The sequence below is a fragment of the Gymnoscopelus braueri genome (assembly GCF_963280865.1).
Source record: "Gymnoscopelus braueri genome assembly, chromosome: 4".
Lineage (NCBI taxonomy): Eukaryota > Metazoa > Chordata > Actinopteri > Myctophiformes > Myctophidae > Gymnoscopelus > Gymnoscopelus braueri.
Genome location: NC_137605.1, coordinates 54,575,230 through 54,647,318, shown reverse-complemented (window position 1 = coordinate 54,647,318; position 72,089 = coordinate 54,575,230). Strand labels below are relative to the sequence as shown.

Genomic DNA, 72,089 nt, shown 5'->3' with positions numbered 1-72,089 from the left:
GCCCTTTGATTGATTGATTGATATCGTTATTGATCATGAAATAAAACATAAGTCAAACACTCTGGATTTAGAGCATCTGCTAAATGCCAAAATTGTAGGTCTGTTTTGCAAACCATACAGTATGGTACTGCACAGGCTTATGAAACATGTTTTAGTTTCAAATCTTTTTTATTGTGAAGCACAGGGTTATATTATACATTTGTTCATATATATGGATTGCTTCCTTTTTCTTTTTTTTTAAAACAAAAACCAACAGACATATACACAAAATGGAGTAACATGAAAAGAATACACTCAAACTTAAGCAAAAAACAAAGGTACCCTCCCGCCTCCCTTCCCCCTCCCCAGAAGTGCTGCCCCAGATTACGTGCGACACGGGTCATCCACAAGGATTAGCCTATCAACCTTTAAGAAAGGAGACTAAAGGCTTCCAAATCTTTTCAAAATCTTTCAGTTTGTCTTTGAGTATAAATCTGATTCTTTCTAAATGTAAGGATTCTGTCATCTCGTTGAGCCAGAGTTTGATTGTGGGGGCCTCTTATGAAACATGTTTTCACTTTATGGGAGAAAACTGAAGACAAAAGATAAAAGAAAGAGAAGTATGACTAAGTTACAGAAGTGGTAATTTATCACCAACTTCATGTCATGGTGGACTGGAAACAAAAGTCAACCTGGGAATATTAATATTAACTAGACGCGTCGTAATTCAGGGCAATTGCAGAGTGTGGTTGCGCCGACGCGAGTCGCGGGTCGCTGCCGCCGGGACTCGAGGAATACGCTGGGAGGAATACCGTTGGAGGCTGCGCCAATTACATTGTCACGTAACTCCTGAGATCACTTGCGTTTCATTTTGAGAGGATTGATCCCCCCAACATAAGGTTTTTGCATCAAACGGTTACATTTTGAGCATTTGTGGCGCCCCCTATGGATCAAAGTGGAAATGCTTTAGGGTATTCGTTGAGTAAACCACCCTCGACATGTGATTTAAATTTGGGATTGACCGGACGTTTCGTTCGTGATTTTTGGCATTCTTTGTAAAACGGGCCCCTCCCACTAACTTTGGAAGCCAATTACGGACGAACGGTAAGGACTATCAAAATGCCGTTTGGATATATTTATCGCATGGGTCCATAGATCACGTGTACCGATTTGTGTGGGATTTCGACAATTTTTTTATGAAAAGGAGCAAAAAGTGTGTTTTGAAGAAAATTCAAAATGGCGGAAAATCTATCCTGACGCCAATGGCCGTGGCCTATATGGGGAGTTGCGTCTTGACCCAAGGAATCTAGGGGGACCTACGGTTCAAGAGTTATAGTCCAAAACGTAAAGTGGACTGTTATAGCGCCACCATGAGGCCGAATGGTGTGATAATTTTTTTAATAATTTCAGACTAAATTATGAACCTCCCCTCCAAAAATTGTAACGCCTTTACAGTTTCTGAGAAAAAAATACTTGAAATCTAGTTTTTTTATTTTCCCACTTTCCATTAATAGTCCATGAGCCAGACAAGATTTCATTATCGAAAGAGTGGGCAAAACCATACCTATATTAAATTGTTCATAGGGTCAATACGAGTAAATAAATATATGATAACCTCTCACACAGGAGCAGCTTTTTCATGGTTATCACACATTTTGTTATTTTCGCCATACGTACATGACAGGTGAAAAAATGACAACATTTAAAAAAGAGTTATCATAATGAAACTTCCTGAGTTGATTACTTACATGAAGACAATGATTTATCGTATTACAAGTTTTCTGAAATTGTATATTTAAATACGCAAATTAGGCATTACGAAAATATGCCCGAATTTGTATAACTTTCCAGAATCAACATTGGAACATTGGACAAAGCCAGAGTGAACATTCCTATTTCATTTTGTTAAGATGTTGGAGTCAAAGGTTTTTAACGAGGGAATATTCAATATCTGGCTCAATTTTGGGGCTCTGGCTCATGGACTAAATGCCTAATTTGCATATTTAAATATACAATTTCAGAAAACTTGTAATGCGATAAATCATTGTCTTCATGCAAGTAATCAACTCAGGAAGTTTCATTATGATAACTCTTTTTTAAATTTTGTCATTTTTTCACCTGTCATGTACGTATGGGGAAAATAACAAAATGTGTGATAACCATGAAAAAGCTGCTCCTGTGGAGAGGTTATCATATATTTATTTACTCGTATTGACCCTATGAACAATTTAATATAGGTATGGTTTTGCCCACTCTTTCTATAATCATTGCTCAATTTTGGGGCTCTGGCTCATGGACTATAAAGTGGATGGGGAAATGTAATTCACTAATAAATTGTGGGAGGAGATGCGGTTTGAAGTTTTTTTCATAGAGTACTATAGTCTGGTTGCCCTGTTAGGGCAACCACACTAATAATAAAGAATATATTATAATAAAGATATAATAATAATGATAAGTAGTGAAAGCTCATCTAATAAAATAAATACAAATTAAAGGGCCCCAGCATGATAATCTATAGGGCAGGACCCCTACGGTCTTTTTTACAAACCAGTATTGTACTGCACATGGCTTATGAAACTATCTCATATTTTGACACTACTTGCCTTTTTTTTTACGTTATGGGAGGAAACTGATTACAAAAAGAGAACAGCAGAGAAAAAATAAGAGAGAAGTGATTAATTACAGAAGTGGTCAATTTCATCGTGTGTGTGTGTGTGTGTGTGTGTGTGTGTGTGTGTGTGCGTGTGCGTGTGCATGTGTGTGCGCCCCTGCGCCGTGTACACTTTGCAGAAACAAGAAGATACATGCATGTTTCTCCTCAGTGGGTTGAGCAACTGAACTTGCACACAGTGACTTGGCCTGTTTTTCACTTCCCCCAAATTGAAGCTGTTTATTAACATTTTTGTGTAAACACCGGAGATTCAGAGTTTGAGCTATGGGATCTGTTGTCATGGTTACAGCCCTGCAGGCTATGGGATTTCTATCTGCTGCCTACACTTGGCTTTTACACCCACGCCACCAGAGAATGCCAGGACAGACAGACGCTGCCTGCAAACTTATAAAGGACTGTTTTATGAGCGGGACGGCGCTTTAGATATCATCTCCATAGCACTGACACGTGCAATGTTCTAATCCAGGTTGTGTTATTAGCATGTCAGAATAACAGCGTAAACAGCGTAAGCTTCTCATGGTTGTGGGTGGCAACAATTCCACGTTGGGTCGTAAATGATCACACCACACTTCAACAGGATTAAATCACTGTCCAAAACGTAACTCTACAGAGTGCGTAACCCAATAGTCTGCATGTAGTTTGTCTGTGTCTGTTTGCCTCTATCGTGGTGTATGGACTAGTACGTGTAGATTTTTTGTGTAAAAATCTGTCTATACGTTTTTGAGATATCTTGCTAAAAGATGTCTGATACAGACAGACAGACAGACAGACAGACAGACAGACAGACAGGTTAATGAACAAAAAAAAGTCCTTAAATTGTAACTTTAGAAATGTGCAGATAGCCTACCCTGTATATACTGTACGTTGGTTTATTTACTGTTGAGTGAGAAAACAAAGTTGTTTAAGCTAATCATCTAGGCCTCCCCTAAGATCATTTGAGGACCCCGACCCCCAGTTTTGCAACCACTGACATATAGGTAAGACCTTTATGAATATAAATACATCTTGATTCCATTCACCTGTTTGATTCCCACAGCTGCACGTTCCTCCACTCGCACCCGATGTTAATTAGGGAGACAAAATTGGTCTGCTAGGTTCTTTATCCAACTCAAAATGACGGTCAGATGGTGCATTACTTGTTTTATTAAAATATGTATCTGAAAACATTGGAGGTGAGAAATAAGCAATGCCGTACACGAAAGTGCCGCAGCATTATTTGCTCCCCTCTCTGCCCCAATCTCCCGCTCAGCTGCGCTCTGATCAGTGCAGTGTGTGTGAGTCCAGCGATCCCATAGCTCTGTCGGCTGACACTGTGATTGGTTACATTAAAACACACCCTCGTTAGTTGTTTCTGAGCTAAACTTAGCAAAAACGTTAGCAATAAAGCTATTTCATGATGACTTTATTTCCGATTGTATAATCATATCATGATCAAGAGAATGGGTGATATTTTCGTTGAGCTAAAGCAAAAAAAAGACAGAAAAAAAACACGGAGGGCCCTTTCATGCTCAGGGGCCGCTGGGCACGTGCCCAGGGGTTTAGACGTATCCAGTTCCCACTTCTGGGACGAAGAAAAAAGATAAAGAGAAAACCTCCGACGAGCCGGAGGTTTTTCACGGGTGGAAAACGGAAACTGCCCCATTTTTAAGGACCGAGGCCGCCGGATTAGACCCGGGGTGATGGTGTTTTAGGACGACGGTTGTTGTTATCCATTTCTGAATGGAGAGATGCGCGATGGAGAGACGTTTCCTTTTTGCCACACATCTACACTTCATGGAGTAAATGTTTTATTTTATTTTATATTAACCGAATTAACCAAATTAAATCCAAAAGGGTTACTGCAAATTGTTGCCCAAGTGTTAACACTTGATCATATGTGGCCAATTCATACACATAATTAACTAATACATTATTTAAGCATTCATTATTTAACCATTGATATAATTCCCCGTCAATTAATGTTGAAGTAACTATGACTTAACCATGTAAGTAATATATCATTAGTTAAGAATGTTATTCCACAGTTATTACTTAATTTATATGCGACCATATGGGCCTCACACACGTGGTGTGTTTATATATATATATATTCGGAGCGACCGGGCCAACGGTGCCGGAGATTAGCTGGTGACAGACGGACGGACGGACGGACGGACGGACACACACACACACACACACACACACACACACACACACACACACACACACACACACACACACACACACACACACAGACGGACGGACAGGGGGTAAAACAAACTCTCTCGCCATGCCTTCGGCCTGGCGGAGACAATAACTCCAGGTGAATGATTTTCTGTCCCATCAGACTGACCTTGTAATGTTTTATTGAATATCCTCCAATAGAAGCCTTCCATGGAATGGTTGCATATGGCTGCCTGTGAGCACATTAACCACTTTCAGAAGAAAATGCCTCATTTCTGTGCAATGGTAGAGTTGGTTAAACGTTGGAAAGCTGTACTGTTACTTGTTTACAAGGTCCAGCAATCTGACTATTACATTTATGTTACTATATATCTCATATATTATTACATTTTTACCACTTAAGCCCTATATACTTTGACAAAAAATTTCAACATGACACAGTTCACATCGCATCGCAGTGTGTAAGGATCTGCTATTTTTTTTAAATGACAATAGGCCCCGATTCATAAAGGGATTTACGACCATATTTTGTACCTACCGTCATTTAGGACGAATCCTACACCTGCAGTCGGATTCATAAAAGTTTTTTGGTCTGTGTTTTGTGCGTCAGGTGCGCACGTTCTCAGGTCAGCCCTGAGGCTGTCTTACCAGGGCTGAAATGTGCGTATGTCTTTAGAATGCTTTATTCTTCATGCCAAAATCAATTGCAACAGTGGCAAACCTCAAATAAAATATATATGTGCCCAACATTTGTCAACACATATATATAAATAAAAAAAATAAAAATTGTCAAACGATATATTGCTTGTAGCCTATGCATCATATAGACATGATGTAGATTCCACCGCTTTTTATTTATTTTCAGTTGCATTTAGAGTTGAATCCCTCAGTGTGTTTGCCAGTGGGCCATCTCAGCCAAAGTGTCACGTAATAATGAAAATAGGCTATGATGCCTTAATGAAACTGCGGAGGGACTGACGCACCTCTGTCCGTGCCGCGGTATTAATTTGTAGGCTAATAGTCTACTGTAGGCTACTCTACTGTATTTTGATCACATGAATACCACACACAACAGCCTAATAAATATTACCATCTGATGAGGAAACTAATAGTGGATGAAAGCTGTATCCAGAAGATCTAATATTCCCCATTCCGACGTAGGACAGTGATATATTAATAAAAAATGCACTAATTTAATCAATAAGTAATCAATAAGCTCTGGTCCATAATCGGATAGCAGCGTTCCACTTGTATGCTGGATTTCATCATCTTTTTACCTTGGTAAAGGTGCGCAATGTTCATTAGAAAAGGCTTATATATATCCTTTCCACGTTTTATTAGCGTTTTATTTGGTAATGGGATTAAACCTTGTAAACTTCTTTGTTCTCATTACACATGAGAGCATTTATTACATGATCCGCTTCCAGACAGAACAGTACGTTGTCAAGGCGATGCGAAGCCGCATCTGTTATCTTTAGACGAGGCGGAGTTGAACTTCAAACTTTCATCAGCGTTGCCAGATGTTGTGAGAGAAATAAGCAACCAGGTCTAGGAAAACAAGCCCAAAAGAAGCACTTTAATTAAACCGTTGTGAGCTTGTAGATCTGCTATATTAAAAGAAAATTTTGTAATAAAATATGCAATATTTGGATGATTTTTTAAACATTCTAACAACACAAATCTGCCTCCAGCTGGCACAAAACATTTTCAGATGGGGCTTATAGGGATAAATTAGCCTACATATTAACTTGGGGGTCCATGACATAAAAATATTTGAGAATCACCGGTTAAAACAATTGAACAATTGTGAAGCAAGCCCAAATAACCAACTACACTTTAGAAACAAGCCCAAAAAAACGCGGTCCCCACAGCTACCAATATTTACAAGCAATTTTACAGAAAAATAAGCCCAAATTCGCTTATAATAAGCAGACATGGCAACGCTGTTTAGCACGGTTCAGCACGGTGACGTTGAAGTTGGATGCTGTTGGATGCAGCCTTCCAGAGTAATCATCACACACCTGGGCATACGCACTGGTCGTACGCACGTCTCTGTGATATACGAACCCTTTTGGGAATTGCACGTCCGTTTGTGACTACCAAAATACGACCTCCTTTACGAACTTTATTTACCCCATATTTACGACCCTCATTATGAATCGGGGCCAATATCTTTTGATATTTTCTGAAATTGACATGCCCAAAATTGGGACGCTAGGTTGAGTGGCTAAGCATTCCTTGAAAGGTCTCTATATTTCCCCCCTCGAGGACCAACAAAACACTTACCGTTTTATTTTCCAATATTTTAGCTGATCTGGACCACACCCTACATTTGTATTTGTGATTTTCTTTTGATTTAACAGAAAGGATGTAAAATATGACAGCCATGCTGTAGATGTGTACAGAAACTCCTCCCAGGTCTCCCATAGTGTGTTCTGATTGGACGGGCCACTCACCCTGACTCCAGTGCTGGATGCTAATGTGTGTTGATGCTGTTTAACACTCTTTGGATGTGCAAATAAGAAGTTAGCCATCACTGGGTTGCTTTTCTCTCTACTTGCTTAAAGCCCTGGTTCTTAAACTTTATCATGTCAAGGACAAACTAAACTAGACGCGTCGCAATTCTGGGAAATTGCAAAGTGTGGTTGCGCCGACAACGGTCGCGGGTCGCAGGCGGCCGCCGGGACGTGAGGAATACGCCAGGAGGATTACCGTCAGAGGCCGCGCGACGTGCGATTTGTATTTGGTGCCGATCGGATCCCGTGTTTGTGACACGTGCCGTTTTGATTTGAGGAAATAGGCCCCTCCCACTAAAGAAACAGGCCCCTCCCACAAATATAGCGGGCCAATGACATCGTCATGTCACTCCTGAGATCACTTGCTTTTCTTTTTGAGAGAACTGATCCCCCCAAAAATCATGTTTTTGCATCAAACGGTTACGTTTTGCGCATTTCTGGCGCCCCCTAAAGTGGAAATGCTTTTGGGGATTTGTTGAGTGAACCACCCTCGACATGTGATTAAAATTTGGGATGGACCGGACGCTCTGTTCGTGATTTTTGGCGTTTTTGTAAAACAGGCCCCTCCCACTAAATTTGGAAGCCAATTACGGACGAACGGTATGGACTATCAAAATTCCGCTTGGAAGTGTTTATCGCATGGGTCCAGAGATCATGTGTACCGATTTTTGTGAAATTTGGACAAAATATGTGGGAAAAGGACCTAAAAGTGTGTTTTGAAGAAAATTCAAAATGGCGGAAAATCTATCTTGACGCAAATGGGCGTGGCCTATATTGCGTCATGACCCAAGGAATCTAGGGGGGGGAATATTTTTATTCTACGACCTACGGTTCAAGAGTTTTAGGCCAAAACGTGAAAAGGACTTTTATAGTGCCACCATGTGGCCGAATGATATAATTATTTTTTTCATAATTTCACACTAAATCATGAACCTCCCCTCCAAGTCTTGTAACTCTAGCCCTTACGGTTTCTGAGAAAAAAATACTTGAATTTGAGTTTTTTCATTTTCCCATTAAAGTGGATGGGGAAATGTAATGCACTAATAAATCAATATCAATTAAACTATGCAACTCTTAGCAAAGTACAAGCAGTCTAGTCCCGGTGAAGCCGGTCATTTTGACATATGGCACGAAATTGGGAAAAATAAACTGTTGGAGAAATAGCGCGCAAGAAAAAAGTTTATCTAGAAAGAATAATAAAGTCGGTAGACTACTATAGTGTGGTAGACTAATTGTGGTAGACTAATTAGTGTGGTTGCCCATTCGGGCAACCACACTAATTAATATGTATTTGGCCGCGGACCCTCATCTGAGAATTTTGTGCCAGGGACCCCCATACAATTATTACAATATTTTTTCACATTGTTTCACGATTGTTTTGAAAATAGCAGATATACACACTCACAATGCGTTGCTTGTAGATCGGCTATTTTAAAATATGCTATATATAATGTATTTAGAGTTAAAGTTCAACAGATGTTATATAAACTAATTTAGCTGGGGACCCCCTGGAATCCCCTGGGGGTCCTGGGCCTGGACACCCACTTTGAGAACCACTGGCCTAAAAGGAGCACTTCAACCATTTTTAACCTTATCTTTATAACTGGTCCTCACTAATGCTTATGATCAGATTATACCATTTCTGTCTACTGTCTCTGTGTCTCAGAGGTGGGTGGTGGACAGTATTTATGGCTGTGGAGGTCCAGGTGGTCAGGACCGATGTGTATGAGGAAGAGTGTGTCCAGGACCATATCTGGGTAATTGTGGAAGTTTCGATAAAAATATACCAGCGTCCAGAATGAACAGTTTGGTAAGTTTACAAGTGAATGAGATGCAAATGAGACTACACTACAAATACTATGGGATTTGTAGCCATGGTCCCTCAGGTATGGACTAGTACAGCATTGTTTATCAATAACCTAAACAGGCAAAGTAACAAAGTTGTCAAATTATTGTAGGCAATACAGGTTTATTTGAATGGCACATTAAAATACAATAACAATTGAGACACTAAGACAGAAACTTAAGAATGCAAAATAAATTACAACAAACTAATTACAAAAGTGCATTTGAATACAACTCAAAAATAGAATGAAAAAATGAAACCGAAAAAATTATTACAGTGCAGTAGAAAGTATAATTATATTTAAAAAAAACTTTTAGTAACTAAAAGTAAAAGGCAGCCGCAAAAAGAAAGATCATCAGCTTATTTTAAACACACTGAGAGAGTTCTAGCAGACCTGCAGTTTTGTGGGAGTTTGTTCCATAAAAACACAGCTTCTCCAGCTTCTCCATCGATTCTTAAGCTGATTATTTCTTCAATGCACTACTCAAAAAGATAACATGTGTATTCTGATATTAAAATGTATTTTCTGTTGACTAAGGAGTTGTAGAGACGGAGACCCTTGTCTCTGAATATGCTCTCCATAGTAATGAAATGACACTTTTAGATTTCATTTTATGTATTTATTTGTATTGCGTTGTTGATCCCATTAGAAGTGCTCAGACTATTGGGGTTTTTAAATCTCTCCTCAAGCTTTTAATGTTGTTTGAGTCTATAGGTTCCCAGATTGGATTTAAAGTGGTTAAGTGTGTCTGTGGGTTCTATAACTACTGTACATAACCAATGAAAAGTATTAACAAGAGTTTGTGACTAACTAATAACAACATTTGCTCCACTGGATCACAGGTTCTTTCTTTCTCTTCCTGTAAAGTAAAGGTCCTTACACACCGGGGGTGATTTTTTCATGCGAATAATACTTTTTTTTAAAAAAACCTTATAAAGTCAATGCAAGCTTCCACGGCTTGTGGGAATGTCCGTTTGAACTCCAATAGTCTGGTGTCTGGACTGGACCCCGGAACCAACCCAGTCCCATCAGACTGCATTTGGACTGGAACCAAACCAGTCCCACCAGACTGCATTTGGACCAGAACGAACCCCGTCCCACCAGACTGTATTTGGACTGGAACCAGAACCAAGCCATTAGGAATGTTTGGTACGTTAGTAAGATCTCCGTAAGTCGCATCGTCTATCTCTTGGAGTTGAAGCTGGTCATAAGTTCCATCCACAGCCATTAGTACTTGCGTTGTTCTTTCAGGTACATGCAAAGGTCAACCCTTTCACAACACACTGAAGACACTGTTCTAAACGTGTCCATGATCAGAGAGAGAGTAATGCTCATGTTCTGTGGCCTTTTGTTTTTGGAGAAAAATAGTAATTCATGTGATAATAGCATTTATGTGGGTGGAAGTAAAAGCACAATCTCTACCTTGGATTAATGTCTCCACACATCTAGACCAAGTTTTATAATAATGTTTTTCTTTTTCTTTTCTTTTCTAACTTCATTTAGAGTAGCCAATTATTATTTTACCCGTTTTCCATCCCAATTTAGTCGTTTTAGCCAATTGTTTCCTCCCCACACACATGTCTGTATTGTCACTGCTGTTGTATCCTACTGACTCACCTGCCAGTGAGGAGCCCCCACCGGGAGGACGTAGCGCCGTCGCTCTACTCCTCCCGACCAACACTCCCCGCTGACAGGTGCCGCCCCCAGTCTGTAGGAGTACGTACAATGACCAATATCAGCCTCCCCGCCCGGCTTACCTCCCCCGAACACGGGCCAATTGTGTTCGCATAGATGCCCGACAAAGCCGGATGCACCACGGTGGATTCGAACCCACAACCTCTGTGGTGGTTTGCAGGGACCCGAGCACCTCTATAATAATGTATTACATATAATAATGTTTTTCAATGTGCTCATTCTAGATATTGATGTCTTATGTTGGAGGGAATTAAGGCCCTTACTGTACAACATATTACAAACTAAGATTATTATATATTTTAAATGTTTTATTGATTTTTTTTTTCAAAAAAGCATTAGTCTGAATTTCATACAGTAAGTTTTTGATTGATTGCAATGATTTATTGAGCCAAACACAAAAAAGCCAAAGGTTTGTTTCCATTGTGGTCCATTAATCATTCAACACTCAAACAATTGGACAAAACAACAACTACACAAAAACAACTACACAAAAACACCAACAAAAAAAATCCAAATATACACGGTCATAAAGTAACAAGTTGTCATCTTGTTCGAATGTCTGCATAAAATGGAGGGATTTTCCATTCTACGCCTCTGTTCTACGCCTCTCAGAGATGTGGTCGACTTTGATTGGCCAACCAGATCTGTTTGAGTTTGGTAAATGCCTTATTTAGGTCAAATAGACCACCTATTCATTGCCTCCTCCTATGACGTTGCATGCAAACATAGTTGTTGAAGTATTGGTCTGTGGAGTTATTAGGGTCACAGAAAAATAAATGATAAACTGTCGTATGACTTACACACACAACTACAGTGAAGTTTCTTGCTATTTGTAATTCACAGATCCTATCCTATTAAATACAACTTTCAGAAGCCTATATAGCTAATGGTATAATTGAATTATCTCAAAAGCTGATTTGTTTGGAAGATTTGTTGACTCTGTTCAACAAGTTGTGGCCATGTAGCAATGTGCAGTATTTAATTGAAATTAATGTCATGATCATGGCCTCTGCCCTGCCCTGTTTGTGCCCTCCCTGTGTATGGTAAGCCCTGTCCTGTTTGCCCCTGTTTTGCCCTATTGTGACTGCCCTTGTCCTGTGTGACCTCCCTCTTCAGCTCCCCCCATCCCCTCTTTTCTGTGGACTTAAGTGAGAGACTGTTTCCAGCGGGAAACGGCTTGTGCTGAGACTTACTGAGTATTTAAGCAGTGTTGTTTATGCAGTTTGGTTGCTGGATGATTGTCATAATGTTGTGTCATGCTCATGCCTTGTGTTGAAGACCTGCTCAAGTTTGTGTACTAAGCCTGCTTTATTGAAGATATCAGAGTTAGATGTTTTTCCCTCTGTGAGAGGAGTACTTTGTATCTTCACCAGTAAAGAGTTTTACGTTTTGCCAACTTCCTTGTTCTTTCGAGTGTTTTCATTTTTCTGCATTTACTATTTCCTGACCTGGTGTGAAACATGACAATTAATGTGCTGATCTGTTGACCTTACAAACTGTACAGTATGTTGATTGAACAACTCTTTTCTAATGCAATAATCCTGAAAACGAAATGATAATAAATGGAGTCTCTGGTCTCATAGCAGAATCCAAACTTCGATGCTTTTCAAATTTGATGTGGTTTAATACAGCATTGTGGGTTGTCACTGATTTTGCCTGATGAGCTATGAATAATACAAATGTTTTGGAAGCTATAAAGTTGCTTAAGGAGGTTGCGTGTGAAAGCGTACATGATTCTGATTATAGCCTTTCTGCAAAAAAACACAAAGTCCTCTGCAGTAGAAGACGCATACGGTGAAGCACAGTAAAGATGAACAAAGATGAATAGGACCTGATGAAGCGTCCTGTGTGAGGTACAGACCAGTCTTCCTGTCCTCGCTTAACCTCAGTTTCCACTGAACTGTGTAACCACACATAAATACAGAAACTTTCTATACTGTACATAGAAACTTGTGAAATGGGACATTGTGATATAATGAGTACTTTTACTTTTAGTACTTTTGTATATTTTGATGCCAATACTTTTGTACTTTTACTCAAGTACATTTTGAATACTGATACTTACTCATACCAGAGTATTTCTACATTGTGGTATTCCTACTTTTACTTTAGTACATTTTGAATGCTATTTCTACATTGTGGTATTGCTACTTTTCCTTAAGTACAAAATGTGAGTACTTCTTCCACCTCTGACTGCGAACAGCTCCATCTACGAACATGAACACATATAAAGGGATGCTAGTACTGTATAAGTACAGTACCTGAGCCTGAAAGAAGCAGATCTGAGAACTGCTCGTGATTTGTGGCCTTTTCTGCAGTGTGCAGTGAGATGCAAGGATCTTTCTTGAATTCATCATGTAGAATGCCATTTTGAACCTACTTTTAGGAGCTATAGACACGAGCTGTGGTTTCTGTCCCAGTGTTTGCTTGTACCAAATAAACATTGTCACACCAGTGCCATTCCCATACAGAAGCATCGCAAGGTTACAGTGTCCTCAACATTAGCTGGTGTCAGACAGGCTGAGACATGAACTGCTGTAAACATACAGACCAATTTCAGATTTAACAATGAATTAAAATGTAAAAATCACAATTCATGCACTGCACTGAGCACCTGTTACATGCTCTGACAAATGGATGTTTCGGTGTCTCATATTCACCATGATATACACTGCTCCAAAAAATTAAGGGAACACTTTGATCCCTTAATTCTTTTGAGCAGTTTTCGTTAGCATTATGTACACAGTTCATGAAAAAACTCAAAAGAATTAAGGGATCAAAGTGTTCCCTTTATTTTTTTGAGCAGTATCAACGTCACTAATGTGAAAACCACATTCTCTTGTTCTTTTGAACGTCTATCGTCTCTGCTACGCTGTGAGATGTCGTGACCTTGAGGTTGCAGACCAGTCTTCCTGTTCTCGCTTGACTTTATTTTCCAGCAATGGAAACTAAACAACCGTGACCACACGTGTGAGAAGAACACAAACTTTCAGATGACACTTGGTTGAGCTTGTAAGGCGCAAACTGCATCAACATTTATGATCAGAAGAAACTATGTATATTGACATGTTAGAGTCTTGAGTACATTTGTATCGATGCTGTATGTGTGTGAGATGTCAGACTGAAAACCTACCTACCCTAATGTGCAATAGCACACAAGACTAATGAATTAATTAATATTGTACTTTGTACCATTATGAATTGTAAGATGTTCTTAAGCTTTCAGGTCTGTAATCAAGCAAACATTGAATGATGGCTAAAGTTAATCCATGTGAATATTTACCTTGATATTTGTGGGCCATGAGGATATTCCAAGTGGGCCCCCAAATAGTTGGCAAAAGAACAAAGATTTTAATGACAAAATAACATTAATATAAATGTATATATATATGTTAACAATGTATATATATATGTTAACAATGTCAATGTATTTGTAAAGGAACTTAACCCATTCAATCCGGGAACGCATCTGTGTCATTTTAGATTTTAGCTATAAACATTATTTTATACTTTGGCTATTCAAAAATAGCAGATCTACAAGCTCATAGCGCGCGCTATGAGCTTGTAGATCTGCTATTTTTAAAAAAATCGTGAAAATGTGTGCAAATCTTTGAAGACATTTGTAGATGAGGTCAATGTATACTACTGTTATGACCCTGGGGTCATACGTGTATTTTCCTGTGTAGTGTTGCTCTGTGTATTGTTTTTCTTCCCTCATTGGTGTGTGTGATTGAGTAGTGACTACTAGCGATGAGTGGCTGATTGACTACCAGCTGGTGTGAGTGGTGACTGAGTGGTGTCTGAATGTGAGTTAGTCCGTGAGCCAGGGGGGTTGGTCAGTACCATCTGAGGGGAATAATGCTCATAGTGATTTTTGTCAAGGTATGCATGTCTAGAGTTAGAAAATATGTGATAGCCTTGCACCAATGGTAGCTTTATGGGTGCTATCATGCATTTTATTTTATAACACTAGGCGAAAATGACATGGGTCAATCTATGAAAACATACTATTAACCCCCCCAAAAATATATACAAAAGGTTTTTCAATTGTTTCTGGTACGTCTAGGCATGCTTAAGAACATATAAAAAAATCTAAGAAATTATATTTCTCGTAAAGCCATCATTTTCAAGATGGCGTCCAATATGACTGCCATGAGCTTAAATGGCTTTATGATACTGTTCAACCTAGAAAGGTGGTTTTGGTGTCTAAAACTAGGTTTTAGGGTTCAAGAAATATGGCTGAATCAGTGAAATTACCATCAGTTAATTATTTATTGCCAAATCAAAAATGGTGTCCATCCCATGGTGATGTTCCATTGTACTAAATTATGTTAAAAACAACAAAATATTGCAGTTGTGTGAGGGAATCTGTGAACTTATGGTGATTCATATGGGGACCTGGGGCGGGGGGGGGCGTTCATAGGTGTAGAATCTATTTCTACTGTTACTGTATATTTTCACTTGTTGGTCAGTCTTTGGCCTATGTGCTAAAGGTCAGGTCAAGGTCTCTCTCGCACCTTATCGTCCAACCAGGGGCCTGTTCCTCGAAAGGTGAATTAAATAAGCCTGGCCTTAAGCCAAATCCAGGCTTGACAAAGTCGGGTCCGAAAAGCCTCGTTTATTCCGTTCCTCGAACGCCAAGCCAGGCTGAAAAGGAGCGACTTTGTCGAGCTAGGCTATGTCAAGCCAGGCTGTGTCCAGCCAGGATAATGAAGCCAGGCTGAATGGGCGGCGATTCGCCGGCGACGTATTTCTATAAAAGACCATGAACTCGAGCGCAGATTCCTTGAACTTGACCAATCATGGCAGCGGGGAACAAAACTCGAGCAGCGTTTTTCTCTGTGGCCGAACAGCAGCAGCTCATGCAAGCATATGAGGAAGTGAAACATGTTATCAACAGAAAAGGAAACACGGCCGTTATTAATAAATCCAGGGAGAAAGCGTGGCAAAGTATTGCAAGCACACACAGAGTGTGTGTGTGTGTGTGTGTGTGTGTGTGTGTGTGTGTGTGTGTGTGTGTGTGTGTGTGTGTGTGCGCGCGCGTGTGTCGGTGTGTGTGTGTGTGTGTGTGTGTGTGTGTGTGTGTGTGTGTGTGTGTTTGCGATGGACGGGCAACAGTTACAGGACGGACGGACGGGACGGGGACGGGACGGGGACGGGACGGGGACGGGACGGGGGGACGGCGGTGTACTGCGACGGGGGCCGCAACGGGACGGACGGGACGGACGGGACGGGACGGGACGGGACGGGACGGGACGGGACGGGACGGGACGGGGGGGGGGGGGGGGGGTGGGTGGAGTGGTTGACCGCGACGGGATGAGTGGGGGACGGGGGACGGGACGAGACACGCGATAACCCCACATTTGCAAGACCACTTTGGTAGAGGTTTGGGTTGTGTAGTTACCTTGCCATCATGATGTAACTCCAAAGGTGGACAAGAAATAAAAAACAATTTCTCCATTGACTAGAAATTGATAATTTAAAATATGCTCCTTATTGACTTACACAGAGGCTCCTTTAAACCCGTAACTAATAATTTATATATATATTTAAATATATATATATTATATATATATATATATATATATATATATATATATATATATATATATATGTATATGTATGTGTTAGACATTTTTTATAATATTAAAAAAAATTGGTAATATATTATCAAACATCTAACAACAATATGAACTATAGTGTTAACAGAGTGACAATGACATATCACATGAGTCATTGTGAAACAATTATGATTCATGGTCACACACTATTTCAGTAATATAATTACATTGATTATATCTTATTGTATTGATTTCATTTTATTTGAATGCAGGGTCATTAAAATGAGTCCATATACAAACACATGTGTTGAATTAACTGTGGAAAAACTTGAAGAACAAGGCACTGGATTAAATAAGCTTGGCTGTTAGCCTGCTACTGACCAGGCTAACTTCACAGCTAAATTGCCATGGTAACTAAGCTAGGCTTGCTTCAATTCTCTTTTGTGGAATCGGATAAGGCTAAACATAGCCAGGGTGAACTGGCTAAACTAATCTTCAAGATAATTCAGCTTTTGTGGAACCGATTCAGCTCTAATCCTGGCTAAATTAAGCCAGGATAGGTGGTAAAGCCAGGCTTTAGCTCTAATTCACCTTTTGAGGAACAGGCCCCAGGTGTCCAAGCAGGCAGCAGATATGGTCACTGGTTGACATGTACAGTAGACCCTATTCACCTCACAAAAGACATGGAGCCGTTTGTTGACACCTTGCAGGTATGGAATCAGCCAGAAAAGCTCTATAATGTAATTGTGCATCCCGGTGGGATGCATGTTATACAGTCATTCTTCAGCTGCATTGCAAAACTGATGCAAGGTTCAGCACTGGAAGTGGAAATGCATGTGGTTGCAGAACATGACAGGCAAGTTCAGTGGTCAGTCCTGAGTCAGCAGCACTCTTGAAGTGGTTTCTCTCAACTTGGCCAAAGACATTTGAACAGATACAGCAGTAGCCTACCTGGACACTGCGCATTTCCATCCTACTGGCTGACAGTGGGTAGACAACTTCTTCCTACACTTCACATCCACCAGTTTGAATGTGCAGGGAGACACATTGACATTAACTTCACCTTTTCTCTCATGAAGCACATGACTGAAGCACTTCTTCCGTGCTGGCCATGTACAGTGTGCTTGATATCTAACCCAGTGCCTACCGAAGATGCATGTGCTCCATGCCATAGGGCTAAGCTAGACCTTGTCTGTCAGCGCCATGATGGATTCTGGATCACTGTCTCTGCTCACCAGTCTGGGGAGCAGACTGCCATAACGATCAGGAAAGATGCTGTCATGATGCATGTGAGTGGAGTGGACTGAAGCCTTCCCCAAAATGTGCAGAAACAGTAGAGGGAGAGTTGAAGCACTGGTGTGTCTTGGTCATAAAATATTGGGGTGTATCCTCACACACAGAAAGATCACCCACATGAGATGTCATCATGAAGAGTAAGAACATTAAGCAGAAGCCGTTGAGCATGTTGTACACCTTCAGTGCTGACGATAGATACTGCATTTAGTCATGATGAGGCAGACATCACCATGATTTCCTATATCCCTGATGCAGCCATCTCTGGGAAGGGTGTGATACATGCTCAGTGATTTAACTGATGTTCTTGTCCTGTTGGTGTATTGGGGTGTATCAGGTGGACCTACAGTGTAAAGTACAGATGGAGCATTGTGATGGGATAGTCTTATATGTATGGCAAAGGCAAGATCAGAGCACACAACACTTTGCTGGCAGGGAACTTCCCAGGCTACCCTGATGTGCTGGGTGAGGTGGTTGCCACAAGTCAATGGCCCTTCCTCCAACACCGACCAACCTGTTGCACCACATGTGGGCTCATTTACAAGTGATGTTGTGGAAAGTGGCAGACCACCAAGCTCCACCTGACAAGTCGTTTGATGTCACACAATTTGGATGGGAGATCCAGGATATTCCTGTTCCTGTCATTGCTAAGGGTGACCCAGCACCGTCAGAGCTATGTGACATGGCGCAATATCAATGTAGGGCACAGAGAGTGAGAAGTACATCACTGATGTACAACTGCTCTGGTGAAGATGGTTACTGATGATATGTTCATGCTACAGATGAGGAGTGATGTCAATAAGGAGGATACTTGTAAGGATGAGGTAGAACAGGATGTGGGTTGGAGACAGATGTAGTTGCAAAAGATACATATTTGCCGTTAGATTATATCATTTTACATTCAGGTTATTATGAATACCAGTTCTTGTGACATGTTAATGACACTTTTCACAAAACAAATTGAATGAAAGTTAATCAAGTTGTTTCCATTTGTTGTTCTCCCAGAGGTCAAATGTAACCTTGACCTGACCTTTGACATGATTGACCTGATATAAAAAAAAAACAGGAATGGATTCTACACATTATGAAAACCCTAAATAAATAGGTATTACACAGAGGTATTCTAAGACAAGCGGATTACAAGTAAAAAATTGCCAGGCGTGTGGATATTTTCTTACACACTTGCACTATATTATGTTTATTGAATTTCATAATACATTTCCTTAGAATCTATGTATGTAAACATGGTTTTAAATCTTTAGGTAATTTACAAAGGAACCCTTTGTGTTCCATCTTTCATTAAAACCGAAGTACATCTTATGTCACATATAGTCACTATGTTGTCACTGCCTGTAATAGAAAAATATTCTAGATATGCTAATTTTAACAACCTTTCTGAACAATATATAGTCTGAGCTTTATCCCAACCATTTTTCAGAGAGAGAGGGTCAATAATAAGAGAGAACCATCAGTTTGAAGTAGAATGCTTCATTCGGATTTTGAAAACTGTGTTTTGGCTTGTGGTTATAAAAGGAGTGATAACACACAGATAGCTACCACCGATGCAAGGCTATCACATTTTTCCTAGCTCTACCTACCCAAAAATCACTATGAGAATTATTCTCCCCAGATGGTACTGATGACCCCATATTTGGGGTCCTGGCTCACGGACTAAGTGGCTAACTACTAGGTGCAGCCTGATGGTGATTGGCTCCTGTGTTTGTGTACTGCACTATAGAGCATCGCAGTTCCCGCCCCTTCCGGGTTCCACCGCAAAATACTCAATGCATTTTTCCCATTGACATTTCCAAAAATATTTATATCAATTAATTTAAGCCTAGAATCAAGCCATCCAGGGTCCTGGTGAATCATGACCATAAAACGTTTGATTCTGTGATAAAAAAAAATTGAAAACGGCAAAACAAAGGGTATTTATTAAATATAGTATATCATATAATTAAATATAAAATAAAATAAATCACAGAAAAAAAACGTTTTATGGTCATGATTCACCAGGACCCTGGATGGCTTGATTCTAGGCTTAAATTAATTGATATAAATATTTTTGGAAATGTCAATGGGAAAAATGCATTGAGTTTTTCCTTCCGGTGTGGGTGCAGGATATGCTCGGCTACATGAAATGCACGGGGTCCTGCGCTTGCTACCGACGTCACACACTATGATTGGCTGTACGTCTGAACGATGACGTGGCACATTCTGATTGGCTTGTGGCTTTTTTTCTTTTCAAAACTTTATTGAACACTGTAACAAATCACACTAACTAACTGTTCTTCATATAACAATGTTATGTTGAACGTCTTTTTCCAATGGTAACCTATTTATATCATTGATATATAAAATAAGTTTGAAAAGGGCTTAATGGTGATTATTTAGTGAATAATGGACAATTTGTTTGTTTTAACAGAACGTTTTATTAAATAAGTTTGAAGATGCTTAATGGTGATTATTTAGTGCAGAGGTCTTCAACAGGGGGTCCGCGACCCCTAGGGGACAGGGGGTCCGCGACCCCTAGGGGATAGGGGGTCCGAGACCCCTAGGGGGTCCGCGGAGGTACAGCAGGGGGTCCGCGAAATTGTTTGATTTAAAAAAAAAAAGTATTGACATGTTAAATAAGTTTGATAAGGGCTTAATGGTGATTATTTAGTGAATTATGGACAATTTGTTTGTTTTAACAAAACGTTTTATTAAATAAGTTTGAAGATGCTTAATGGTGATTATTTAGTGCAGAGGTCTTCAACAGGGGGTCCGCGACCCCTAGGGGACAGGGGGTCCGCGACCCCTAGGGGATAGGGGGTCCGAGACCGCAGATGGGACTTATAAGGGCCCAAATGTGTTCTAAGAGCAGCATTCAATTTCATTGGTCCTCGTACCTATTCAATTTCATTGGTCCCCTAAGCGGGGTAGGGGCGGGGTTAGAGGTGGGAGGCGGGTTCAAAGGAATTTTGAACTGTGCAGCGGCAGCCATCTTGTTTCACCCTGCTGCAGCTACTGTTAACTGCCTACTGGTCCTCTTCTCTGCTCCTGATAAATAAAACTCCTGCTCCCATAAGGTAAATCTTTTAAACATTAATAGGTTTGATTAAGCTATGGTTTGCTAGCTAACTAACTAAGCAAGGTGCTGATTGTTTTGATTAGCCTAAGCTAAGGTTTTCTAGCTAACTAACTTAGCAAGGTGCTCATTTCAGCTTAGTTAAAAAAGACAAATAAGAGCAATAACAAGACAGAAATTAGCTGTTGGTTTTACACGTGCCACTCTGCCTTGAAATGCAATGTTATTTAATCATTTTCAAACATAGCTAGCAAGCTAATAAGGCAACTTCTGCTACAAGGCAATGCTGTGTCCTAAGAGCAGCAATTTAACTTTGTTCTATGCATACCATCTAAGCTGCCCTGAGAGCAGCATTGACAACGTGCCCCCAGAGCAGCAATTTAACATTGGTCTATGCATATTATTAAAGCTGCTCAGAGAGCAGCATCGACAAAGCAGCAATTTAACATTGGTCTATGCATATCATTTAAGCTGCTCTGAGAGCAGCATTGACAAAGTGCCCCAAGAGCAGCAATTTGATATTGGTCTGTCTATATTATTTAAGCTGCTCTGAGAGCAGCATTGACAACGTGCTCCCTGGGCAGAAATGTAATATTTCTCTATGCATATCATTTAAGCTGCTCTGAGAGCAGCATCGACAAAGCAGCAATTTGACATTGGTCTATGCATATCATTTAAGCCGCTCTGAGGGCAGCATTGACAAAGTGCCTTAAGAGCAGCAATTCAATATTGGTCTATTCATATCATTTAAGCTGCTCTGAGAGCAGCCTTGCCAACATGCCCCCAGAGCAGCAATTTAACATTGGTCTATGCATATTATTAAAGCTGCTCTGAGAGCAGCATCGACAAAGCAGCAATTTAACATTGGTCTATGCATATCAATTAAGCTGCTCTGAGAGCAGCATTGACAAAGTGCCCTAAGAGCAGAAATTCAATATTGGTCTATGCATATCATTTAAGCTGCTCTGAGAGCAGCATCGACAAAGCAGCAATTTAACATTGGTCTTTGCATATCAATTAAGCTGCTCTGAGAGCAGTATTGACAAAGTGCCCCCAGAGCAGCAATTTAACATTGGTCTATGCATATTATTAAAGCTGCTCTGAGAGCAGCATCGACAAAGCAGCAATTTAACATTGGTCTATGAATATCATTTAAGCTGCTCTGAGAGCAGCATTGACAAAGTGCCCCCAGAGCAGCAATTTAACATTGGTCTATGCATATTATCAAAGCTGCTCTGAGAGCAGCCTTGACAAAATGCCCCCAGAGCAGCAATTTAACATTGGTCTATGCATATTATTAAAGCTGCTCTGAGAGCAGCATCGACAAAGCAGCAATTTAACATTGGTCTATGCATATCATTTAAGCTGCTCTGAGAGCAGCATTGACAAAGTGCCCCAAGAGCAGCAATTTGATATTGGTCTGTCTATATTATTTAAGCTGCTCTGAGAGCAGCATCGACAAAGCAGCAATTTGACATTGGTCTATGCATATCATTTAAGCCGCTCTGAGGGCAGCATTGACAAAGTGCCTTAAGAGCAGCAATTCAATATTGGTCTATTCATATCATTTAAGCTGCTCTGAGAGCAGCCTTGACAACATGCCCCCAGAGCAGCAATTTAACATTGGTCTATGCATATTATTAAAGCTGCTCTGACAGCAGCATCGACAAAGCAGCAATTTAACATTGGTCTATGCATATCATTTAAGCTGCTCTGAGGGCAGCATTGACAAAGTGCCCTAAGAGCAGCAATTCAATATTGGTCTATGCATATCATTTAAGCTGCTCTGAGAGCAGCCTTGACAACATGCCCCCAGAGCAGCAATTTAACATTGGTCTATGCATATTATTAAAGCTGCTCTGAGAGCAGCATCGACAAAGCAGCAATTTAACATTGGTCTATGCATATCATTTAAGCTGCTCTGAGGGCAGCATTGACAAAGTGCCCTAAGAGCAGCAATTCAATATTGGTCTATGCATATCATTTAAGCTGCTCTGAGAGCAGCCTTGACAACATGCCCCCAGAGCAGCAATTTAACATTGGTCTATGCATATTATTAAAGCTGCTCTGAGAGCAGCATCGACAAAGCAGCAATTTAACATTGGTCTATGCATATCATTTAAGCTGCTCTGAGGGCAGCATTGACAAAGTGCCCTAAGAGCAGCAATTCAATATTGGTCTATGTATATCATTTAAGCTGCTCTGAGAGCAGCATCGACAAAGCAGCAATTTAACATTGGTCTATGCATATCATTTAAGCTGCTCTGAGAGCAGCATCGACAAAGCTTTGTTGTCACACTTATGTTCTTTTCTCACTTTAGCTATCTGGATGACTTGGCAGATGCAGGGAGATTGAAGGTCTCCCACTCAGCCTTGACTGATACAGAGGCATTGGAGAAGGGCCTGGGACAGCACATTTCCATTGATGAGGAAGGGATGTGCTCTGTGCCAGCAGAGTCAGACCTCAGCCACAACACAACAGACTGTGCCATCCAAACAGTGGATTTAGTGAAGATGCAGTGTGACTGTAGCTCTTATAACAAAGGCAATGTATGCAAACATGTAGCTTTAGCATGCGCTGAAGCACAGAACAGATGTGTAGATATTGATAAACTTTGTTCTGATGTTGCAAAAAACATGATCATGAACCAACAGTACCATATGGATGGTGACTGCCTCACTGCATATCACAATAATGACAAACCAACATTTGCTTTCACTGGAGAGCCTGCATTTTGAACAGTTACGGACAAAAGTGTGTGTGTTTGCACATCAGTGACTGTTTAAAAATAAGACCTGTCACATGTTCCTATTGCTGAAAGTGAAAATGCAGAAAGTGAAAATGTTTGTCTGCCTACAACTGTGAAATCTCATCATGAGCTTCATTCAATGATAAGAGATCTGCATGATTGGAGTACATCAGAAATGTTCAAGTACAGTAATGAACTGTACACAGTTGTTAAGAGGGCACATACATTAGCCTTCAATAAATGTGGGATTCAGTCACATAAAAGAAAGATCTCTGCACTCCATGCTTACCGCCAGCGAATGGAAATTGCTAAACGCAGTGAGCTTTACAAAAAGCATATAAAAAAGTGTCTAAAAAAGCTCGTTAAAGGGGAACGCCTATATTGAACCTTGTCTATTGCTCCATCTATCTAATTGAAAACTGAGGCCAATTCTATATAATGTCTTCTAAATCAGCAGTTGTCTAACATTTTGTGCCCAAGACACCCAAACTGATTTGGCCACGGAGCCCCCTTTGAAAATGTTTTGTGCCAGGGATCTCCAAAGGAGTGTAACAAAAAATAGAAAAATGTCTGTGTGTGTGTATATATATATATATATATATATATATATATATATATATATATATATATATATATATATATATATATATATATATATATATGTATATATATAATTATTATTTTTTAAATCTACATTAGAGCTAAAATCAGTGTTGTAAAGTAACTAAGTACATGTACTGAAGTACTGTACTTGAGTAACATTTTGATTTTTGTTTTACTTTTTACTTTGAATAATTTAAATTTACTTCTACTCCACGGCACTGACAGACAAATATTGTACTTTTACTCCAGTACAATTACTTAAAGTTGTTACTACTTTGCTACTTTTAGTTACTTTGTAGATTTTGATTACAAATATACATTAACCACTTCATCCCTATGTACATTTTGGTCTTAGCCAATCTACAAGCTCACAATGCGTCATATTGTGATGCATTGTGACCTTATAGATCTGCTATATTTAAAAAAAAGATTTGTATAGAGGGTATGAACATGTATAAAGTGAATGGGAAATGGAGTGGCAAAGTGAGTTTAACATTGGTTAATGCAATCAGACTGTATAAAATCAGGGCTTTTCTGTTTGGATGTATGGGCTGTCAAGGCCAGAAAGTATTTTTTTATTTCTAAAATTTTGCCACTTAGATGTTTTCGCATAACTTCCGGGTGATAATGTCAATGATTATACCCTGTACACGTTGATACCAATACTTCTGTACTTTTACTCAGGTAAATTCTTTAATTCCGGGCAACTTTTTCCACCGTTGCTGAACACAGATGCTTTCCCGGTTTTAAACCAGCTCTACAGTCATGTCCCCCACTGGATGAAAACATTAGGGTTCAATTAATGTAGTTTCATTATTGTTGGTTAGCTAATGTACAATAAATGATTAAGAATGTGATTTGCTGTGATTTGCTGTCATCTGTCTGCTGGAAGATATAAACTGAATAGCACAAAGGCGCCCAGAGCACAAAGGCCCCCAGAGCACTAGAAGGTTACATCTCTGTAACCCGTTTTGATAGAACGCTTGTGTTGTCTAGTTAAGATTTCTTCTTGTTGCCCTGGTCAAATAATGTCCCATGGGTTTATTTTTAACTTTATCTAACGCCTATCCCCAAACAGAACCATAAAATGGTTCCCACTGAACTCATTAAAGTGGTTTTCTTCTTCCCTGTTTTAGGATCCTAATGGTGTCTAATTAAGATTTCTTCTTGTTGCCCAGGTCAACTGATGTCCCATGGGATTCATTTGGTGACGACTTTGAAATGTCCACACAAGGACGATGTTCCTATCTCCTGAACCAGACAACATACAAAGACTGAACTGACTTTTTTTCCTGCCATTATTTCCTACCCCAAAACATTATACTTGGAAGTTTTTTCCAATAGTGTACAGAAGGTGTTAAAATTATGTTTTGTGGCCACACACACCTGTTCATTAAGTATAGAGGGTATGTGCGTGACATCATACCAGGAAGTTAAGCTGAAACACCTACTGCGTGGCAAAAAAAACACTTTCTGGCCCTGACAGCTCATGCATACAAACAAAAAAAACCTTATTTAATGCAGTCTGATTGCATTAAACAACATTAACTCACTTTGCCACTCGATTTGCCATTGACTTTATGCATGCGCATACCCTCTATACCTGGTTTTCAGGTGGGTGGTGACCCAGCTGAACTTAGCCAAAAGGGGAGCTGTACTTGTGTCATTAAAGCTGTGTCTTTTGACTCGGAGGATGAAATAATTAACTCAATGCAATAATTGAAATAATTGACTCAATGCAATGAAACCATTTTATTATAAGGAGCCTATTTACATTAGGTGATTCTACAAATGTCTTCTTCTAAATCCGTATGTTTCTATGTCAGTGGTGCTCAAATATTTTAATGCCAAGGACCTCAAAAATTATATGCATTTGGCCGCCGACCCCCACTGAAAATATGTTGTCTCCACCAGGCCGTAGGCATGAGGGGAGAGTATGTTTTGCACCCTGTTTGACCGTGTGTGTGTCCGTCCATCCGTCCGTCCGTCATGTCCGTCTGTGAACACCTAATGTCCGGCACCGTTGGCTCGGCAGCTATGAAACTGTGCACACACACTCCCTGGATGCCAAAGACGAACGTATGCCCCACATTTTCCAGATAAGCCTGTTATAGCGCCACCATGATGCCGATTTCTGCTAAACAATTTGTTTTACGTTGCACACAAATCGGTACACAGTATCTCTATAGTCATGTGACCAACATGGATGTGTCCAATTTCCCATATTCCATCCTGATTGGCTAAGATTGCCTTCCATATTTTGCAAGATTGGTCCGTTTTGACCAAAATGCTTCAAATCACGAACACAGCGTCAGATTTTCATGGCCTACGAAGAAAGGCCACTTGAAAATCTTCATATCTGCATCATGGTGGCGCTATAACAGGCCCATTAGTGTTCTTAGGTATGACTGCACCGATCTGTGTAAAACTTAACAACATTCAATAGAATCCTCCTATTTTCCACACCAATATACATATCCACTTTCAATGTTTTTCTTTGTGATCCTCTGCTACATTCAATGTCTACAAATTACCTACTTAATTCACACTCAGTATAGCAGCAACACTTTCTGCGCTCTGATGAGCACTTTTTCTAGTTTCAGTTATCTTTTTTGGAGCTTCAGTCTTGTTTCCTTGAGAGCCTGCTGGATCATTTCGAACGTGAGGTCAGCCACTTTCGGTCCAAGACCATGTGTGACTTCATCATAAGTCTCCATGTTGATCTTGAAGACCCTTTGGATCTCCTCCAGGAAACTACTGTAAACACACAAGTTTTGACATCTGAGACCGGTTCATAATACTGTACACACAACACATCAAGGATGTCCTGGGAGCACGTTGTCAATGCTGCTCTCAGAGCAGCTTAAATAATATAGATAGACCAATATCAAATTGCTGCTCTTGGGGCACTTTGTCAATGCTGCTCTCAGAGCAGCTTCGATGATATGCATAGACAATGTTAAATTGCTGCTTTGTCGATGCTGCTCTCAGAGCAGCTTAAATGATTTGCATAGAGCAATATTACATTTCTGCCCTGGGAGCACGTTGTCAATGCTGCTCTTAGAGCAGCTTAAATAATATAGACAGACCAATATCAAATTGCTGCTCTTGGGGCACTTTATCAATGCTGCTCTCAGAGCAGCTTAAATGATATGCATAGACCAATGTTAAATTGCTGCTTTGTCGATGCTGCTCTCAGAGCAGCTTTAATAATATGCATAGACCAATGTTAAATTGCTGCTCTGGGGGCATTTTGTCAAGGCTGCTCTCAGAGCAGCTTTGATAATATGCATAGACCAATGTTAAATTGCTGCTCTGGGGGCACTTTGTCAATGCTGCTCTCAGAGCAGCTTAAATGATATTCATAGACCAATGTTAAATTGCTGCTTTGTCGATGCTGCTCTCAGAGCAGCTTTAATAATATGCATAGACCAATGTTAAATTGCTGCTCTGGGGGCATTTTGTCAAGGCTGCTCTCAGAGCAGCTTTGATAATATGCATAGACCAATGTTAAATTGCTGCTCTGGGGGCACTTTGTCAATGCTGCTCTCAGAGCAGCTTAAATGATATTCATAGACCAATGTTAAATTGCTGCTTTGTCGATGCTGCTCTCAGAGCAGCTTTAATAATATGCATAGACCAATGTTAAATTGCTGCTCTGGGGGCACTTTGTCAATACTGCTCTCAGAGCAGCTTAATTGATATGCAAAGACCAATGTTAAATTGCTGCTTTGTCGATGCTGCTCTCAGAGCAGCTTAAATGATATGCATAGACCAATATTGAATTTCTGCTCTTAGGGCACTTTGTCAATGCTGCTCTCAGAGCAGCTTAATTGATATGCATAGACCAATGTTAAATTGCTGCTTTGTCGATGCTGCTCTCAGAGCAGCTTTAATAATATGCATAGACCAATGTTAAATTGCTGCTCTGGGGGCATGTTGGCAAGGCTGCTCTCAGAGCAGCTTAAATGATATGAATAGACCAATATTGAATTGCTGCTCTTAAGGCACTTTGTCAATGCTGCCCTCAGAGCGGCTTAAATGATATGCATAGACCAATGTCAAATTGCTGCTTTGTCGATGCTGCTCTCAGAGCAGCTTAAATGATATGCATAGAGAAATATTACATTTCTGCCCAGGGAGCACGTTGTCAATGCTGCTCTCAGAGCAGCTTAAATAATATAGACAGACCAATATCAAATTGCTGCTCTTGGGGCACTTTGTCAATGCTGCTCTCAGAGCAGCTTAAATGATATGCATAGACCAATGTTAAATTGCTGCTTTGTCGATGCTGCTCTCTGAGCAGCTTTAATAATATGCATAGACCAATGTTAAATTGCTGCTCTGGGGGCACGTTGTCAATGCTGCTCTCAGGGCAGCTTAGATGGTATGCATAGAACAAAGTTAAATTGCTGCTCTTAGGACACAGCATTGCCTTGTAGCAGAAGTTGCCTTATTAGCTTGCTAGCTATGTTTGAAAATGATTAAATAACATTGCATTTCAAGGCAGAGTGGCACGTGTAAAACCAACAGCTAATTTCTGTCTTGTTATTGCTCTTATTTGTCTTTTTTAACTAAGCTGAAATGAGCACCTTGCTAAGTTAGTTAGCTAGAAAACCTTAGCTTAGGCTAATCAAAACAATCAGCACCTTGCTTAGTTAGTTAGCTAGCAAACCATAGCTTAATCAAACCTATTAATGTTTAAAAGATTTACCTTATGGGAGCAGGAGTTTTATTTATCAGGAGCAGAGAAGAGGACCAGTAGGCAGTTAACAGTAGCTGCAGCAGGGTGAAACAAGATGGCTGCCGCTGCACAGTTCAAAATTCCTTTGAACCCGCCTCCCACCTCTAACCCCGCCCCTACCCCGCTTAGGGGACCAATGAAATTGAATAGGTACGAGGACCAATGAAATTGAATGCTGCTCTTAGAACACATTTGGGCCCTTATAAGTCCCATCTGCGGTCTCGGACCCCCTATCCCCTAGGGGTCGCGGACCCCCTGTCCCCTAGGGGTCGCGGACCCCCTGTTGAAGACCTCTGCACTAAATAATCACCATTAAGCATCTTCAAACTTATTTAATAAAACGTTTTGTTAAAACAAACAAATTGTCCATAATTCACTAAATAATCACCATTAAGCCCTTATCAAACTTATTTAACATGTCAATACTTTTTTTTTTTAAATCAAACAATTTCGCGGACCCCCTGCTGTACCTCCGCGGACCCCCTAGGGGTCTCGGACCCCCTATCCCCTAGGGGTCGCGGACCCCCTGTCCCCTAGGGGTCGCGGACCCCCTTTTGAAGACCTCTGCACTAAATAATCACCATTAAGCATCTTCAAACTTATTTAATAAAACGTTCTGTTAAAACAAACAAATTGTCCATTATTCTCTAAATAATCACCATTAAGCCATTTTCAAACTTATTTTATATATCAATGATATAAATAGGTTACCATTGGAAAAAGACGTTCAACATAACAGTTAGTTAGTGTGATTTGTTACAGTGTTCAATAAAGTTTTGAAAAGAAAAAAAGCCACAAGCCAATCAGAATGTGCCACGTCATCGTTCAGACGTACAGCCAATCATAGTGTGTGACGTCAGTCGCAGGCGAAGGACCCGCGCATGGCCGAGCAGGCCGAGCATATCTTGTACCCACACCGGCACCAGGAAGTGGGCGGGAACTGCGATGCTCTATAAAGCTGCCTGTGCCTTCACCCACTAGTACTCTGTCCTTACAATGGGTTAAGTGCTGTTGTATAATGTAATGCCTTGGGTGTGTAGGGGTGGGTGACATCTCTTTTTGTTATATATATTTTTTACATTAAGTTAGATATTTATATTTTTGGTTTTGGGTAAGAGTAGGAGTTTTGTATTTAGGATGTTATGGTCCCACCCTGAGGTAATGTTTTAAATATAATATAAAATATTTTAGACTAGACGCTTGGGATTTTAAAGCCAGTTCTATGAAAACAAGCCCAAAAGAAGCGACTAGGCTACATGAGCACTATACAGTACATTGGCTATTTGAAAATAGCAGATCTACAAGCTCACAAAGTGTTGCATTTGCGACACTTTGTGAGCTTTTAGATCGTCTATTTTCAAAAAGATCTTGAAAAGAAAAAGTGAAATAATATTTGGAATATATATATATATATATATATATATATATATATATATATATATATATATATATATATATATATGTGTGTAATTCAGAAGGGTGCTCTAACAAGAAATACAATAATTTGACATGCACATGTTTGAGGACTGTTTAAACAATAATACAAACAAACAAAACACCTACCATTTAAAAAGCCCAAAAAACTGCAACGCGCAACTATTACACAACTTTACAAGAAAAACAAGCCCAAAGTCGCTTATAATAAGCGGACATGGCAACCTTAAGTTGAACCACGCTGTTCTGCGTGTACGTAAATAAAGGAAGTAGAACGGAAGTGGTTCTACGCATTCGTGACTGTCTATATGGCAGCGAGTCACACCGACACGCGCCACCTAGCCACCTGGCATGAAAACTACAGTGTTAGAACCTCACTGGAGCGTCTCCATGTAGATGCGGAAAAAAAAGTGACGACGGTACGGCACTTTGTCGTTTTCTGTTCTGATCGTCCTCGTCTAAACATAGCCCTAGTCTGGGTCGTAACGACTACCGTAGTTCCATTGACCCAAAACCCAAAATAAGCATGCAATGAAAATGCATGCAGCCCACCCATCTGCCCACTTTACACGGAAGCTGAAAGGCTCAAAAGCTTTTTGAGATGTTCAGATGGGCCCTGGTCCAGAAAAGGTTGAGAACCACACCTTTAAGGGCTGCTTTCAAGCCAAATCAGAACTTTAAATTGTTTAATATTGTAAAGTGAATTAAGGAAGGGAAGCACTATTGAACTAGGATATTCTGATTGGGAATATGGACGGAATACAGTAAGGACCCTGGACCCTCCCCCATCTAAAAAATATTTTGTTCCAGGGACCCCCAGATGCAAGGATTTGAGTTACAAATGTTCGCTTTAAAACCCCTCCAAAGATTTGCACAAGTTTTCACGATAAAAAAAAGTGGTTAAAATGATTGTGACACTATATTAACTAATTTTGCTGGGGACCCCCTGGTACCCCTCCAAGGACCCCTGGGGGTCCCCGGACCCCACTTTGAGAACCAATGCTGTAGGCTACTCAGTATGTCTGGAAGTCCTTTCCTTGAAATGAGTTTGAGAAACACTGCGCCAGAAGGCCACTAGGTAGATGATGCCAGTGTGCCGCTAATCGGCTCCTGGTTGGCAATGCACGTTGTTTCCACTTGATCCACTCCCTCCCTCCCCCTTCTGTCTCTCTCTCTCTCTCTTTCACTCTCTTTCCTGGCTCCTTGGCTTGGATGATATCACTGACGGGCAACGTGCGCGGTGACAGCGGGGTTTTAACCCCATAGACATATAAAGGTGGATGCCTCTTCTGGCTCTGAGGCGTCTGTAATATATCCCGGGCGCCGTATTGGAGGGGGCAAGCTTCCGCATGCGTCACAGAAAGGGGTGTTGGTAAGGCCAATCAGAGGCAGGTGGGGGCGGGTATTTTCGTAACCCAGCCCTTTACCCTTTAAGAGGCAGCCGCGCAGCAACTAGTCAGTTAGACGCGCTGTGATTGGCCAGTAGTCAACGCGCTGTGATTGGCCAGTAGTCATTTTGAGTGGCAGTGTGCCCCCTCTAAAATGGCGGCCGCGATACAGGTCGCTCCAACGAACTGCAGAGGCCAATGAGGTATCTACTGTAGGTTTCTATATCTATGTTTAACCCGGGATCGGACCCTTGACAGCGGCGGAGGAGGAGGCGTTATGGGCGGGGGAGACGAGTGGGGCTCCCCGCCGCCGGGTCGGACGTACCGATCATCGGAGGACTGGCCTTTCCTCCCCCCGGGACAACAAGCTGTCCTCCCTGCTGCTGAGCTGCTCGTTCGTGCTCAAAGGGGACGCCGTGCACAACCAGCCGATGGTCCACTGGACTGGGGAGAACAGCAGCGTAAGTGGCAATTATTAATTAATCAAAAAGCTCTCCATAAACCAGTGGTGGAAAAAGTATTCACATTTTCTACTGAAGTAAAAGTATCAATACTGCGATGTAAAAATACTCTTGGTATAAGTAAAGGTCTGGTATTCAGAATTGACTTGAGTAAAAACACAAAAGTATTCATATGACATTGTACTTAAAGTAGAAAGTACTCATTATGCAGAATGTGCCATTTCACAAGTTTCCAAATTCATAAAATGTATGAAAATCTTTAATAGCCGAAATATTAGAGCTTAAGTGGTTAATGTATGTTTTAGTAATACCGAAATCTACAAAGTAACTAGTAATTTAAGTTTTCAAATAATTGTAGTGGAGTAAAAGTACAGTACTTGAGTAAATGTACATAGTTACTTTACACCGCTGACTACTGTGCCATCATAGCTCTCCATGATGCACTGCCAAGAGTTGAACAAAGTGCTTACACTTTGAACACTGATGTTAAACTTTAAAGTCAGCTCCTTCTGATTCACAATTTGACGTAATTTCATCAGAACCAAAAGGAGCTGCTGACGCTTAAAGGAGGAGTTCACCCAAAAAATTACTTATTTTCTATCAATTGCACACCCTATGAAGCCTTGAATCCATGGATTCTTTTTTGTTTTTGTCGCATTCCTAAGCTAATAATTTGATTCACGTCTCCTACCGGCTAATGTATCCGGTAGGAGACACAAAGTAGATTATTTGTGTCTCCTACCGGAAATACACACGGTCATCAAAAATAAATCCATGAAATCAAGGCTTCATGGGGTGTGTAATTGATAGAAAATAAGTATTTTTTTGTGTGAACTCCTCCTTTAAGGGCAAGAGAGTAATTTGCTGGTCAACCTTTCTGTAAATTAGGGGTGCCATTTGTGGCTGATCTATTTCAGAGCTAGGAATGCTGAATACTGTGCAAAAGCTACAGTAGCCTGTATAAACTGCTCATACGTAGGTAAACCGTAAACCCTGTATTATACTCAAAGAAACTTGGAATGGTGGTAAAAGTTAATTGCAAGACCAACATAACATTTTTAATTCAGTGCCAAAGGTTTTTTATTTCTTTTGTGTGTTCTTTGATATTATATGTTTTATTATCTCCCAGCTTCCACTCTTGGCCAACAATGAAAATCTGCCACCATCTTGCACGAGTGCAACATCGCCCTCATGTGGTGGGACCAACCTTCCCTTGTTGTCTATTGCCATTGATGTCTGTGGACTTGACCACAAACACAGCTTCAGTTTGGAAAACCCCCGTCAAATAAAAACACAAAAGACCAAGCGTCATGTCTAATGTATCACGTTAAGGACGACCCAAATTAATATGTGTTTGGGCTTGGACCCTTATCTGAGAATATTTTGTGCCAGGGACCCCCATACAAGACCTGTGATTTGTATGTATATTCTTTCACATTTTCTCACGATTGTTTTGAAAATAGCAGATCTACACGCTCACAATGCGTCGCTCTTGGATGTATTTAGAGTTGGAGGACCACACTTTGAGAACCACTGGCCTAAAAGGAGCACTTCAACCACCATTTTGAACCTTATCTTTATAACTGGTCCTCACTAATGCTTATGATCAGATTAAACCATTTCTGTCTACTGGCTCTGTGTCTCAGAGGTGGGTGGTGGACAGTATTTATGGCTGTGGAGGTCCAGGGGGTCAGGACCGATGTGTATGAGGAAGAGTGTGTCCAGGACCATATCTGGGTAATTGCGGAAGTTCTGATAAAAACTGACCAGCGTCCAGAATTTACAGTTTGGTAAGTTTACAAGAACCTGGAAGCATGGTCCCACCTCTTTCACTAAGCCCTCTTCAGATTACTTCACTTTTATTCAAATGAGATGCAAATGAGACTACACTACAAATACTATGGGATCTGTAGCCATGGTCGTGGTCCCAAGTCCCCCAGGTATGGACTAGTACAGTATATTATCGTTTATCAGTTCATGCATGTTTTTGTATTAATAATCTAAACAGGCAAAGTAACAAAGTTGTCAAATTATTGTAGGCAATGCAGGTTTATTTGAATGGCACATTAAAATACATTAAGCATTGAGACAATAAGACACAGAAACTTAAGAATGCAAAATAAATTATAACAAACGCATTACAAAAGGGCATTTAAATACAATTCAAAAAGAGAATGAAAAAAGGAACAGTGCAGAAGAAAGTATAATTATATTTAAAAAACACAGGCAGCAGCAAACAGAAAGATCATCAGTTTATTTTAAACCGACAGAGAGTAGTAGCAGACCTGCAGTTTTGTGGGAGTTTGTTCCATAAAAACTCAGCTTCTCCACGTTTAGCTGTGACTCTGGGAACAGAAAGCAGAGCTGTCCCAGATGACCTGAGAGGTCTGGATGGTACATGATGTAGCACAAGATCATAAATGTATTTTTAAACCATTCAATGCTGTATAAACCAACAGTGTTTTGATTGATTGACAGACAGGGAGCCAGGGTAAAGATCTAAGAACTGAAGTGATATGATCCATTCTCTTGGAATTAATAAGGACAAACAGTCCTTTAAGCCTTGATATTCTTAAGATGATTATTGCTACTCAAAAATATGAATTGGGTATTCTGACATTAAAATGTATTTTCTGTTGACTAAAGAGTTGTAGAGACGGAGACCCTTGTCTCTGAACAAACTCTCTCTAATGAAATGACACTTTTTGTTTTTATTTTATGTATTTATTTGTATTGAGTTGTTGACGTGCAGGTCTTATACCATCCACCAGGGGTTGGTGCATCACCACTACTTCCCACAGCCTTGGGATGAACTAGCCTGGTAAACCCTCCCTCCGGAAATCTCATTTCTATTTAATGGAAATGAGATTTCCGGAGGGAGGGTTTACCAGGCTAGGGATGAACCACCTTCTGGAAAGGAATGAGAGTAGAAGCTCAATCAGGTTGGATATCACATGTTTCCTTGATGGAATGGATCTTCATTAAAGGTCATTCATTGTGCAACATTCAATTGTTTCGTCATTAACATTAATGAAACATGGTAACTCTTTAGTCAGACTAATAGGCTCTGTGCATGACTGTAGTAGCCTGGTTCCAGACCATAGACCCCGCCCACTCTCTGAGTGAGCTCCTCTTGGTCTGGTGTCATAATGTCAGCCTGTGGCTTTTCACGATCGAAGAAAAATCTGTCAAATCAGAGTCGTAGGTGGGGGTGGTCTAACGACAAGCCAATCAGCGAATATCTGCTAAAACAAGCTGTGCGATGACGTCAGATTTTCTACTGGGAGCCAAAGTTTTGGGGACTTCCCCTCTTTTCCTTGATGTACGTATTGTTGTCCAGCACCCGATAAATAGTTTTGGGATGTGCATGTGTTACACGCCCCAGGGGTGTGGCTTAGTAAACAGATTATATTCTTAAAACTGATCTGCAGGTTTACCTGAACAAACAGGGAAAAACGGGAGACCGAGTCAGTTTTGGTGTTGTTCAATCTCTCTTCCTTGTGCATCTCATTTATTAACAATTATGCAGGTTAAATCACCATCTACTTGTGTTTCTTTGTTTTAAAGAGTTTCAATTGCTGTATCAATATTCTCACATTCACAAAATATCAATAATCTTTTCTTCTTACACATATTCATCAAAATACACAATACACATCTTTCTATATTCACATTCCCATGTGTTTACTTGTTTTCACAGCTTCAATAAACTGGAATATTCTCTTTGGCTTTTACCAATAATATAGTGCTTACTGCTAAGAATTAATTATTTTTAAATGTTATGTTAACATGAACTTATCTATGAATACACATTCATTGAAATCAAATCAAAAATCACTTGCTTCAGAATTTGACCAAAAAGGTTCGTACATCACAATGGACAGACTACAAAGACACATTGCAAGGCATTCATGGAGAGGATTAACTAACTAAATCAAAAACGAAAATAAACATTTCTCAATGCAAAAAGTACAATCACACATTAAACACTACAACAGGAGCTTTTAACACTAAAGGGAGCAGCAAAACACTACAGGACATGTTTGTGAACAGCAGTAATGTTTGTGGATCTGACTGCTTAGACCCAGATTCTCTACACACAACAAACTACTACAAAATCACGACATTTCTGGCATAAAACCAAGACAAACTTTGTTTTATATTACAAAGTGCTCATAATGAACATGTTTCATGTTCTAATGTTCCATTTACCTGAACAAACAGGGAAAAACGGGTCAGTTTTGGTGTTGTTCAATCTCTCTTCCTTGTGCATCTGAAGAAAGACAGTCACCTGACCACCTAAAGGTACCTGTCTCAGACGATTTTGCCACCTTGTGGCGAAAAGTGGGATAGGTCTGTTCCTAAAATGTAAGTTCCCTGCTCATTCCATTACACAATAAGGCTCTCAAAAAAACAAAGAAACCATACATAATAAACAAAAATGTGACAATACATTTGTGTATGTCACACATGCTTACCTTTGGACTCTATTAACAGCTTGCTGAAAGACACAGAACAGACCAAAGAGTCCCTTAGATGTTAAAGACAGGGCAGCAGATGACGGACAACTTCAGATATGTACATACCACAATATATCTAGACAACAATATATGTTGGTTTCTGAATATAATTATGGAATTTAACAGGGTGGATCTTCTTCCACTCCTGATACCACAGCCTTATGGGAAACTTGGGGGCGGGGCAGATTTAGCTGGTCAACAGTGTGATGGTCAGTGTGAACAGTGTGAGTGTAGATTGTGTTTGTGTTCGGGTCTCACCAGGATCAGGGTCTATTGGCAGCAGGTAGCTTTGCAGCCAAAAACTGACACACAGATGGAAACGATGAACACCAGCAGATTGAAGACACACTGCACAAGCACACCCGGCACACCCATCCACAAGTTCTGGAAACAAACGCATCATATAAACAAACAAACATCATGTAAACAAACACATAACCACAATGGTCTGTTGGTTGTTACTTAGGAGCAGGGATACATTATAATATATCGTCGGTGTCCAGCCGGGACCAGCTAACTCCATTTTGTTTTTTTTGTTTTTTTCATAAATCAACGCATCTGTGTAATTTTTTTTTTAATAATAACATATGAAAAGTATTAAAAAGCGCCTCTGACGAAAACTCCTAACTCCATTGGACCCTCAAACTGTTCGTCAAAAACAAACAACTCCCCCCTCCTCTCAGGCTCTCAGAGAAGCTCTGCTCTGTATGAGGCAGACAGCCAGGGAGAAGATTTTTCAATGCTTTTGGGAGAACGTATAAGAGAATGTACTGTATGTGCAAGGTTTGATAGATGTCACCCCAGTAAAGAGGAGAAGGGTGTCTTCACAAAGGTCATCTGCTCGTGTTTTCTTTTTAAATGTTAATGGACAGAGAATGAGTGTGTGCAGGAGTTTGTTTCAAACATCTCCAAGAGCTCAAGGAGATCATGCCAAAAGACTTTCACAGCTTTTATGACAATCTAAAGCACTAAGAAACACCCACCACACACACACGCAACACACAACACACAACAGTGTGATAATAAAATGTTGATAGGTATATGATAGGTAAATTCAACTGTGGTTGTTATTGTTAGTGCAGTAGGCTACAGATTTGATAGGCTACAGATTCTATTTTTCATGAATGTATTTTGTATTTATATGCCATTTATTTATTGTTGGTGTGCCATGATTGCTTTTGTTAAATACATGATTGAGTATTGAGGCAGAATTGTTTGTTGCACTCAACTGTAGAAGAACAACCGTGGTAACAGTTAGATCCATGGTTGTTTACAATGCATGTTAAAATAAAAGTTGTTTAAGTACAGAATTCAGCTTGATCTATACTTAGTATATGAGGATGGCGCTCACCATAAATAGCTGATCTCCAAGCTCACAATGCGTTGTGATGTGTTGTGAGCTTTGAGATCCATTGCCAGCTGTTCTTATCAATGATGGACAAAACCTCCTAACTCCACTTGCGCTGGATTTGTGTTTGGACAAAACTCCTAACTCCACTTGAGCTGGATTTGGGTAAAGTGGTGATAATATAATGACACATGCAAGTATCTGATAATATATAAAGTCACAATACCAAGTTTGATGAGGCAGTATTGCTTTGTTTTAAAAAATATAAGGTTTTCTTCATTTTCAGAAAAAAATATATTTTGTTTTTCATTTCCTGAACAATTACCATTTTGGATTTAGCTGGTTCCGGCCGGACAGCAGAGATATGGTAGTCTACATTTAAGAGTTTTGTGTATGAGACCCAAAGCCTTTACAAAACAACATCTCTGCATTTGTAGAAAACCAACACAAGTAAACAAACACATCATGTAAACAAAACACATCATGTGTACAAACACATCATGTACACATTATGTAAACCAGTGGTCTAATCAGGGTCTCATTAGGACCTGGTGAACCAGGTGAATGGAATGAACTAGCTGGTCAAACAAAGACCTAGCAGCAGTGTGCGTCAATTCAATGTGTAAATAGTAAAAAGTCCTACCCTGTATATATAATAGGGTACATCCCGATTAGCCTGATCTATCACCAATGCCGCATCCAGGCTGTAAAGGATGATGGCAAAACCTGACATCACAGCAGCCACAATGTTCATCCCCATAGAACCTTTAATCTGAAACATAGAACAGCAATAGAATAAACAGCTAGTAACAAATGGAATGACTTCTAGAAAATAGTAAGGGCTTGGTCGAGGGCGTGGCTTACTGACCATGCATCGGCTCATCGACCTATCAGCAGCCACCGTTAAAGACCCTGCAATGATGTACTGGGGGAGAAGAGAAACAACCAATCAGATAATGAAGAATTATGTTTCAAAATGAAACATTTATGACTCTTCTTACAAAACATACAGTAGCATTAAAATGAATCATGGCAGTATTGTTGTGTGAGTACTTACAGGCAATCAAATCCAGTTTAAATAATAGTTACGGTAATTAGTATGTACATATTAACTTAGAGACTTACCGAGAGTAAGTACAGCATGTGTATTTCATTCAAAGCTCAAATGATTTGAATGAATATAAACACAGAACAGTGTACAGTAGGGTTTGGTGGAGGATGCAGATGTTTGCTTACAAATAAAGGTGCCCAGGCAAACACTCCAGAGTACACTGTTAAAGATGGACCAAAGAAACATGCCATCACACCAAACAGGAAGAGCAGTGCGCCCACCATTATCTGCACTGTCTGCAGGGAAACACACACAACAGGTCAACAGGTTAACAGGTCACATGACACAATATTAATGAGAGGGTGAGCTTTACAGTCATTGTTTTGCAATCAGGAACAAGGCGTGGTAAACGTATATTATTAGTCCAGCAGGCTGACCTTTTAGTGACAACACAGAATTGCGCAGAAGCCCCAAATAGGCCTCGCCCATCACATTTCCTACCCGGAAGAAGGGGTGATTTCGGCCCATGCGCTGGGTGAGCAATTCATGCAAGTGGATGGGAGGGGATATCCGGTGCCCTCTCTATTATGTTTAACTCTATGGTAACAACGCAGATAAGTGATTCCCAAAAGTATCACCTGATATAATGACTTGCCCAAAATAGCCGTGCTAAATGTCCAAATATTCCTTCCACTCACAGTTAATGCAAATGACTCATTTCAGCTGTTACTCGACTGTTTACATTAAGTCAAAACCTGAATGGACATTTCTAAACCTCAATGAAAGTGTGGTATCTGAAAACCACAGACTTAAAGGTTCTATTGCACTTTTGTAGTTGCCAACAACGCCATATTGTAGTTAGTTTGTTGTTCCAGTGGTGAGTATGAAGGGTTGTAGAATGAATTTGAGTCTTCACTAGTCAGTGAGGTTTCTTGCTTCCAGTTTATTCAGAGTACAAACAGCCAAACATCTCCACAGCCTCACGGCCTGGAGAGGCACACACACTAAGTCACATTTCAGTATGGTCTTTATAGCACATTCAGAGAAAGAGGAGGTACAGGTATGGGTGTGTCAGACTTCAAAGGTGAGCCCCCACCCGGCCCGAAACATTTACAACCGTATGGGGCAGGAAGGGGGGATGGGAGACACATGCTCTGTCTCCCAGGTAAGACAAAGAAAATGCTAGTGTACCCCACACCCAGCTCAGACAAACCGGCACCTCTCTGTCTGAATCCCCTCTCCTGTCTGTAGGCTCCCTGTGAAATATGGCTTTAGATTTGCATCCATGTTTATGAAATATACATCAGACCCCCCATGGGAGACCTTAAACGTCTTCCACAAACACGTATATTTCAAAAGAACCACAAAGAACCGCCCCCCATGAAAAGCGACTGGAACCCCAACCAGGACAAAAAGAAAACATCCAAGAAGACCAAAACAGCAAACAACATCACACAGAAAAATGCACATACAAGAACCAAGATTACATAGTACAGCGACACAGTGAATTACATCAAATAGACAGAAAACTCATCCCAACGCCAGCACTTTTTGTACACTCTGTACTTTTGTGCCCAGCAGCCTTGGGACAGTCAATCCTATTAGGTATTCCCCAATTCCAATTAGCGTGCAGGATCCTCCTGTTAACCTATAAACTCTGAGAAAAATGTTATACACAAAACAACAGCTATTATCACCCTAAATAGTCAAAGGTACATCAGCGCATCAATCTCTTCATCAATCTCAGCCGCCTACTCAACGAAAATAAAAAAAATCCACATTTAACCCCAGAGACCAGAAAGTAAAAAAACACCCTCACATCACTACCCATGGCAGCCATCGCTCCACAGTTTAAACTTTTAGGGTGACCATATTCTGAATTCCCAAAAAGAGGACACCTAACGAATGCACGCGTGTGCATGCGTTCCGCGCGCGCGCGATTTTTTGGGGCGGTTCTGGGCGGTTTTGGCCGTTTTTTGGGGCAGGTTCAAAACCTGTTAATTAAACAAAAGAAAATAGAGAAGTAGCCTGTTATTTAATGTTTCGGTACCCCATTCTTCAAAATAACATCTCTCTCAAGTTATTTGCCACGGAGACATATGTTCCTGCTTTGCAAACAGTACACTCTGCTTCGCATTTGTCACGACCCAGACGAAAACACGGGTACTTTTTGCGCATTTCATCCGTGAAGTTACATTTGCGTTTCGGCATTTTCTCCGCCTCTGTCTGTCTGTGTAACTTTTTCGGGGAGCAATGATAGGCAGCGCTGAGCGCGACACTGTTCCGTGTGTGTCTGTGTGAGTGAGTGAGTGAGTGTGTGTGTGAGTGTGTGTGTTTGGTCACGTCTGCTGACAGGCTGCTGGAGGCACACGTGAGTCACGTGTGCCTCCAGCAGCCTGTCAGCAGCCGTGTTGCGGAACCAGGGTTACGGAAGGACCATATTTAGCGCTTTCAGTGTAAAAAAAAATAATAATCCCAAAACACCGGACATTTGAAGGATTTTATAAACTCCCCCCGGACAGGCCGGACAGCACCTCAAAAGAGGACATGTCCGGGTAAAAGAGGACGTATGGTCACCCTAAACCACCATTATCACAAAAATGTAACCCCAGGTCCCACATGCGCAGCGTCCCGCTCGATAATGTCTCTCTCGCAGTCCCCCCAATGTCATCCTCTCACCCCAGCCGTGCCGTCCAGTGCCGTTCCCAGATTGTCCAACAGATAGCTGCATTATTACAACAGAGCGCTCCACTTGCGATCGCTGAAGATGTGTTACCACACTCCCCACGAAGAACCCCTCCATTGCAAGTTCTCCACTCTGCTGGCACCCGCTGTCTCCTGTCCTCCTCACAACATACCCGCCACGAAGAACCCCGTCCTCCACAGGTTCCCCGCTCTGCCGTCTGTACTGCAGGGCGCCCCTTTAGCGATCGCAGAAGACAAGTCGTGCAGCCAGATGAGTCGTGCAGCCATCCTAGATCAGGTCATGAGGTCCTCTCCTTGTAGATCCTCGAAAAGTTGTCATCAAGTCGTGCCGATGTCCATAATCACCATCACGGTGGTCCCCCCACGTCTCAGGAAGAGAACACGATCCGTCCACCCACCGCAAGGCAAAAATTCAGACATCTCCGCCCGCCGCACGTTCTTTCGACGCCTGGCTCAGTATCCCAGGAGACTTGCGCCCCCAAAAAAACAAACCAACGCGACTGCCGACTTAAACGCCATATGTGGTATCTGAAAACCACAGACTTAAAGGTTCTATTGCACTTTTGTAGTTGCCAACAACGCCATATTGTAGTTAGTTTGTTGTTCCAGTGGTGAGTATGAAGGGTTGTAGAATGAATTTGAGTCTTCACTAGTCAGTGAGGTTTCTTGCTTCCAGTTTATTCAGAGTACAAACAGCCAAACATCTCCACAGCCTCACGGCCTGGAGAGGCACACACACTAAGTCACATTTCAGTATGGTCTTTATAGCACATTCAGAGAAAGAGGAGGTACAGGTATGGGTGTGTCAGACTTCAAAGGTGAGCCCCCACTCGGCCCAAAACATTTACAACCGTATGGGGCAGGAAGGGGGGATGGGAGACACATGCTCTGTCTCCCAGGTAAGACAAAGAAAATGCTAGTGTACCCCACACCCAGCTCAGACAAACCGGCACCTCTCTGTCTGAATCCCCTCTCCTGTCTGTAGGCTCCCTGTGAAATATGGCTTTAGATTTGCATCCATGTTTATGAAAAAGCAAAACTGAAACTAGAAAAAGTGCTCCTCGGAGCACAAGTCTCCGCCAGGTCAGGTAGGTTATTGTGGCCTCCTGGTGGCGCTATAATAGGCCAATGTGAAAAGGGTGCCATTTCTTCTTAGGCCTTGCACGACAATCGGACACTGCATTCATGATTTGAGGCATTTTGTTCCAAAAATTTGGTTTGCTAAATTAGACCTGCTGGTGGCGCTATAACAGGCCAATGTGAAAAGGGTGGCATTTCTTCCTCGGCCTAGTGGGAATGTGCGTGCAAAATTTCACGGAAATCGTACACTGCGTTCAAAAGGGACCTATCCTGCAAAATTTGGAAGCCAATGTTAGCCAAGTAGGATGGAATATGAAATATCGGACACATCCATCTTGATCACATGACTATAGAGATACTGTGTACCGATTTGCGTGATTTTTGGACAGAATCTGAAGGAGTGAGAGCAAAAAAAATATTTTACAAAACTCAGCCTCCTGGTGGCGCTCTAAAAGGCATACGTGAAAAATGCCGGGCAAAGGTTTTTCCTTGGTCTCTAGGGAGTGTGCATGCAAAGTTTCACACAGATCGGTGCAGTTATAGCTAAAAACGTGAATCGGCCTGTTATAGCGCCACCATGAGGCTGATGTGAACGTTTTCAAGTGGCTTTTCTTCCTGGGCCAAGTGGGAATCTCTGTGGAAAATGTCACGGAAATCACATGCTGCGTTCATGATTTGAGGCATTTTGTTCAAAATGAACCAATCCTGCAAACTTTGGAAGCCAATTTTAGCTAATCAGGATGGAATATGGAAAATCAGACAGATCCGTGTTGATCACATGGCTATAGAGATACTGTGTACCGATTTGCGTGTTTTTTGGACAAAATCTGTAGGAGTAATAGCTAAAATTGGATTTAGCAAAAGTCTGCCTCATGGTGGCGCTATGACAGGCTGATCTGAAAAATGTGGGGCAGAGGTTCTGCTGTGGCATCCAGGGAGTATGTGTGCGCAGTTTCACAGCGACCGGGCCAGTGGTGGAGGAGATTAGCTGGTCGCAGACAGAAGGACGGACACACACACACACACACACACACACACACACACGGACGGACACACGGACGGACGGACGGACAGGGGGAAAAACATACTCTCTCGCCATGCATTTCGGCCTGGCGGAGACAATCATATTTTTACCAGCATGCTAATGCTGGTCTTAGAAGAGACAGAGCAACTACTCCACACTTATGAGCGACTGCAGTAGATGGAAATATTATTGATTTATGCAAAAACTGTCTTTTAAGCTATTTTTGGTCGAAAGTATTTTATTTTGGTCCAGCTATTTTAAGTGATTTCCTTTATTTTAAGTAACATTGTGGGTTCGTCTTGGACAATACTTTAGAAAGTTTAGAGCATAATATTGATCTATCATTCTGTGTTCGGCTAGTGTGTCTTGGTGAGTCGGTGATCGATTATGTTGGTCTGTCACAATGGTTCCTGTAGGGGAACGGCCATAGAGGTATAATATAACTAGAGGGCGGATTGCCCCGCCCCCAGCTATCATTTCAATGAATGTGCTCAGTGGCGTTTTGAAGCACCCGGAAACCTGCCGGAAGTAGAATTATTGGTTCGATTTTGACCCCCCATAGAGTTATGAGCATGCGCACTAGTGTCCTTTTTGCGTTCTACGGCAGCCCGTGTGTCAAGGATTGAACGCGAGATATTTATTAAATACACTCGAGATGCATATTTATATGTAAATGCATATGTATGTATGTATAATATGTTTACATATTTATATGTATAAATATAAATATCTCTCAGTATGTTTTGCGCGTGCATGTATTTCTCCCTGCCTGCAGTTCCAGCTTTGGCCACTGGGGTGGCAGCTTCAATGTTTCTCAGCAACTCTGGGGGTTTGGGAACGGCCGAACGGCGCTGTTTTCTCCTCAGATACACTCTGGTGTTTGAGAGGAACACACCGTCGTGTGAATTCATTCATTTATTCACCCTGGCCCCTGTTTACAGATAGAACTGTCGCCAGACGGCTCAAAGCTGGAACAAACATAATTGTGAAAGATGCATCACGATGTGAACTATAATATAGTTTTGTATTTTCTTTAAGAGTTTAATTCAGACCAAATAATAATTAGTGGACTGGTTTTAGAGCCACATGGTGGAGACGCCATTGTCTGCAGCCACTGTGGGTGCATCACTGCCGTGTATTGTTTGTGTTTGATCTTTTGAGTCATGATTAGTTTGTATAACAGCACATTTATTTGGTAAAAGTTAAAGACATGATGTATTGATGATGCATTTGTTACAGTTAAAACCAGGGACAATTCATGAAGGAATAATGAGTGTTATTTGAATACATAAAAATAATAACTTAGGGTTAAAAGGGATAAAAAATAGTGATGTCAAGAAATGCATTTATAATTTAGTTAAAAACTGAACAAATGTGAATGTACATGTTTACAGGTGTATTCATTAATCCTTGCAGTTAAGCACTTTTGATGCACTTTTGCTGGTCCAGTATGGTACCATTTATATGCTTAAGCATACCAGGTGTCTTATCTAATAATGTGAGATTGTGCATTTATTTTGATTAATGTCAGTGTGAGATAGGATGATGCTACAGTTATACAAACTGAATGGCACTTTGTTGAATTCATGGTCAAAGGGTCACATGTGTATATGTATTGCAGTAGTGTTGGTTGACATAATGCTGCTAAAACATTGTCAAATGATTGAAATAATTGAATTGAAGAATGTGTGATTGTTTTATGCACTGTTGAAACTTTTATATAAAGTCAGATACACTCTGGTGTTTGAGAGGAACGCACCGTCGTGTGAATTCATTCATTCATTCATTCACCTTTGCCCCTGTTTACAGGGGCGCTACACGATTGCAGGGAGGCTAGTTGTTGTTTGCAAGGCATGTGGTTCTTTGTGACCACATCCGCTGCTCTCATGAGAGCAGAGGATGTGGTCACAAAGAAGATGCTGTTATCTGCATTTTCATATGTACCCACACGCACAACCGTTAACTTCACCTTGTCAAAACAAGATGACGGCGACATGCACAGCGGGGAACTTCACCCAGTCAAAACAAGATGGCACAGAGACCAAGTCGACTTGCTTGGTCTCCATACACACAACCTTTGATTTCCTATACTAACACATCTGGTCAAAATTCATGTCAGATCCTGTGTCTAGGTGAGACATGACCTTTGACACGATCTAAATGTCTCAATAGAAGAGCAGGGAGACAAAATATAACCGCCCCAATTGTATAAGTTATATTGTATTAACATACTCTACCATTCAGATGGGACAAAATTACATTTTATTCATTAATACAAAGTTACATAGTGCCTCTTTAAGTAGATCTGATGTCATTGTTATTTTACAGTACTTGATTAAAAAAAATACTTAAAGTACAAGTAAAAGTAGAAGTACATTTATTAATTTTTATATAATTGAATTGCTGTAATGTTTTCACAATTAATTTTTAGGACCTTCTAACTCTTGTTTCAGAGAAGTAACTCTCTGAAACCACCTGCACTGCATGCACTGATCTGCAGAAACGCCTATAAAAACGAAAATAGAAATGACTGAGGAACCAGAACTAACTACATTTACTCCTATACAACCATACAAGATGTAACAAAGAGGCGAGCGGAGGGGGAAGCCAGACACACGGCTAGTGTGAGAGCAGAAGTGAGGCCAATTGCATTTTAGGGAAGAAAAAAGAAACAGCCAACCTAAAAATACTCTGTACTTTACAGCCTTCCTAGCAATATCCTCCAGTAAAAGTAAAATATTTGTCTTGGAAATGCACTCGTACTCAAGTAAGAGTAATAAGTATTAAAACAATCTAATAATCAAGTAAAGTACAGATCCTCAGAATCTGTACAGTACTCAAGTACATTTACTCCGTTACTGTCCACTACTGTATACTTTTAATCCACCATAATTATGTTTAGTTAGTTACTAGTTACTTAGATTATTTAAATTATGATTACAAAACTTACATTAACCACTTCACCACTATAAACATTTCGGCTATTCGAAAATAACCGATCTACAAGCTCACAGATCTTGTAGATCTGCTATTTTCAAAAGATTTGTATCCATGTCATACTTGAAAACTTGTGAAATGGGACATTCGGCATAATGAGTAGCCTACTTTCTAATCTTGTTACTTTAGGTACATTTAGATAGCCTACCAATATTTTTGTACTTTTACTCAAGTACATTTTTTATTCTGGACTTTTACTTGTAACAGAGTATTTCTACATACAGTATTGATACTTTTACTTGAGTAAAACATGTGAATGCTTTTTCCACTGACTGTATGTCCATGTCCAACCACAAGGTTAGTGCCAGGGACCACTATATAATATTTGTGGTGTTAAAATGTTAACAAAAACATTCCAAGTTTTTCACATTTTGTTTTTGAAAATAGCAGATGTACAAGCTCTTTAGATCGGATATTTTCAAATAGCTGATGTAGGCTAGGGTTAAAGTGGTTAAACAGCATGCTGGGGACCCCCTGGAACACTCCCAAGGACCCCTGACAGTGATGCGCGGGTGATGTTGTAGTAGTAGAAGGTCACTCACTGTATATCTATCTACGTTATCGTTTAATGTTCTCTCATGTAGCCTACACAATTATAAAGGACAGGAAAATATGAATTGTCTACAGCAGCTAAGCCGAATGGTGCTGATTCTGCTGAATATCATAAGAGCGTCGTTGATGAAAAGAAGCCGAACTATTCGCATGAAAACAACGCCCCCGGTGTGTAAGGACCTGTACCGTTCGTCAGTAGCGCTGAAGCTTAGTTCCGTATATTGCATTTATTAGATACATACACAATGAGTGTCCATATGGCTATGTATGGAAGACATGCACTAATATCCTGCTGTATTGTAACCTTATCAATCACTAGAAAAACGATCCGACGTTCATCTTGAGTACTGCTGGTGATTGTAGACTGGGAAATTAGACTGGAGCAAGCGTCAGATACATTATATAAGTTGTAGTTGTAACTACTAGAAACTATTCACATCCAACACAAGGTTTTTGCTGGGGAAAAATACACCTTTACCATGCACTTATTGCCATGCATATAGGCTACACTTTTTGTCATTCATATTTATTGATGTTATTCACATTGTAATGCTATTTATAACAAGCAATGCAATGTTTTCAAATTGGTCAAGGTGCGCTGTCACAATGTTTCCGCATTACATCTGCATGTTTTTATAGTGTGTGCGTGTCTGCGCGTGTTGCGTACGTGCGCGAAAATGCGCATGCATGTGAATTTGCGTGCATGTGCGCAAGCACGTGTGTTATGTGCTCCTCCACTTCTAAAAGTAGCACTACAACACTGCACACACACACTCACATTGGATATGTTATCCAATTAATTCTTGTTGTTAGAAGAAAAGCTCAAATACTGATTCAGATGATAACTGTATTGCACAATGCGGTGTAATTCTGTAAAAAAGACAGAGTTTCGACTGTGCCGTCATGATGTTCACTGTCAGTTTTAGTGTAGCTCCGATCGAGTATACAATTTGTAACCAAATGGTAAAAAATCTTGGTGTTACCCCCGACAGGAACACTAGACAAACATTCTACTCTGTCGTTAAAAGCAGTTTCTTTCAGTTAAGACTCTTAGCCAAGGTAAAACTCCTACTGTAGCTACCTCCACCCTAAACAACTGGAAATGGCTATCCATGCCTTCATATACTCGAGGCTTGATTATTGCAACTCTCTCTATACAGGTATTGAGCAGTCCACACTCAAGTGTTTGCAGCTGGTGCAAAATGGTTGCCCGTCACCTCACTGTCATAAAAAAGCGAGCCTACTGTATATAACTCAGAATTAATTTTAAGGTCCTCTTATTTGTTTTTAAATCTTTACATGGGCTGGCTCCTCCTTATCTCACTGAACTTGTGGAACCTTACACCCCAGTCAGGGCTCTGAGGTCTGCTGACAAGTTGCTCCTGGAGGTTCCCAAAAGTAGACTAAAAACAGGGGTGACCGTGCCTTTGCTGCTCTGAAACAACCTACCCATTAGAAGTGCTCAGACTATTGGCGTTTTTAAATCTCTCCTCAAGACTAATTTCTTTTCTCTAGCTTTTAATGTTGTTTGTGTCTATAGGTTCCCAGATTGGATTTAAAGTGGTTAAGTGTGTCTGTGGGTTTTACAACTACTGTACATAACCAATGAAAAGTATTAACAGGAGCTTGTGACTAACTAATAACAACATTGGCTCCACTGGATCACAGGTTCTTTCTTTCTCTTCCTGAAAAGTTATGGTTTTGGACATACACGCTTTCCGCCTGACAGCAACAATATAATACATAGGTTCTTTCTTCTATGTTTATGCTTATATTGAGTATATTCTAATCTATACTGTTGTTAGTCAGTGTATGTATGAACCTATGTGCAAACATACCTGGCAAAAATACTGACTTATCAATCAGCTGACTCTAAAGTATGTCTTTCACTCATAAAAAGAGGTTGATCTGAATTACAAATGAATGTTCAACAAATTAACAATGTATAACAATGCTTGTTCTATGACTACTTCTAAGTTATTATTTTATTCTTTTGAGAAGGTTTTGCACATAGACAAATGTTATCAACAATCTGTTTAAAAGCTCTATTTGTGAGATTTCATATACAATAAATAATTTCACAGTGATACTCTGATAAATACTGTAATGTATATTTACCCCCAGAGCTTGTGGGAAGGTCCGTTTGAACTCCAATAGTTTGGTGTCTGGACTGGACCCCGGAACCGAGCCTGTCCCACCAGATTGCATTTGGACTGGAACCAGAACCGAGCCAGTAAGAATGTTCGGTACGTTAGTAAGATCTCCATAAGTCGCATCGTCTATCTGTTGGAGATCAAGCTGGTCATAAATTCCATCGTCAGCCATTAATGCTTGCGTTGTTCTTTCAGGTACCTGATAAGGTCAACCTCTTCACAACACACTGAAGACACTGTTCTAAACGTAGGCAGCGCGGTTTCATTTATATCACATATGAGAGCACCCCCCCCCACACACACACACACACACACACACACACACACACACACACACACACACACAGTTTGGACATTTGGCACATACACACACACTTCCCCTCTTCTTTGCTAGGCTCTGTGGTTTAACGCCTATAATTTTCTGAAGAACTTAGCAGTTTCTCACTATCAACCACAATGCGCGGGCTGTACTGACGGAAGTTAGAAGTGACGGTACAGTTTTCCTGTAGCGTCGTGATCTCTGTAAATTTAAACTCAACTATCCGTCATTCAGGACCAACACCGAAAAGTTAAATGATGAATAAAAAACGTTGTGGTCACCAGGGTTCAACTCACCTGCCCACATAACCCCACCGCGTGACTAGGCCGCCACTTCAGCACCCCTGTTAAAGTCCCAGCCCTCACCCATGCCCTCCGTCACCACCCCGACCGGCAGTTCGTCCACTTCTTAATCAATGGCTTCACCAATGGTTTCCACCCCGGCATGCTAGCCACCCCCACCACTTCACACACCTGTCACAACCTCCTATCAGCAGTGCACGACCCCGAGGCAGTTGACACTCTCATCGCCAAGGAGGTCATGGAGGGGTTCATGATGGGGCCCTTTAAAACACCTCCCTTCCCCGTGTTCTGCATTAGCCCCATTGGCATTGCGACCAGAAAATATTCAGGGAAGAAGCGCCTCATCGTGGACCTCTCCTCACCCCACAACACACCCACCCCCAGCATCAACAGCCTCATTCCCAGTCACGATTTCTCTATGCACTACTCCACCGTCACCCACGCCATCAACCTCATTCACCTCACCGGCCGCGGATCCATATTAAAAAAGACATCACAAACGCGTTCAAAGTCCTCCCCATTCACCCCGACTTCTGGCCCTTCTTCAGAGTCTGTTGGAAGGGCTCCTACTACTTTGCCGTCCGCTTGACCTTCGGTTGCAAGAGTAGTCCCAAAATGTTCAACTCCCTGTCAGAAGCGCTATGCTGGATCCTCACGAATAATCAATAATAATAATTCATCACCTTATCACCTACACCTGCCTTCCCTTATCAGCCAGCCAATCCCATGTCACAATCACCACAGTAGATGAGTATAAATTCAGCTAAGAGCTGTCGCTCGTGTGTTCCTACTACTTACGTGGTCTCGAACGCTCCCCCCGTCCACCCCAACTACCTCCGCCACCTCAATACTAACCTTCTTCCTTTCCTGGAACCCGGGGGGGCAGTATCCCGAGCTAAGAAGTCGCTACCCGATCGAGCCCCGGTGGCCGTCCGCTCCCGAGACATACTACCCCCACCCTGAGTCTCGCCCTACCCGGGTTCCCCATCCACACACATCCACCCATTTTCGTTCAATAAAATCTGTTTAACTTTAAGCAGAAGGTGTGGTCTCTTACTAGTGAATGTCCTGTTATAGCATCACCAGGAGGCCAATTTTTACAAAACTCCTACAGATTTTGTCCAAACATCACGCAAATCGGTACACAGTATCTCTATAGTAATTAAACAAAACGGGTCTTTAGATTTTCCAATTCCAAAAGTGGCCCGTTTTTAACAAAATGCCTCAAATCATGAACGCAGTCCGATTGTAGTGATGTTTGGAAATACGTCACATTTGAGGTGATTCAAATTAATTAGTTTTCGCACACACACACACACACACACACACACACACACACACACGTCTATCGTTTTACTTTACTTTACTTTATTTGTTTATTTTGATGGGACAATCCACATTAATGAACATTCAGTACATGAAGGTGACTTCAATCAGCTGAACATGATCTCATGTAAATATGTCAGATTTAGCTAAGCTAATTTCCATCCAATATTTATCAATATTACGGCCATAACGTTTTTGTCACATACATTCTCAATCTCTTGATCAGTTTGTATCAGTGGTGGAAGAAGTACTCAGATTTTTACTTAAGTAAAAGTATCAATACCAATACCACAATGTAAACATACTCTGTTACAAGAAAAAGTTTGGTATTCAGAATTTACTTGAGTAAAAGTACAAAAGTATTGGCATGAAAATGTACTTAAAGTATAGCCTACCAAAAGTTAAAAGTACTCATTATGCAGAAATGTCCCATTTTCAAATGTTCTAAATGTTTCCAAATCTTTTGAAAATAAATCGGCTATTTTCAAATAGCTGAAGTATACTAAATATAGCTAAATATAGCCAGGCCAGAAGTTCCACTCCATTGATCCATGGCAGGTGTTTTTCTCTCACATTTCTAAAGCCTTTTCAACTGCAATGAAAAAAGAAATCTTTGCCTGCATGCGGGTGTCGCTGGTGAGGGATTTTGCCTGTCAATCATCGCCTCTGCTCCGCCCCCCCCAAAGGAAAGGATAGGGGAGGGGAGGGGCGAGGAGGAGAGTGGGCGGGATTAATCGGCTGTGACCTCACTGTCGAAGGGCCAAGCTCAGATTACTTTTCAGCCTAATTATTCAGGATACCCCAGACCACAGAAAATCCACTGAATGTTCAAAGTTCAGATTTTTTGGGTGTAATTGAGGTCATAAAACCCCCAAAAAAACATAAAAGATAAAAAAAGTGAAAATGAATGTCATAGAACCTTTAATATATGTTTTGTAATAATAATCAAAATTTACAAAGTAACTAACGTTTTCAAAAAATTATAGTGGAGTAAAAGTACAATATTTGCTTCTGAGATGTAGTGGAGTGGAGGTAAAAGTAATGAATATTGGAAATACTTCAGTACTCCCGTAAAGTAAAAATACCTCAGAAGTGTACTTAAGTACAATACTTAAATGTAAATATAATGTATTTCCCCATGAAGAATGTGTGAGTGGTCCCTGGCACAAAATTGTTTAAGATGGGGGTCGGTGGCCAATTATATATTAATTTGGGGGTGCTTAACATGACATGTTTGCCCCATATCAAGGGGTTTCCTGTTTACCAGTGTTGCCATGTCTGCTTATAATAAGTGACTTTGGGCTTGATTCTTAAGTGTAGTTGCTTATTTTGACTTGCTTCCTAATGTCTTTTAAACCAGTGGTTCCCACATTTTTCTCATGTCAAGGACCCCCAGATTAATATGTATTTGTCCGCAGACCCTCATCTGAAAATATTTTGTGCCAGGGACCCCCATACAAAATCAGTTGAACAACATTAACCCTACATACATTGCTTATTTGAAAATAGCCAATCTGCAAACAAGCTCACAACTTGTTGCGATGTGATGCGTTGTGAGCCATTAGTAGATCTGTTATTTTCTAAAGAATCTTGAAACATTTTGAATTTTTCTGAATGTTTTTTAAACATTTTAAAAACACATGTATTGTATGGGGGGGGGGGGGGGGTCCCTTGCACAAAGGCAACGGACATTAGCACAATGTGCACACTAAATGCCAACTTTTGCCAACAAACTACCAGTCTGTTCCAGTCTGAAGTAGTCTGTTTGGTGGAGAGTCACCTTTACTTGTTAATTCACTTCAAACAAACAGTATTCACTTCAAACAGAGATGGAAAGAGGAAGAGCAATCAATTGACAGAACATTTCACAGAGTGTCTGCACACATGTTAACACCCGTAAACTATTATTACACTGACAGCAGTCTTCAAGTGGTGAAAACAAGATGAGTTGCATGAGAAGAGTTTGAGAGCCATAGAGTGAGGCGGGCCTGCTATGTGGGCATGTGTGTGTGTGTGTGTGTGTGTGTGTGTGTGTGTGCGTGCGTGCGTGCGCGTGCGTGCGTGCGTGCGTGCGTGCGTGCGTGCGTGCGTGCGTGCGTGCGTGCACGTGCGTGCGTGCGTGCGTGCGTGCGTGCGTGCGTGCGTGCGTGCGTGCGTGTGTTTGTGGGTGGTTGGGTGGGTGGTTGGGTGGGTGGGTTTGTGTGTGTGTATCAGTGTATGTATGTGTGTGTCCTATGGCTCTGATGTGGTGTTCTTATCTGGAACACAGTTACACACAGTACACCGGACTTGTAAAGACCGACCCGGGGGCCAATTGTAGCACAAGGGCAGATTTGTTTAAGGCCAACGACTTCCTTCCTATATAGTATTATTTATGGCCAGCCCGTCTTGTTTTGTTTGTTTGTCTGTGTTTGGCAGCCAATATTAAAGTAGGCCTACATATATGCATCTCTCTCACACAGAGACATGCAATGTGGCATGACTCCTCTCCTTAATGGAATGATGGGGTATGTGTATGTAACAGTAAATAAATACATCTACTGATGCACAAACTTGGACACATCATCAGTGTTGTTTCCTGGAGTCACTGGGTGTTTCGGGTCTCGCAACAGACGCCCTCCTCCAGGCGACCCGACCGAGGCTGATCAGACCCCGGTCTGTGTCCAAGTGGCATGCTACAGCCCTACTGTCTCTTGAGGGGAGTAAGAGACAGTGCTAATGAGGGGGTTAGGGTTTAGGGTGGCAGGTGAGATGTTAACAGCAAGTTTTGGCAACACTAAGAGGCTCTAGGCACTGTGGGTTGACTCCGGGCCTGGCTCCTCCTTCGTCTGACCAGAAGTGGGCATTCTTCTCTGCGTTGCGTCGTCATCATTGCTGCTAGGCAAAAACGTCTCATTCTACCTTGATGGATTTTTTAAACCCTCCTTGCAGGTTTTACTGCAGTCTGTAGCTTTTGGGTTCTTCCTCTCAGAGGAAGTGGTCACTGGTTTGGGCTGCCAACCCACTCCACCCCGGGGCGCCGTCTCTCCGGCCGTCCTCGGTCTCTCCAGATGTCACCACGCTCTTCGTGGTCGTCACCCAGTCTGTTCCTGGTTGTCACTGGTGTAACCAATGTTACACTTTTAATAACACACAGAAGCAGAAGGAGACAGCTCTGGATCTTTCTCAGAGTTTCTGAGCAGGGGTCGTCAATGTGTCCGTAGGCCTATGTAGGAATCACACGCCGAGATCATAACTTCAGCATGGTACAGGACGTAATATTTCATAAATCATATAAATATCATTTATGAATTATTACAATATATATATTGATATATACTGAAACTTACGTCACTGTAACAGTAACGTGAGTTCTTGTCAGACTTGCAATAAATATCCCAATAGTATTACTGTAAACAGAGAAAAAATGAATGACACACGCCTTCTTAATAAAAATAGTCTCAGAAATTTATTAATGAAAATAAATGCACAAAAACGCCATGCTCTCCATCAATATATGCTAACTACTAGGGAGCCAGTTAGATAATTTAGAACCAAAAAGAACGTATTAGTTCCCCCACTCAAATGAGGGCTTAAATGTTAGTAGATAAAGTGGAACCGAGGATATCATGTGGGGAAAGAATTGAACAGAAATTAACTACCACGCTGCCTGGAAAATGACGTTTCATGGAGCCCTCTAGGAAGGAAGAAGTCTACACATCCAAACAGCATATCGTCAGATAGTTGCCATAATTTCATGTTTTAGACTCATACGACCTGGTTGATAGCCCTTTGGTGACAGTCTTTTTCCAGAGTCCAGTGAGAGGTCAAAATCTTTAGTCTCTGGGAGTCGAGACCTCCCAGAGTGCCGGAGTTGCAGAGGAGAGCGTCCCTGGGGGGGAAACTCTACCAGGGTCTTGGTGGGAGAGGCAGTACGATGGGTCGGTGCCCCATACCTTCTCCCACCCCCCGGTTCCTCTGGGATCAGGTCATCATCTGGGTTGAGGAGTAGCAGAGAGCAGAAGCAGGAAGAGCGCTGGAGGGCTGGTGCAGGAGAAGAGAGAGAGAACGGGGGTCTCTCTGTCTTTATAGTAAAGGGGGCCGGTTGCAGGAGAAGAGGGAGGCCCCCCCACCTTCTTCGGGAGGCGGCCTCCAGTTCTCAGTGTAGATCTCATGTTGACACACATCATTCAGTGAATGATATTGACTTATTGTTCGTTCCTTGATGACGCATCGTCACTGAGTCTTTTTGGGCTTCTTATTGTACGTGAAATCAAAAAGGCAATTCAGGCATATCTTTGCATCATATACATTTAGGTTAGGTGGTTAGTAAATGACTCAAAGCAGTGTGGACTCTATTACCCATTTCTAGGGGACACACAACATATTCAATAGTTCCTTTCTTCACCCGACTGGGGCTATGCTTGTTGGCATTTGGTTTAAGGACATAATATTTGTAATACAATGTCTTTGTCTCATGGTCCTAGTGGGGAGGAGAGGGAGAGAGAGAGTGTGTGTGTGTGTGTGTGTGTGTGTGTGTGTGTGTGTGTGTGTGTGTGTGTGTCTCTCTTTCTTAAGTCCATTTCCTGCATGTCATCAATAACTTTGGGCTCCCCCCATTCACTTCCAGAGAAGGGGGGGGGGAAGCTGGAGACAGGGAGAGAATGGCTTGGTGTGTAATCGGAGCTCCGGCTGGTAGACGCAAACTGCATTCTTTCTTCATCCTTATCTTTATGGCCCTGCAAGGGCCTCGCCTCAGAATCCCGGGGGTCGCTGAGGTGAAACTGTGATCAGACCTCCACACTGAGATCTACTCTGGCCCTGTGAGCTTGTAGGAAACAAAACCCAGATTTCTCTTTAATATCCAAAAATGCACGTATCTGCATAAGTCCATTTTTGGGGATGGCCTTGCGTGCATATCACTACACCTACATGGACGGACGTGTCCATATGGCAAGACATTGTATTTTATTACATTTTTTTCATATTTTATCACTTCTTTTTTTTTCACAGTATATTTGCAACTACATGAATTTTGTCCTTTGCATTTTACCCATCCTATAATCACTAGGATTCTACGGCGCTCGGGGACCAAGTCACAGCAATAGGTAGTCTATGTCTGATATCAACTATCTCATTACCAGAAAAAAAGTATTATATAGTTTTCTTGAGGCATGATGATGATTATTATTATAATTATACTGAATTAAACTTCAGACTCTGACTCACTCCCCTTTTTCCACTGCATTCTGAAAACTCACCTCTTCAAACTCCACCTACAGTATAACCCCCTAGCAATACAGTATAACCCCCTAGCAATCTATAACCCCCTAGCAATCTATAACCCCCTAGCAATCTATAACCCCCTAGCAATCTTCTCTCCTTGTAAACCTTCCTGCCACCTTTTGATAGATGCTATAGTTTACTATGCAGATATATGTTGGTGTGTGTGTGTGTGTGTGTGTGTGTGTGTGTGTGTGTGTGTGTGTGTGTGTGTGCGTGCATGGTGTGTGCGTGCGTGCGTGCGTGCTTGTGAGCACACACAGACACACACACACACACACACACACACACACACACACACACACACACGTACACACACACACACACACACACACACACACACACACACACACACACACACACACACACACACACACGCACACACACCTTTTACTTGTAACATTCTGTTACAAGTAAAAAGTCCGGTAATCAAAATTGACTTGAGTAAAAGTATTGGCATCAACATATACTTAAAGTACCAAAAGTAAAAGTGCAAATTAAACAGAATGACCCGTTTCACAAGGTATCATAGTCAAGGGCGTATCGTCATTGGGGCCAACGAGGCCATGGCCCGGTCTGTAAAACCCTTCTCCCCCAGGGGAAAAAAAAACAAAAAATCAACATAACAACATTAGCATCCCCTCACCCTGTTCTGTTGTAGCCAACCACAGAAAGTCGCCTTTGTTTTCAAATCGGGCTTATTTGCATTCGGCCGAATTGTTAATGGGTGGCCATTAAAAACCGGTTTCCCCGTCAAACTGGTTCTCTTGCCAGGTAAAAAGTATAAAGAGGGGCCAGAAATAGCTCCACATTTCATTATTGTTGTGACTTGTGACTAGTCTACTACTCTACAACATGAAGAAGCCACCAACCAAAAAACGATTCGTCCAGAGCAGCATGCTACTACACTTCGCCGCCAGCTCCAGCAAGACGCCAGCAAAGGAGGACAGCAGCAGTGCCAGGACACCAGCGCTCATCACCGTGCCAGCGGTGACGACTGCCCCACCAGCGGCTGCTGGTGGGGGGCCAGTGGGGCCACAACCAGCAGCCACCACAACGCCAGACCCGCCACCACCAGCAACTATCGCCCCGGCCAGCAGCACCATACCAGTGCGCCCCTGCTCCCCGGATTCCAGCGGCGCAGTTGCGCCAACAGACCTCTCTGCTATCGACGAGCCAGCAACTCAACCCATACATTGATTATACTTGCATATTGTGTTTTATTCACGTTTCTCTCTCTTGCATTAACGCTGCAAATTTGCGATGGTAATTCTCAATAGACTGTCACTAATCAGCCATCGTTGCGCGAGCCCCCAACCCGGGGGGGGGGTTAAGAATCTAGCCCGGTCCACGTTAGAACCCACCATACGCTACTGATCATAGTATGTATAAAATGTATTAACATCTTTGGAAATAGCAGATCTACAAGAGATTGTGAGCTTGTAGATCTGCTATTTTGAAATAGCCAAAGTTTAAATATGGCTGAAGTGGTTAATGTATGTTTTGTAATAATAATCAAAATGTAATTAGTTACTAAAGTCTTCAAATAATTGTAGTATTAAAGTACAATATTTTTCTCTGAGATGTAGTCGATGTAGCACTTAAGTACTTAAGTACAGTACTTGAGTACATGTTTTCAGTTACTTTCCACCACTGTTCAAACAACATGACACACCTCATGAACACTTCATCAGCTGTCTATGAGTAAATGGTTCTCCCTAGTGGCTGCTCCTTGTACTACACTAGTTCTGTGTTTCAGCCGTTGATGTCTGAGGACCATGACCACAAACACAGCTTCAGTTTGGAAGACCCCCGTCAAATAAAAAGACAAAAGACCAAGCGTCATGTCTAATGTGGCATGAACAGAGGAAGGTTGGAACAGCCAGGGAGGGTGTCACAGCCTCACAATTTGGAACGGTGATCGAATGGAAACAAAATACAGAGGCTTTTTGTACAGGATATATATTATCCCATGGCATTCATATTTACTCTACAACTAATTATGGATCACACAATGAGGCTTTGGCCAAACAAACCTATCTTGCACAATATCCTGAAAGGCACCTGCACAGCTGTGGCCTTTTACTGCAGCCACAGTTGCTGCAGTAAGCACACTTGAGGTTAAATGTCCCTTTGCTGCAAGGGACATGATAGTGGCCGAAGCAGCAGAAAAATAAAAATATTTTACATTGTAAAAGAGGATGAGACCTTAATCATCTCTAAAACTCACTAATGCTACTACCAGATTCAAGGTCCAGTTTCTACTGAGTGGCCTTGAATTCTGTGACTCTTGTGCTTTTCACTAGAAGTGACATATTCATTGAGAGAGAGTACACATAGACAGCATTTATCAATCATATCCTATGTTTGTGCAGCTCCACAAATTCCATGTTAATCCTTTCACTGGCAAGAAATGAGATGCTACTGTATGTTGTTGTTACAGTACACTATATTTATCTGTTGCCCAGTTTGGACTGATATGCTCATGAGTGGCAGAAATGTGCTGCATTCTCTTTTAATAGGCAAATATATTTTTTGTACATTGAATGAGCCAGGTGAATGATTTTCTGTCCCATCAGACTGACCTTGTAATGTTTTATTGAATATCCTCCAATAGAGGCCTTCCATGGAATGGTTGCAAATGTCTAATTTCTGTGCAATAGTAGAGTTGGTAAAACGTTGGAAAGCACTGCTGTACTGTTACTTGTTTACAAGATCCAGAAATCTGACTATTACATTTATGTTACTGTATATCTTATTACATTTTAACCACTTAAGCCCTATATACTTTGACAAAAATATCAAACATGACACATCTACAAGTTCCCATCGCATCGCAGTGTGTAAGGATCTGCTATTTTTTTTGAAAATGACAATATTTTCGGATATTTTCTGAAATGTTCAAATGCTTGAAATGTACATGCCCAAAATTTGGACGCCAGGTTGAGTGGCTAAGCATTCCTTGAAAGGTCTATATATTTCCCGCCTCGAGGACCAACAAAACACTTTTTACTTTCCAATCCTTTTTTACATTGTAGGCCTACTTACATTAAGACAGTGGACCTCGACCGCGGCCTGCATTTGTATTTGTGATTTTCTTTAGATTTAACAGAAAGGATGTAAAATATGACAGCCATGCTGTAGATTTGTACAGAAACTCCTCCCAGGTCTCCCATAGTGTGTTCTGATTGGACGGCCACTCACCCTGACTCCAGTGCTGGATGCTAACTGTGTGTTGATGCTGTTTAAAACTCTTTGGATGTGCAAATAAAAAGTTAGCCATCACTGGGTTGCTTTTCTCTCTACATGCTTAAAGCACTGGTTCTCAAACTTCTATCATGTCAAGGACGAACTAAATGAATTTGGGCGCGGACCCTCATCTGAGAATGATTTGTGCCAGGGACCCCCATACAAGAATTCTGATTTGTGTTTTTCATGTTCTCACGATTGTTTTGAAAATAGCAGATCTACACGCTCACAATGCGTCGCTCTTAGATGTATTTAGAGTTGGAGGACCACACTTTGACAACCACTGGCCTAAAGGAGCACTTCAACCATTTTAACCTTATCTTTATAACTGGTCCTCACTAATGCTTGTTATGATAAGATTATACCATTTCTGTCTACTGGCTCTGTGTCTCAGAGGTGGGTGGTGGACAGTATTTATGGCTGTGGAGGTTCTGTCTACTGGCTCTGTGCCTCAGAGGTGGGTGGTGGACAGTATTTATGGCTGTGGAGGTCCAGGGGGTCAGGACCGATGTGTATGAGGAAGAGTGTGTCCAGGACCATATCTGGGTAATTGTGGAAATTTTGATAAAAACTGCCCAGCATCCAGAATTTACAGTTTGGTAAGTTTATACCTTAGTTAAATACTATGGGATCTGTAGCCATGGTCATGGTCCCAAGTCCCTCAGGTATGGACTAATACAGTATATCATCGTTTATCAGTTCATGTATGTTTTTGTATTAATAATCTAAATAGGCAAAGTAACAAAGTTGTCAAATTATTGTAGGCAAGACAGGTTTATTTGAATGGCACATTAAAATACGATAACAATTGGGACACTAAGACAGAAACTTAAGAATGAAAAATAAATTACAACAAACTCATTACAAAAGGGCATTTAAAAACAATTCAAAAAGAGAATGAAAAAATTAAACCGAAAAATATATTAGGCTACAGTGCAGAAGAGAGTATAATTGTATATTTTTTAAAAACTAAAAGGCAGCAGCAAACAGAAATATCATCAGATTATTTTAAACACACAGAGAGTTGTAGCAGACCTGCAGTTTTGTGGGAGTTTGTTCCATAAAAACACAGCTTCTCCACGTTTAGTTGTGACCCTGGGAACAGAAAGCAGAGCTGTCCCAGATGACCTGAGAGGTCTGGATGGTACATGATGTAGCACAAGATCATAAATGTATTTTTAAACCATTCAATGCTGTATAAACCAACAGTGTTTTGATTGATTGACAGACAGGGAGCCAGGGTAAAGATCTAAGAACTGGAGTGATATGATCCATTCTCTTGGAATTAATAAGGACAAACATACGTCCTTTAAGCCTTGATATATTCTTAAGATGATTATTTCTTCAATGTGCTACTCAAAAAGATGAATTGGGTATTCTGACATTAAAATGTATTTTCTGTTGACTAAAGAGTTGTAGAGACGGAGACCCTTGTCACTGAACAAACTCTCTCTTAATTAAATGACACTTTTAGTTTTTATTTTATGTATTTATTTGTATTGAGTTGTTGACGTGCAGGTCTTATACCATCCACCAGGGGGTGGTGCACCACTTCCCACAGCCTGAGAAACATGAACCACCATCTGGAAAGGAATGAGAGTAGAAGCTCAATCAGTTTGGATATCACATGTTTCCTTGATGGAATGGATCTTCATAAAAGGACATTAATTGTGCAACATTCAATTGTTTCGTCATTAACATTAATGAAACATGGTCACTCTTTAGTCAGACTAATAGGCTCTGTGCATGACTGTAGTTCAGTCAGGACAACCATGAATGGATAAAATATATATTGTATAAATTATAAAATGAGCAATATATTCATTTTGGTTTGGTGATGAATTGGATCTGCATTTGGGTACTGTAAGAAAGCACGCATTACATCTTCCTACCAATAGGGACTCCAAATCCCCCTTACACAAAAGTAGATCCAGATAGAGCAGTGACATCACTGTAGCCTGCTAACTTCAGGTAACAGCTTGCTAAAATTACTACCACAGCTGCCTTTGATTGTGTTGTTCCTCTCTTCCTGTATTTAACACGCCTTTCCATGTAATGTATCAGACCTGATGAAGACCCTTTGTGGTCGAAACGTTGCCTGAAACTATTTAATAAAGCATTTTCTACTGGGAGCTAAAGGTGTGCGGACTTCCCCTCTTTTCCTTGATGTAAGTATTGTTGTCCAGCACCCGATAAATAGTTTTGGGATGTGCGTGCTTACCTTTGGACTCTATTAACAGCTTGCTGAAAGACACAGAACAGACCAAAGAGTCCCTGAGATGTTAAAGACAGGGCAGCAGATGAGGGACAACTTCAGATATTTATATACCACAATATATCTAGACAACAATATCTGTTGGTTTCTGAATGTAATGATATGGAATTTAACAGGTTTAAATTCTTCCACTCTGATATCTCAGCCTTATGGGAAACTTGGGGGCGCGGCAGATTTAGCTGGTCAACAGTGTGATGGTCAGTGTGAACAGTGTGAGTGTAGATTGTGTTTGTGTTCGGGTCTCACCAGGATCAGGGTCTATTGGCAGCAGGTAGCTTTGCAGCCAAAAACTGACACACAGATGGAAACGATGAACACCAGCAGATTGAAGACACACTGCACAAGCACACCCGGCACACCCATCCACAAGTTCTGGAAACAAACGCATCATATAAACAAACAAACATCATGTAAACAAACACATAACCACAATGGTCTGTTGGTTGTTACTTAGTAGCAGGGATACATTATAATATATGGTAGTCTACATTTAAGAGTTTTGTGTATGAGACCCAAAGCCTTTACAAAACAACATCTCTGCATTTGTAGAAAACCAACACAAGTAAACAAACACATCATGTAAACAAAACACATCATGTGTACAAACACATCATGTACACATTATGTAAACCAGTGGTCTAATCAGGGTCTCATTAGGACCTGGTGAACCAGGTGAATGGAATGAACTAGCTGGTCAAACAAAGACCTAGCAGCAGTGTGCGTCAATTCAATGTGTAAATAGTAAAAAGTCCTACCCTGTATATATAATAGGGTACATCCTGATTATATTGATAATATTCAGCCTGATTTATCACCCATGCCGCATCCAGGCTGTAAAGGATGATGGCAAAACCTGACATCACAGCAGCCACAATGTTCATCCCCATAGAACCTTTAATCTGAAACATAGAACAGCAATAGAATAAACAGCTAGTAACAAATGGAATGACTTCTAGAAAATAGTAAGGGCTTGGTCGAGGGCGTGGCTTACTGACCATGCATCGGCTCATCGACCTATCAGCAGCCACCGTTAAAGACCCTGCAATGATGTACTGGGGGAGAAGAGAAACAACCAATCAGATAATGAAGAATTATGTTGCAAAATGAAACATTTATGACTCTTCTTACAAAACATACAGTAGCATTAAAATGAATCATGGCAGTATTGTTGTGTGAGTACTTACAGGCAATCAAATCCTGTTTAAATAATAGTTACGGTAATTAGTATGTACGTATTAACTTAGAGACTTACCGAGAGTAAGTACAGCATGTGTATTTCATTCAAAGCTCAAATGATTTGAATGAATATAAACACAGAACAGTGTACAGTAGGGTTTGGTGGAGGATGCAGATGTTTGCTTACAAATAAAGGTGCCCAGGCAAACACTCCAGAGTACACTGTTGTAGATGGACCAAAGAAACATGCCATCACACCAAACAGGAAGAGCAGCGCGCCCACCATTATCTGCACTGTCTGCAAGGAAACACACACAACAGGTCAACAGGTTAACAGGTCACATGACACAATATTAATGAGAGGGTGAGCTTTACAGTCATTGTTTTGTAATCAGGAACAAGGCGTGGTAAACTTATATTATTAGTCCAGCAGGCTGACCTTTTAGTGACAACACAGAAGTGACGCGCGTCACAGAAGTGACGCGCAGAAGCCCCAAATAGGCCTCGCCCATCACATTTCCTACCCGGAAGAAGGGGTGATTTCGGCCCATGCGCTGGGTGAGCAATTCATGCAAGTGGATGGGAGGGGATATCCGGTGCCCTCTCTATTATGTTTAACTCTATGGTAACAACGCAGGTAAGTGATTCCCAAAAGTATCACCTGATATAATGACTTGCCCACAATAGGCGTGCTAAATGTCCAAATATACCTTCCCCTCACAGTTAATGCAAATGACTCATTTCAGCTGTAGACTGTTTACATGAAGTCAAAACCTGGATGGACATAAACTTTCTAAACCTCAATAAAAGCAAAAAAATGAAATTATATATTTTGACCATGATACTGTCCCAAGTCCAACCCACGCACCAACATCCTCAATACCCTCAACTCCAACATCTGCTCATCTGTCAAAAATCTTGGTGTTACCTTCGACTGGAACTTCACACTACAAACATTCTGCTCTGTCGTCAAAAGCAGTTTATTTCAGTTAAGACTCTTAGCCAAGGTAAAAGCCTAGCTACTTCCCCCCTAAACAACTGGAAATGGCTATCCATGCCTTCATATACTCGAGGCTTGATTATTGCAACTTCTCTCTATGCAGGAATTGAGGTATCTTTCTTTCTCTTCCTGTAAAGTTATGGTTTTGGACATACATACTTTCCGCCTGACAGCAACAATATAATACATAGGTTCTTCTATGTTTATGCTTATATTGAGTATCTTCTAATCTGTACTGTTGTTAGTCAGTGTATGTATGAACCTATGTGCAAACATACCTGGCAAAAATACTGACTTATCCATCTGAATTACAAATTAACAATGTATAACAATGGTTGTTCTACTTATAAGTTATTACTTTATTATTTTGAGAAGGTTTTGCACAGAGAAAAAATGTTATCAACAATCTTTTTAAAAGCTCTATTCGTGAGTTTCATATAAAAAAAATAATACTAAAAAATAATACTTTCAAGTATATTTACCCCGAGAGCTTGTGGGGATGTCCGTTTGAACTTCAATAGTCTGGTGTCTGGACTGGACCCCGGAACCAACCCAGTCCCACCAGACTGCATTTGGACTGGAACCGACCCCGTCCCACCGTTAGTAAGATCTCCATAAGTCGCATCGTCTATCTGTTGGAGCTCAAGCTGGTCATAAATTCCATTGTCAGCCATTAGTACTTGCGTTGTTATTTCAGGTATCTGATAAGGTCAATCTCTTCACAACACACTGAAGACACTGTTCTAAACATAGGCAGCACTGTTACATTTATATCACATATGAGAGCACTCCCCCTCCAACATCCCTCCCCATCCCCCCCCCACACACACACACACACACACACACACACACACACACACACACACACACACACACACACAGTTTGGACATTTGGCACATACTAGACTGTGGTGTAACGCCTATTATTTTCTGATGAAATTAGCATTTCTAACAAATATCAACCACAATGCGTAGGCTGTACTGACGGAAGTTACGCTACAGTTTTCCTGTAGTGTCGTGATCTCTGTAAATTTAAACTCAACTATCCGTCATTCAGGACCAACACCGAAAAGTTAAATAAAAGAATGAATAAAAACTGTTGTGGTCACCAGGGTTGCTTTGAGTAATGAATGATATCAAAAGTTGAGGCAGAAAATCTAAACCTGATGAGGCCTAGTCTGGAAACCAGACGAATATACCAGTGCAAAAAAGAAAATAAAAGAAAAGTCCTTGATATTAATCTGGCCATGTCTCATGCCATAAGGCCCCTTGCAAAGGTTCCCAGGCATGCATGTCATTTATTGTCGAGAGAGTATGTTTTGCACCCTGTCCGTCCGTCAGTCCTTGTGTCCATGTGTCCGTCGCCCCCTCCGTCTGTGGACAGCTAATCTCCGGCACTGTTGGCTTGATCAACAATCTTTGCCCTGCGTTTTTCACATCTGCCTTTTAGAGCGCCACCAGGAGGCCGATTTGTGCAAAACACATTTTTTGATATTACTCCTACAGATTCTGTCGAAAAATCACGCAAATCGGTACACAGTATTTCTATAGTCATGTGATCAATCCGATTTTTCTAATTCCACCCTAATTGGCTAAGATTGGCTTCCAAAGTTTACAGGAGAGGTCCGTTTTGAACAAAATGCCTCAAATGCAATTTCCGTAAAAGGCTTAAGTAGAAAAGGCACCCTTTTCACATTGGCCTATTATAGCGCCACCAGGAGGCCACAATAACCTACCTGACCTGGCGGAGACCTGTGCTCCGAGGAGCACTTTTTCATTATAATTCACCAGCCCTCCCTCAGAAAATACATATTGGATCTATTCTCCAGATGGATAAATAGATCAAATTATATCATTATATCATTAAAGGGACCACAGAATATTTTGGGCCTAAGTGGCGTCCTGATTTAAATAGTTAGTTTTGTGCATGTACTACGGTCGATTTAAGCTCTGACATTTATTTCAGACATACTCTAGTATGTGAAGAGTCTAACTGGGCTATTAACTCATTTTTTTAGGAAAAAAAATGTAGCCCTATGTTCCCCCATCCCAAATTAGACCCTATGTTCCCTCAGCCCTATGTTCTCCCATCCCAAATTAGACCCTATGTTCCCTCAGCTTTATGTTCCCTCAACCCGATGTTCCTTCAGGATCACATATCTCTTTGATTTATTGATTGATATCTATATTGATCATGAAATAAAACATAAGTCACATGTAACATACATCTGACCCCCACCATAATCAAAAGGATAACCCAAAAAAGCTTACAGCTTGTTTCCATTGCAGTCCCTTCCATAATGTGTTGGTGAGGTCACCTGTTGGGGTCCTCTGAAAGGGGGTGCAATGGTGCGCCTCGCCAGTCTGGATATTACGTTTGTGATGTCGACCCACAATCCACCGTTGACACATTAGGCAATTTTAATATAGGATAGGCCATGTCCGATTTTATTTAATTTTGTTGGCTATCCCTTGGCTGGGATAGCTCGAACATGTGTAGAATAAATAAAAAGTTTGTGTAAACAAACCGGCTTGTGATTCCAAATGCAAAAAAATAAAGATAACTGATAGTAGGGGGAATTATGTGAAAAATCATTACGCGGTGGATACAGGCATGACATTTGGCACACATGTAAACTGTAAACAAAGCAACATAATTTGGTGCAAATGTGTGTGCATGTCTGTGTGTAGGGGACACAGAGAAACTGTCAGAACCTTGCCTAAAACATCCGGGACAACAAACACTCCATACGTCCCAGACTTCCAAACTGTGGAACAAACTCCCCTTTGCAGTTAGAACTACAGACTCACTCCCAATTTTCTGCCATAATCTGAAGACACCTCAGACTCCAATTTAGCCTGTAGCACTTGACCTAGCCTTGATGACCATGCAGTCTTATGCAAAGGTTAAAATGTAATTTCCTATAGTTTGTATAGTTTCATTGTACAGATCATTTATTTTTTTATATTGCACTGTTTAGACTGATGCTAGGTTCTTGGTTGACCTATGATCCTATTTCTGAGGCACTACACTGTCTCTATGCATTTGATGTACGTGTTTACCTTGTTTATTGTAAATCACTCTGGATTTAGAGCATCTGCTAAATGCCTAAATTGTAAATTTTAGGTCTGTTTTGCAAACCATACAGTATGGTACTGCACAGGCTTATGAAACATATGTTTTCACTTTATGGGAGAAAACTGAAGACAAAAGATAAAAAAAAGAGAAGTATGACTAAGTTACAGAAGTGGTAATTTATCACCAACTTCATGTCATGGTGGACTGGAAACAAAAGTCAGCCTGGGAATATTAATTACATTGGCCCTCATATTTGTGATTAAAGAAATAATAATAATGATAAGTAGTGAAAGCTCATCTGTCAATCAAATAAATACAAATTAAAGGGCCCCAGCATGATAATCTATAGGGCAAGACCCCTACGGTCTTTTTTACAAACCAGTATTGTACTGCACATGGCTTATGAAACGATCTCATATTTTGACACTACTTGCCTTTTTTTACGTTATGGGAGGAAACTGATTACAAAAGTGAGCAGTTACAGAAGTCAATTTCATCATCAACTTTATGTTGAAATTTGTGGACCAGTACATCATATTTCACATTAGATATACTGTAAATGGTGCTAAATAGCAGAAGTGGTTCTCTGACAAGTGCAATGTTCGAATCCAGATTGTGTTAGAATTAGAATGTCGGAATAACAGCGTAAACAGCGTAAACTTCTCATGATTGTGGGTGGCAACAATTCCACGTTGGGTCGTAAATGATCGGGTTGTCACACACACACCACGCTTCAACAGGATTAAATCACTGTCCAAAACGTAACTATACATACCGAGTGCATAACCCAAAAGTCTGCATATAGTTTGTCTGCGCACATCGTGGCGTATGGACCAGTACGTGTGGATGTTTTGTGTAAAAACCTGTCTATAACTTTTTTAGATATCTTGCTTAAATATGTTTGATACAGACAGACAGACAGACAGACAGACAGACAGACAGACAGACAGACAGACAGACAGACAGACAGACAGACAGACAGACAGACAGACAGACAGGTTGATGAAGAAACAAACAGGAGCAAAAACATCATTTGTACTCATCTGAGGGAACATAGGACTGAGGGAACATAGGGTCTAATTTGGGATGGGGGGACATAGGGCTGAGGGAACATAGAGCTGAGGGAACATAGGGCTGAGGAAACATAAGGCTGATGAGTGACAGAAATGTGCTGCATTCTCTTTTAATCGGCATTATATTCCAAATATTATATGTACATTGTCAGGTTAAATAATTTTTTGACTGATCTGCTTTTTTTTTTGCTTTGTATGAGCTATCCAAAAGGGTTAAAAAGTGTTAACGCTTGTTCATATGGGACCAATTCATACACATAATTAACTAATACATTGTTTAAGCATTCATTATTCAACCATTGATATAATTCCTCGTCAATTGATGTTGAAGTAACTATGACTATGATTTTTGTTTTTGTTTTCAAACCCTGTGTACAACATTTATTCTCATAACAGACACAACAAGGTGATCATTCTCTACAGCTCCAGGAAATAGATTGCTTATAGGTTGATCTGCTGTAAACATAATGCTGTTCCGTGCCTCTAATAACATCATCAATAACTCCAGGTGAATGATTTTCTGTCCCATCAGACTGACCTTGTAATGTTTTATTGAATATCCTCCAATAGAGGCCTTCCATGGAATGGTTGCATATGGCTGCCTCTGACCACCTTAACTACTTTCAGAAGAAAATGCCTAATTTCTGTGCAATGGTAGAGTTGGTAAAACATTGGAAATCAATGCTGTACCGTTACTTGTTTACAAGGTCCAGCAATCTGACTCTTACATTTATGTTACTATATATCTCATTACAGTTTTACCACTTAAGCCCTATATACTTTGACAAAAATGTCAAACATGACACATCTACAAGTTCACATCGCATCGCAGCGTGTAAGGATCTGCTATTTTTTGAAAATGACAATATTTCTTGATATTTTCTAAAATGTTCAAATGTTTGAAATGGACATGCCCAAAATTGGGACGCCAGGTTGAGTGGCTAAGCATTCCTTGAAAGGTCTCTATATTTCCCGCCTCGAGGACCAACAAAACACTTACCGTTTTATTTTCCAATATTTTACATTGTAGGCCTACTGACATTTGACAGCTGACCTCGACCACACCCTACATTTGTATTTGTGATTTTCTTTTGATTTAACAGTAAGGATGTAAAATATGACAGCCATGCTGTAGATGTGTACAGAAACTCCTCCCAGGTCTCCCATAGTGTGTTCTGATTGGACGGCCACTCACCCTGACTCCAGTGCTGGATGCTAATGTGTGTTGATGCTGTTTAACACTCTTTGGATGTGCAAATAAGAAGTTAGCCATCACTGGGTTGCTTTTCTCTCTACATGCTTAAAGCACTGGTTCTTAAACTTTATCATGTCAAGGACGAACTCAATTAATATGTATTTGGCCGCGGACCCTCATCTGAGAATTTTGTGCCAGGGACCCCCCATACAATTATTACAATATTTTTTCACATTGTTTCACGATTGTCTTGAAAATAGCAGATATACACACTCACAATGCGTTGCTTGTAGATCGGCTATTTTAAAATATGCTATATATAATGTATTTAGAGTTAAAGTTCAACAGATGTTGGTGTTATATAAACTAATTTAGCTGGGGACCCCCTGGAATCCCCTGGGGGTCCTGGGCCTGGACCCCACTTTGAGAACCAATGGCCTAAAAGGAGCACTTCAACCATTTTTAACCTTATCTTCATAACTGGTCCTCACTAATGCTTATGATCAGATTATACCATCGCTGTCTACTGTCTCAGAGGTGGGTGGTGGACAGTATGTATGGCTGTGGAGGTCCAGGGGGTCAGGACCGATGTGTATGAGGAAGAGTACGTCCAGGAATGGAGTACCATATTTGGGTAATTGTTGAAAGTCAACCGGACCCCACTTTGAGAACCACCACCATAGACAAGTCACTAAGTCCATGATGTCTTCTTCAGATGACATCATGACAACAGATTTTTAATGCTTTTACTCAAATGAGATGCAAATGAGATGCAAATGAGATGCAAGAAACAATGTCTACAAATACTATGGGATCTGTAGTCATGGTATGGACTAGTAGCCTATATCATCATTTATCAGGTAATGAATGTTTTGTATTAATAATCTAAATGGGCAAAGTAACTACTAACAAAAGTTGTAAAATAATTGTTGGCAAGGCAGGTTTATTTGGATGGCACATTTAAACAAGGCAATTAAAACTGCTTAACATAATACATTAAGCATTGAGACATTAAGACACAGAAAATTAAGAATGCAAAATAAATTACAACAAACACATTACTAAAGGGCTTTTGAATACAATTTAAAAAGGTTAAAATTATAACAAAAATAAATACATAAATAAACTCAGTAAAGGCAGCAGCAAACAGAAAGATCATCTGCTTATTTTAAACACACTGAGAGAGTTGTAGTAGACCAGGGGCCTGTTCCTCAAAAGGTGAATTAGAGCTAAAGCCTGGCTTTTCCACCTATCCTGGCTTAATTTAGCCAGGATTAGAGCTGAGTCGGTTCCTCAAAAGGTGAATTATCTTGAAGATTAGTTTAGCCAGTTCACCCTGGCTAAGTTTAGCCTTATCCGATTCCTCAAAAGAGAATTGAAGCAAGCCTAGCTTAGTTACCATGGCAATTTAGCTGTGAAGTTAGCCTGGTCAGGAGCAGGCTAACAGCCAAGCTTACTTAATCTAGTGCCTTGTTCTTCAAGTTTTTCCACAGTTAATTCAAAACATGTGTTTGTATATGGACTCATTTTAATGACCCTGCATTCAAATAAAATGAAATAAATACAATCAAATTAATTACTGAAATAGTGTGTGACCATGAATCATAATCATAATTGTTTCACAATGACTCATGTGATATGTAATTGTCACTCTGTTATAGTTAACACTATAGTTCATCTTGTTGTTAGATGTTTGATAATATATTACATTTTTTTTTAAATATTATAAAAAATGTCTGACACATACACACACACACACACACACATATACCCGTAACTAATATAACTAATATAACTAATATATATATATATATATATATATATATATATATATATATATATATATATATATATATATATATATATATATATAAATTATTAGTTATGGGTTTAAAGGAGCCTCTTTGTAAGTCAATGAGGAGCATATTTTAAATTATCAATTTCTAGTCAATGAAGAAATTATTTTTTATTTCTTGTCCACCTTTGGAGTTACATCATGATTCATGATGGCAAGGTAACTACACAACCCAAACCTCTACCAAAGTGGTCTTGCAAATGTGGGGTTATTTATTGCGTGTCTCGTCCCGTCCCGTCCCCCCCGCTCATCCCGTCACGGCCCCCTGTCGCGGTCAACCCCCGTCCCGTCCCGTCCCACGTCCCGTCCCGTCCCGTCCTGTCCCGTTGTGGCCCCCGTCGCAGTACACCCCCCCCCCCCCATCCCGTCCCG

General features: G+C 40.8%; 2 protein-coding genes across 7 annotated transcripts; both read right to left on the bottom strand.

Annotated features, from left to right (window-relative positions):
- Positions 1–34,216: 34,216 nt before the first annotated feature.
- Positions 34,217–49,823, bottom strand: LOC308083173 (membrane-spanning 4-domains subfamily A member 8-like). 3 transcript variants are annotated; one of them, XM_080425354.1, is made up of 7 exons: positions 49,572–49,823; positions 39,280–39,390; positions 38,912–38,968; positions 38,687–38,815; positions 36,954–37,079; positions 36,654–36,676; positions 34,217–36,536 (listed from the first exon to the last, which is right to left on the bottom strand). In XM_080425354.1, the coding sequence occupies exons 1-5, from the start codon at positions 49,776–49,778 to the stop codon at positions 36,966–36,968; spliced, it is 618 nt and encodes a 205-aa protein (XP_080281480.1). In that variant the 5' UTR covers positions 49,779–49,823; the 3' UTR covers positions 34,217–36,536; positions 36,654–36,676; positions 36,954–36,965. The 3 variants fall into 3 exon arrangements, with proteins under 3 accessions (XP_080281480.1, XP_080281481.1, XP_080281479.1); XM_080425355.1 differs by having other exon boundaries at positions 34,217–35,085; XM_080425353.1 differs by having other exon boundaries at positions 34,217–36,676.
- Positions 49,824–61,285: 11,462 nt separating this feature from the next.
- Positions 61,286–65,224, bottom strand: LOC308083174 (membrane-spanning 4-domains subfamily A member 8-like). 4 transcript variants are annotated; one of them, XR_013932975.1, is made up of 7 exons: positions 64,998–65,224; positions 63,703–63,813; positions 63,335–63,391; positions 63,095–63,238; positions 62,586–62,711; positions 62,286–62,338; positions 61,286–61,647 (listed from the first exon to the last, which is right to left on the bottom strand). XR_013932975.1 is itself a non-coding variant. In XM_080425357.1 (7 exons), the coding sequence occupies exons 1-5, from the start codon at positions 65,187–65,189 to the stop codon at positions 62,598–62,600; spliced, it is 618 nt and encodes a 205-aa protein (XP_080281483.1). In that variant the 5' UTR covers positions 65,190–65,224; the 3' UTR covers positions 61,286–61,647; positions 62,286–62,308; positions 62,586–62,597. The 4 variants fall into 4 exon arrangements, 3 of the variants coding, with proteins under 3 accessions (XP_080281483.1, XP_080281484.1, XP_080281482.1); XM_080425357.1 differs by having other exon boundaries at positions 62,286–62,308; XM_080425358.1 differs by lacking the exons at positions 61,286–61,647; positions 62,286–62,338 and adding an exon at positions 62,036–62,046.
- Between the last annotated feature and the right edge of the window lie 6,865 nt (positions 65,225–72,089).

Coding starts and splice junctions, on each gene's coding strand:
- LOC308083173 (XM_080425353.1), bottom strand. CDS start 49,778: ATGGCTGACGATGGAATTTATGACCAGCTTGATCTCCAACAGATAGAC. Junction 38,816..38,911: donor GGTCGATGAGCCGATGCATG/GTCAGTAAGCCA, acceptor TCTATGTTTCAG/ATTAAAGGTTCTATGGGGAT. Junction 37,080..38,686: donor TACCCTATTATATATACAGG/GTAGGACTTTTT, acceptor GTTTGTTTCCAG/AACTTGTGGATGGGTGTGCC.
- LOC308083174 (XM_080425357.1), bottom strand. CDS start 65,189: ATGGCTGACAATGGAATTTATGACCAGCTTGAGCTCCAACAGATAGAC. Junction 63,814..64,997: donor CATCCCCACAAGCTCTCGGG/GTAAATATACTT, acceptor GTTTCCTTGCAG/ACAGTGCAGATAATGGTGGG. Junction 63,392..63,702: donor TTGCCTGGGCACCTTTATTT/GTAAGCAAACAT, acceptor CTTCTCCCCCAG/TACATCATTGCAGGGTCTTT.